The following is a 72,089-nucleotide window of genomic DNA, read 5'->3' on the forward strand; positions in this document are numbered from 1 at the left end:
CTCTCTACTTCGACCGTCATCAGTTATTTTGTTCCTCAAATAGCAAAACTCCTTTACTACTTTAAGTGTCTCATTTCCTAATGTAATTCCTCACCATCACCTGACTCAATTCGACTACATTCCATTATCCTCTTTTTATTTTTATTGATGTTCAGCTTATATGCTCCTTTCAAGACACTGTGAATTTCGTTCAACTGATCTTCCAAGTCCTTTGCTGTCTCTGAGGTTCGCCGATGACATATCAATTCTGTCAAAGTTTTTACTTCTTCTCCATGAATTTTAATACCTACTGCGAATTTTTCTTTTGTTTCCTTTACTGCTTGCTCAAAATACAGATTGAATAACATCGAGGAGAGGCTACAACGCTGTCTTACTCCCTTCCCAACCACTGCTTCCCTTCCATGCCCCTCGACTCTTATAACTGCCATCTGGTTTCTGTACAAATTTTAAATAGCCTTTCGCTCCCTGTATTTTACCCCTGCCACCTTCAGAATTTGAAAGAGAGTATTCCAGTCAACATTGTCAAAAGCTTTCTCTAAGTCTACAATTGCTAGAAATGTAGGTTTGCCTTTCCTAAATCTATTTTCGAAAATAAGTCTTAGGGTCAGTGTTGTTTCACGTGTTCCAACATTTCTGCGGAATCCAAACTGATCTTCGCCGAGGTCGGCTTCTACCAGTTTTTCCATTCGTCTGTAATAAGTCACAGCTGCAAAATAATAGCGCGAATTCTTTAAACTGATAGTTCGGTAATTTTCACATCTGTCAACACCTGCTTTCTTTGGGATTGGAATTATATTCTTCTTTTAGTCTGAGGGTATTTCGCCTGTCTCATACATCTTGCTCAGTAGATGGTAGCCTTGGGAGAGCCAGTAATGACAAAACTCTGTGAGTAGTTCCAATGGAATATTGTCTACTCCCGGGGTCTTGTTTCGACTCAGGTCTTTCAGTGCTCTGTCAACCTCTACCGGCAGTATAGTATCTCCCATTTCGTCTTCATCTACATCCTCTTCCATTTCCATAATATTGTCCTCAAGTACATCGCCCTTGTATAGACCCTCTATGTACTCCTTCCACCTATCTGCTTTCCCTTCTTTGCTTAGAACTGGTTTTCCATCTGAGCTCTTGATATTCATACAAGTGGTTCTCTTATCTCCAAAGGTCTCTCTAATTTTCCTGTAGGCAGTATCTATGTTACCCCTAGTGAGATAAGCCTCTACATCCTTACATTTGTCCTCTAGCCATCCCTGCTTAGCCGTTTTGCACTTCCTGTCGATCTCATTTTTGAGACGTCTGTATTCCTTTTGTCTGCTTCATTTACTGCATTTTTATATTTTCTCCTTTCATCAGTTACATTCAATATTTCTTCTGTTACCCAAGGATTTCTACCAGCCCTCGTCTTTTTACCTACTTGATCCTCTGCTGCCTTCACTACTTCATCCCTCAGAGCTACCCATTCTTCTTCTACTATGTTTCTTTCACCCATTCCTGCCAATTGTTCACTTATTCTCAGCTTGAAACTCTGTACAACCTCTGGTTCTTTCAGCTTATCCAGACCCCATGTCCTTAAATTCCCACCTTTTCGCAGTTTCTTCAGTTTTAACCTACAGGCCATAACCAATAGATCGTGGTCAGAGTCCACATCTGCCCCTGGAAATGTCCTACAATTTAAAACCTGATTCCTAAATCTCTGTCTTACCATTATATAATCTATTTGATACCTTTTAGTATCTCCAGGATTCTTCCATGTATACAACCTTCTTTTATGATTCTTGAACCAAGTGTTAGCTATGATTAAGTTATGCTCTGTGCAAAATTCTACCAGACGGCTTCCTCTTTCATTTCTTAGCCCCAATCCATAATCACCTACTATGTTTCCTTCTCTCCCTTTTCCTACTGACGAATTCCAGTCACCCATGACTATTAAATTTTCGTCTCCCTTCACTACCTGAATAATTTCTTTTATCTCATCATACATTTCATCAATTTCTTCATCATCTGCAGAGCTAGTTGGCATATAAACTTAGACACGAAGCCCATGCCTACTACAGTAGTACATCTTGGCGACAATAATGCGTTCACTATGCTGTTGGTAGTAGCTCACCCACACTCCTATTGTTTTATTCATTATTAAACCTGCTCCTGTATTACCCGTATTTGATTTTGTATTTATAACCCTCTATTCACCTGAGCAAAAGTCTTGTTCCTCCTGCCACTGAACTTCACTAATTCCCACTACATCTAACTTTAACCTATCAATTTCCCTTTTGAAATTTTCTAACCTACCTGCCCGATTAAGGGATGTGACATTTCTTGCTCCGATCCGTAGAACGCCAGTTTTCTTTCTCTTGATAACGATGTCCTCCTGAGAGTCCCCGCCCGGAGATCCGAATGGGGGACTATTTTACCTCCGGAATATTTTACCCAATAGGACGCCGTCATTTATCCGTACAGTAAAGCTGCATGCCCTCGGGAAAAATTACGGCTGTAGTTTCCCCTTGCTTTCAGTCGTTCGCAGTATCAGCACAGCAAGGCTGTTTTGGTTAGTGTTGCAAGGCCAGATCAGTCAATCATCCAGACTGTTGCCTCTGCAACTACTGACAAGGCTGCTGCCCCTCTTCAGGAACCACACGTTTGTCCGGACTCTCAACAGATACCCCTCCATTGTGGTTGCACCTACGGTACGGCTATCTGTATCGCTGAGGCACGCAAGCCTCCCCACCAACGGCAAGGTCCATGGTTCATGGGGGTAGGTGTTATCCTTGCCTAATCCAATTTACTTTTAGACTAAGTTATTAGTAAGTAAGCACATTCTCATAAAAAAATCTTTGTTTTTCATACACGAAAACATAAATGGAAGCACGGACATGTGTCAAGTGAAATAGAGTCCGCCACCATACTGCTCTACATGTTGCAGAACCAATCTTCCAGTTCCTGACCCACGACAGATTTCCAACGCAACATCACACCCCGGTAACTACTCCAACTTCAACATTTAAAGTGAAGCCCTACTTTTCCTCCAATGTTAAAGTTTAATCAATTTCCCCACTCAAGTGCAGAGCTATCTTTTATACCCAAAGTTCTACCACTCCCAGTGCAAATCATGCAAAAAGAAAAAAAAGTTTCACTACACTTGGTTAGGTATGTTATGAGAGCCACAAAAATTGAAGTGCTACGTATTTACTGCAAGAAATCTTCGACGAAACAACGACAAAAATATTCCTTTAATATGTCATTGTAAAACAAGAAAGTCAATTTTTTGTAACACTTTTTCCACGAGTGCACACAGCACCCAGACTTCCTGTGAAGTCAAGTAATTTATTTTTTTGTTATTTTTTAATATTTATTATGCCATGTATAATGTATCTATGTATGTGTATCTTAATTTCATTATCTTTTACCGAGAAATGAACATTTGTTAACCTTGTACAATACATTAGAAAGAGCACAGTTCAATTGTCATGTAGTTACCCTATGGACAAATTACTATCAATTTCAGTCGTCCGAATATACTTACCTGATACTCTGTATGTTAACCACTTTGCCTGATGTAGTGTGTAAAATCTATTGTAAAGAATTTTTGCAAGTAATACTAACTTGTTTCTCGAAAGCAATATCATGACTATGCGTGAGTCGCGATGATCCTGACGGAGTCATCGCTCCTCACGCGGGAAGCAAAGTGATATTATTGGATTTCAGACATTTTGCATATGAGAAAAGGACAGCCATCGAGCTGTAGTTTGTAATGATACTAAGCATGACAACGCGAGGGTAAAGAAACGAAATCTGTTTATAACGTGCCCCTATACCAAGACGCGCGTTCAGCGTTTAAAAGGTACTTTTAAACACGATGACTCGCTGGGCCCAGATATCTAAAATCATTGCCGCAGCGCTTGATAGCAAGAAGCTGCGAAAAGAAGAGAGAACAATTTATCATTTGTTAGGAAAATTCTAGACTCTTTATAGTTAGTTGTACTTCTGGTCGCCGATATGTTAACATGTGCTTCATTGCCTTTGATGTTTGGTCGCCGACTTGTTAAGACGAGTTGTGTAGCACCGCTACAAGTTATATTTCATTCAGTGTGAAAAACCACATTATCACTGTGGTGTCACGGCCGGACACCACACTTGCTAGGTGGTAGCCTTTAAATCGGCCGCGGTCCGGTAGTATACGTCGGACCCGCGTGTCGCCACTATCAATGATTCTCTGGACCTGCCGTGTGGCGGCGCTCGGTCTGCAATCATTGATAGTGGCAACACGCGGGTCCGACGTATACTACCGGACCGCGGCCGATTTAAAGGCTACCACCTACCAAGTGTGGTGTCTGGCGGTGACACCACAGTTTTTTTGTGTAAATTTAAAAGAGCCACTCATGAGAGAAGCAAGATCTGTGTTGAATTAATGTAAATCTCTGGGGAATATACGATCTGTGGGTATTATGGGCCTGGCAAACCCAGGTCCCCAGCTGTTAGTAGCCTTGTTTCCGATTTTCTGCTTTCAGTGTTACTATATATCTATCACAATTCTGTATCTGTCAGTATAACTGAAGATCTCTTACTATAGTAAGCTTGCTGTATGAATATTTTAAGATACTCTTTCTTTTCTCAAAATTCTCGTAAGTTTGGAATCTTGAAAACAGGATGCGATAATACGATTGTTTAACCAATGGCTTCCCAATATGCGCTAATATATTAATATTGATGATACATCTTTTTTGCTCTTTATAGCTGAGTACATGAAGTGCTGTCTGTGGATTTCATCAGTATATTCATTCCCTTCAAGGTGAAAGAAGAATTGTGGTTTGTGTAATTTACATCGCCCTGAAATATTATTGTGGTAGTCAAATACGATCAGTTTTTCAGCAAATGGAGAATGGAACGGAAATATGGATCCTTTCTGTAGTCTTGACTGATATTGAGCCAGAGTCTGAAAAATTATTCTGCTTTAATAATTGTCCAAGGAAAGTGACGTTTGTGTGTTTTGCTGATCCTGTGAGCATTACAGCTTACTGTTTTCGCTGGTGTGGAATGCACTGCAGCCTGTATGAGTTGAACTGAAGAAATGTTCCTCTTGAAGGTAGAGGAAGGTTAAATAATTTTGATTATGGGACCGAAGGAAAGCTTGGTTTAAATGACAAATGTTTTGCTTCATTCTTATTACATTAAACTACAGGAGGATTTGGATCTTTTTTTGTCTGTTGTAAGTTCAATATGTTAAGATGAAACTTTTACAGAATAGAGGAGACCAAAATTTTGACATTCATGAGAAATGAATCCAGAATAACCACCACAGTCGAAATAAATGATTTGGAAGCGAAAGGTAACTTAAAGAAGGAACGGAATTGGAGCAAAATGGGTAAGAAAATGTAATATAACCTGTAGGATGAAAATATTTTTACCCTTCTCAGAGTCATCTGCATGATTAATTCTTGTGATAACGTAATTTTGGATGAAATTGTCTTACTGTTTTATGTATGAACATATGAGTATGATAAATGTAAAATTGCTAGTCTCTTATCAGGTGTGTCAACTGGTAATGTTTTGGCGTGCAAATAACCATTGTTCTTTTTACTATGTATGTTTAAGGAAAATTTCTCCATATTTATCAAGTGACAAGAAATATGCTGCAAGCGTCAAGAAGAGGAAAAATTAGAACAATGTTGTAGTGGTATAAACACTGTGTTGAAGTAGCTTGTGGGATTAACTAGTAGTGGATTGAAGTAGAATTTTGAGTAATACACGTTTATGGATAGTTAGTTTGTAGTATAGACAACAGGTGTGTGTGTGTGTGTGTGTGTGTGTGTGTGTGTGTGTGTGTGTGTGTGTGTGTGTGTGTGTAACATGTGAACCCTATGCTGCCCTGACCTATACTTGCACAAGACATAATCCTATTAATTTTAGTGAATTAGTAAGTAGCATTTGATTGATTAAAACGCAAGTGAACCACACAAGTGATGTGGATTTAGATATTATATTGTCAGTTCATTTAATTTTTATTTTTATACTGTCAAGTCATTTATCTTTTATTTTTATATTGTAAAGTCATTTAACTTTTTATTTTAAAAAATTAAGTTAAATGAATGGACAATATAAAAATAAGTCTCACTTTTGTTCTTAAAAATTGTGAAAGACAATACTAAGTGGTATTATGTATGACATTTTGTAATCACATAACTATGATGAACAATTTTTGTGAATGCAGTTGAGAAGGTGAAAGCTTACTGGCTAAACTCTTACGAGACAGCGGGAGTAGCGAGGAGGAGGACTAGTTGTAAACAGGCGGGTTTCCCAGCACGTCACACTGTCGACCGGGCCACTTAAGGAGCGCTGTCGACAACAAAAGAAGGGTACTCGGCAAATGCTTTCCCTTACACCCGGAGCTAATGGCCGGCTGCACCAGTGCGACCCTTCGTGGAGGCGATGACCTGAGATGGCCGAGCGGTCCACCGCGCGGAAATCCATCTCCTGGCAACGCACCACACACACGCAACAGTGACGAGACGGCCGTGGTGAAACGACAAGACAGGCGTCGTTGAAGTCTGCCAGTTTCTCTGGACAGTACCTGACAAAAAGCTCCACGCCCATTTACCCCTATTAACATTTCCTGGTGGATGCCCACTGTCAAGTGACAGTAAATCATAGTTCGATGTTCTCTGGTAGCTAAGGGTGGCACAAAGAAGAGCCGTTAAGTGTCATCCTTGCCCAGGAATATCAACCTGGCGTGTCAAACGAGGATACTGCACGAATTGGCAACACAAACATGGAACCAAATCGATATGTAGGTGACACGGGCCAACAAGAGAAACTTCATGAAAGGGCAGAGATGGCGGGAGGGCACGCAACAGATGGACAAAAATCCCTACTGACAGCTGCGTCGACGACCCCCCCCCCACCCCCGCTCCCCTCATATACTGTGCCTCGGAACAGTGAAGCTACTGAGTGCGCCAGTGAACAGTGATTATATTGTTCTTAGTCGAATGCGTATACGTGTGTTCTTTCAGAGAAACTTTGATCGTGTATTTTGCAGGGGTTAGATTTATTGGTGTTTTTTTAGTAGACTTACTTATTTTGCAGGTGTTTTATTTATTGGTGTTTTTTTAGACGTTGACTATTTCACTTACAGAGCTGTTTTATTGATCAACGTTTGTTCTTGTGTGATGTATTAGATTTGTGATATTTTGTTTCGTAAATTCATTCCTGTGGCATTGCTTCGTTTATCAGTCAGATAGCTATTCATTCTCATTGGACTGTGATCGATTAGCCTTTGCATGGGGCATATTTATAGTGAGGAACCCCTTAAGGGTGACAATCACATAATGATCTCCGTGTCATTATACTGAAACTACAATTAATTGTTTGCTAACTAACTGAAATATAGTAGAGTGATTGAACTAGTACCACAAAGTTATTTTAATTCTACAAATTAATAGTTTTTAAGATATAGCATTTTTTGCGATAACCACTATGTAAAACATGTTTTTTCTATTATTTTTTTGCTTTTGCGGATTGTGCATTGTAATGTTCTGCTTTATAATACTGATGTTATTTTCATGTTTTTTTTAATTGCTGTGGCAACTTTGTTTATTAACAAGTAAAATTTATGGAAATAGCAGTCATAAATTTTCCTGTGATCAGTTGGCTCTTGCAATGAGCAAATACTGGTGAACTCCATAAGGGTAACAATCAGAAATTGTTTTCAAATTAATGACAAGGACCATTGTTTTTACTTGCTGACCGAATTAGGTCTACACGATCTTTTAAACAGGTGTCACAGATTGTGCTCTTTTTCTCTTTGAAATTGGTAGGTTCTAAAGATGTGTTGAAATTATTGTGTCTTAGCAAACAGCTCGTGACCTTTTGCCTTTTCTTTACATTTTGGTTTAAGATGGGTGTGATAAGCCTGCTTGGGAATGTCCTAGCAAGGCCAGAAAAATCCCTGCACTGTCTTTTCCCAGAGCGTTGGGGTTATGAAAGGTCTCTAACATGAAAGGAATCCAACAATTTCTTAAACCTGTTGTCATTTACGGCATACATTCCATTTCTAAATTTATTGTGGTGTTTCTGACTATCTGGGAGGAGACACAGCAGTGAAATGTGTTACTTTTTACACATAAACAAGAACGATCTGTCACAATACTACACTTTAAACACAGTTTATATGTAATCCACGTCACACAATCGCATACGCAACCTACATCCACTTTCTTTTATATACTGTATATGATAAGATAGTGTCATCCCCCTTCCCTTCTGTGTGAAAGAATGAATGAGCAAATGTATTTCTAGTTGCATGCTTGATGGTAGCAGACAAGCCTGTCTGCTAGAGAACAGTAGGACCAACGTCTGAACAGGTAACCACGCTTTCTAGAAGCAAAGAGGTTTCTATTCTTAGTATGGTCCTGTCCGTCCCTTGTCATGTTGGTATAGGAAGCTGCCTCTCTGGTCACTTCCGTTTGTATCTTAAGCACGCTCAGTAGGAACCCAGGTCAGTCTGTCTGCGCCGAGTGTCTGAAGTGGTAAGATCTCCAGCTAAGCTCGTGCCTGCTAAGTCTGTATGACAATGGATTTTCGAAGTTCAGCCTAACTGAAAATTTAATCATTTTTATTTCAGGTTTAGCTCTAAAATATCTAATGTTATCTTAAATTGCAACACAGTGTAATTCGAGTGTGAAGTTCAGAATATCTTCTGGTAGTTGCTTTGTCACTACTTTGTGAGTAAAGTGGAACCACGTGTTTATCAGTAACTTTACGACCATCAATCTTAAATTGCGAATGTGCTCGAGATTATAAAGTCTCGTCTTGACAATATTTTTCAATATAGCAACTTTTCTTTATGTTCAACCCATGTGGAGCTGTACTTTGTGAGACTAGTATCACGTGCTTATACAATTGTTTGACCCATCAGGTCAATAGTAAGAAGATGGTAACCAGTTCGAGGTTTTTCTTTTTTAAATTGCTTTTCGATGTAATTTTATTTTAATTATTAAAATTATTGTGGAGTTAAGCTCTTTGTGTAAGGTTGACCTCGTGAAGCATTTGGTGTAAGCATCAAGTAGCCCTCAGCTATTCTTTTCGGGAATATTTCACAGAGAGTTAGTATGAATTTAGTATACCAGTGTGTGGTCATTTCATGACGGACAGGATTGCGCTACGAACCTAACTTCTTTGGATGAAAATTGAATCGTTTGGTTGTGGTTAATTTCCACTTGCATATGTTCCAACGTTCTTCGTGTGTTATTTAATGAATGCAGTGTTGTATATAGTCCCCCAATCTTGGCTCCCCTATTTGATGTGTTCTGTAAGACTACCAACTCACATTTTCACAATCATAAATAAGGCACCAGTTTAGTTATGAATCAAGTTCAATATGCTGAAATTTCTGTGATCAATGTTAAAATAAATTTCAAATTTAAATTCTATATATATATATATATATATATATATATATATATATATATATATAAAATCACCTGTTGTATGACTAGATTATAATTAATGTTAGTCTGGTTGGGAATTTGATAATCTAGACTGGATACCTGGTGAAACAATTGCTCAGTAATGCAAGGTTAACTTCCCCAGACAGCTCACAGCTTTTAACCCACTTTTATGGTCTCCGATGATACAGTTGCGGAACAGTTCAGAGAAAGTTTGAGTCTCGTAACAAATAAATACCCCACTCATACGGTTATAGTTGGTGGGGACTTCAACCTACCCTCGGTATGTTGGCAAAAATACTTGTTCAAAACCGGTGGTAGGCACAAAACGTCTTCCGAGATTGTCCTAAATGCATTCTCCGAAAATTATTTAGAGCAGTTAGTCCACGAACCCACGCGAATTGTAAATGGTTGCGAAAACACACTTGACCTCTTGGCCACAAACAATCCAGAGCTGATAGAGAGCATCATGACTGATACAGGGATTAGTGATCACAAGGTCATTGTAGCTAGGCTCAATACCATTTCTTCCAAATCCATCAGAAACAAACGCAAAATAATTTTATTTAAAAAAGCTGATAAAGTACCACTAGAAGCCTTCCTAAAAGACAATTTCCATTCCTTCCGAACTGACTATGCGAATGTAGACGAGATGTGGCTCAAATTCAAAGATATAGTAGCAACAGCAATTGAGATATTCATACCTCATAAATTGGTAAGAGATGGAACGGATCCCCCGTGGTACACAAAAAAGGTCCGAACGCTGTTGCAGAGGCAACGGAAAAAGCATGCGAAGTTCAGAAGAACGCGAAATCCTGAAGATGGGCTAAAATTTACAGACGCGCGAAATTTGGCACGTACTTCGATGCGAGATGCCTTTAATAGGTTCCACAACGAAACATTGTCTCGAAATTTGGTAGAAAATCCGAAGAAATTCTGGTCGTATGTAAAGTACACAAGCGGCAAGACGCAGTCAATACCTTCGCTGCGCAGTGCCGATGGTACTGTTATCGACGACTGCGCCGCTAAAGCGGAGTTATTGAACGCAGTTTTCCGAAATTCCTTCACCAGGGAAGACGAATGGAATATTCCAGAATTTGAAACACGAACATCTGCTAGCATGAGTTTCTTAGAAGTAGATACCTTAGGGGTTGCGAAGCAACTCAAATCGCTTGATACGGGCAAGTCTTCAGGTCCAGATTGTATACCGATTAGGTTCCTTTCAGATTACGCTGATACTATAGCTCCCTACTTAGCACTCATATACAACCGCTCGCTCACCGATAGATCTGTACCTACAGATTGGAAAATTGCGCAGGTCGCACCAGTGTTCAAGAAGGGTAGTAGGAGTAATCCATTTAACTACAGACCTATATCATTGACGTCGGTTTGCAGTAGGGTTTTGGAGCATATACTGTATTCAAACATTATGAATCACCTCGAAGGGAACGATCTATTGACACGTAATCAGCATGGCTTCAGAAAACATCGCTCTTGTGCAACGCAGCTAGCTCTTTATTCGCACGAAGTAATGGCCGCTATCGACAGGGGATCTCAAGTTGATTCCGTATTTCTAGATTTCCGGAAAGCTTTTGACACCGTTCCTCACAAGCGACTTCTAATCAAGCTGCGGAGCTATGGGGTATCGTCTCAGTTGTGTGACTGGATTCGTGATTTCCTGTCAGGAAGGTCGCAGTTCGTAGTAATAGACGGCAAATCATCGAGTAAAACTGAAGTGATATCAGGTGTTCCCCAGGGAAGCGTCCTGGGACCTCTACTGTTCCTGATCTATATAAATGACCTGGGTGACAATCTGAGCAGTTCTCTTAGGTTGTTCGCAGATGATGCTGTAATTTACCGTCTAGTAAGGTCATCCGAAGACCAGTATCAGCTGCAAAGCGATTTAGAAAAGATTGCTGTATGGTGTGTCAGGTGGCAGTTGACGCTAAATAACGAAAAGTGTGAGATGATCCACATGAGTTCCAAAAGAAATCCGTTGGAATTCGATTACTCGATAAATAGTACAATTCTCAAGGCTGTCAATTCAACTAAGTACCTGGGTGTTAAAATTACAAACAACTTCAGTTGGAAGGACCACATAGATAATATTGTCGGGAAGGCGAGCCAAAGGTTGCGTTTCATTGGCAGGACACTTAGAAGATGCAACAAGTCCACTAAAGAGACAGCTTACACTACACTCGTTCGTCCTCTGTTAGAATATTGCTGCGCGGTGTGGGATCCTTACCAGGTGGGATTGACGGAGGACATCGAGAGGGTGCAAAGAAGGGCAGCTCGTTTTGTATTATCGCGTTATAGGGGAGAGAGTGTGGCAGATATGATACACGAGTTGGGATGGAAGTCATTACAGCATAGACGTTTTTCGTCGCGGCGAGACCTTTTTACGAAATTTCAGTCACCAACTTTCTCTTCCGAATGCGAAAATATTTTGTTGAGCCCAACCTACATAGGTAGGAATGATCATCAAAATAAAATAAGAGAAATCAGAGCTCGAACAGAAAGGTTTAGGTGTTCGTTTTTCCCGCTCGCTGTTCGGGAGTGGAATAGTAGAGAGATAGTATGATTGTGGTTCGATGAACCCTCTGCCAAGCACTTAAATGTGAATTGCAGAGTAGTCATGTAGATGTAAATATCAGCACCGCCTTCAGAATAAATTAATGTAACAACATTACACAGAACATCATTACAACGTAAATTGCTTGCATAGTTACGCTTGGTAGTGCCTCTTTTGAAGTAGATAGAAACCTTTTCCTCATTATTCCCTTCTTTTATATTTTTCGCGAATAAAATTCAAAATTTTGCGGTGTGATACGCATTATCGATAAAAACATAAGGAATTGTGACAACAGTTCCTCATCATAATTGACTTAAAACAGGCTCTGACGTCGCGTAAATTATAATAGTCAAGTATAATAATTAGCATATGAAATTTTAACATTTTGAAAATTTTATTTTTTTGCGTATTCATACAACATGGTAGAAAAATATATGCCCACTGTTGATAACAATAGCGAAAACGCAATCAGCCGATGGCGTAGAACTGCATGATCGAACAGTTGAAGTTCGGGCGCCATGCATGCCTATCAGAGATAAATGAAACACCGGAGAGCGATCCCAGTTAGAATTTTGACAATATGTCACAAACACCACTTGGTCACAGCAACCACAGTAGTACAACTGAAGCACTGCTATGGCAGTTAGCGTCTAACCTAAGCGCGAAATTTGATGATATGAAACAAGATGAATACCAATTTCAGTAAATTGACACAAGATATTCTCTTGGTAAAACAGCAACAAAACGTTGTTACACAAGAGATGAACACGTAAAACAGCAACAAAACACTGTTACACAACATCTAAATGCAATGAAGCAAGAACAAACCCAAGTATTCAAGGATTTGCAAGACACGGTCTCACAGAAATTCTAAGACTTAGCCTACAATTTTCGCACTGAAATTGACGAATACAGGTAATGTGTAAATTACTTTCTGAAGTTAACAGTAAAATTACGGAGTTAAAAGGTAGGTTCTTCTAATGTCCATCACGATCTAGTAGAGCAACAGATAAAGAAAATCACAGACGCAAACACAAATATTGAAGAGACACAAAACCAGATGGTTTCGACAGTAAAAAAGGTTACCATTGTCATTAACAAACTAAATAAAAAATATGAAGGTGTACCTCTAGCTGCAGGAAAGCTTACTTTAAGGGTAAGAGCGTTAGAAGTTGATTAAGCATGTGCTAAAAAATAGAGAGAGAGAAGATCAATGAAAATCAAGCTGAAGCAGATATGTTAGACACGGGTAATACTGTTTGCATAGAGGTAATTAACCGATTGTTAGTTATACACAGATGTAGAAAAAGCTACGCATAAAAAGGAAAATGAAGTCGTGAACAAGGTAAACATTAACCTACAAGCGACGGAAGACAGGATCAGCAATCTTTTGGAAGAAAATATTACCGAATCTGGAAATATGCATATGAGTAATACACAGGCTAATGGGAACAAACCACAACCTTGTTGGTATTTATTCATAAATTGTCAAGAGGTCCACAGCAGATACCAGTCACAGTTGTAAAGTGCAAAATGTAAACTTACCCACAACTCCACTACCCGAACAATTACCAGCCGGTATTGCACGTAACTACAATAACCACCTGAATACGATCGCAAATGTCACGTACCTATCTACTACTTTTGCAGACGAAGGTTTTCTGAGACATCGACAGTTTCCTACATTCACTGCCCAGGGTAAAAGAACGAATCTAGTAATAATTATCAGTGCTTTTTGTCATGTATTTCCACGCAACTGGACGGAAGCACAGAAAATCAGATTTGTCGTTGGATATATGCAAGGTGATAGGGTTTTACGGGCCACTGAAGTGACCGAACGTTGCACTGCTTATATCCAATCTGAACGAGCTTTCCTCGACAAATACTGATCTGAGGCAGCACAAGAAAGACTCAGACGCGAGATTTTAAACCCTTCACCATTCAATGGCAAATACGTTAGTCTACGTGGATACTACCAAAAATACCAGAGCAAGACACGCTATTAGACGAACCCACTATCGCAGGTCGACGTGTTAAATTTTTGAAAAGTTGTTTACCCTCGCACATTAGAGAAAAATTAGTCACAACGCCAGAGCATAACACTGAATATTCTGTCAGTGCTTGATTCTATTGACTTAATCTGTGAGGAAAGACATTTACCCCATAGAGCAACTGATTTACATAATTATGTTGTTGTTGTGCCTGATTTTCAGTCAGTAAAACGTGATCTAAACACACAGCAAGGATGGTACCCACAACAGCAAAATTATGTATCCTGAAGTAATGAGTATGGTAACGGGAACGGAAAAAACACCTCCGTTGTTTTGGAAATTTTTTTAAACAATTTAATTTCAACGCACTAGCGAATTGCAATTCACCATCACAAGGCCCTATGCCGAACATGAGTCAGCCGCTTTAGTGGCCGACGCGCGGTAGCAATGCCATGCCTTACGCTGTACGGGAGCCGAACTTACGGCAGCAAAATAACGGCACAGCAGCTAACGACAAAAATTGGCGAAGTACCCACACAGTGCAACTAACAAATTTCTCCGGGTAATGAATTAAGTCACAATACGCCGTCGGACAACAGCAACCGGTCGTAGTTAAGCCGCAGGCTATTGACCTCTCAGGGAGTGGGGCAAAGCAAAACTACAAAAATGTTTCATAAGGATTGACAAACAAGGTGACATCAAGGATGATTTGTATCAGCGTGAGTTAGATATAGTACATACAGTCAAGGAGGAACAAGTACAAGCAATAACTAAAGAGAAAAAACTTAATATTCACATACAGTTAAATTTAGATACAGGTTCAACTACCAATCTAATGTCAAATGCATTCTTTGTGAATTGAAGAAGAGAGGCAAATTCCCTATATTTCCTGTTCAAAATTGCAAGGTGCAAACTGCTACAGGCAGTAAGACTAAATTGGCTAAGCATCAGGCTCTTATTTCATTACAAATTGAACAATTTACAGTGAAGTGCAACTTTCCTATAACTGACTAACTTATAATTAATTGCCTTACTGGCTTGGACACGTTTAGAACATACAAAACACAGGTTGATATAGGTAATGGTAAATGCCATTTTTATACAAAGGACCAGACCTCTTCTATGTATTTAGTCATAAAAACTGATGAAAGTAGCGAAAACAAACCAGAGTAAAATGTAGTAGTACAATATTCCCTTCCAGCAGTATATTTCACAAACAAATTTGATACTGAACAAGAAGCAAACCGCTTCTCCTCTACCATTTCGTAACTAACCTCACTAAGTGACTCACAGGTACTAAATAAAATGCTACGACAAGAACTTTCTATTTGTTATTTAAGTATGCCAATGTTTTCGGTAAGGAGCAAGAGTAATCAGACTATGAATATAAATTTGAAGTCTATATACATTAGACATTTTGTGTATGTCATATCCTATTCCGTGGGCAAAATGAGATGCACTAAGAAGAGAGATCAATCATATGATTAAATGGCGAATTATTAGCCCAATATTACCAGTAAGCAAACCAGATGGTTCTGTAAGATTTGTTACCGGTGCTAGAGGTATCAATAACATTGTCCAAGTTGTCTGGTCTTATGCGTACTGGTACTACAAACAGCTTCTAAATATTTACTATACAAAATATTTCAGTATACTCGATCTCAAGATGTCCTAATCGGTACAAAGCCCCACGAAAAAAGTCGAAAATATGCTGCATTTGATTGTGGTGGCAGAAGTTACGAATTCCGTGTTCTACCTTTTGGACAAACATTAGCGCAGAAGTGTTTATGTCTGCATTGGACAAGGATTTAGGACCAGAATTGCTAAGCAAAATCACTGTTTATGTAGACGACATGCTAACAGCCACACCCACTTTGTTACAACATATCAGGCTCATTGAGCAGGTGCTTCAACGATTTGCAGATTACGGAGTAACAGGCAATTTAAAAGAGTCTAGTTCTGGTAAGGAGCAAGTCAAATTTTTAGGACATGTGTGAGAACAAGATATATTACCTGGTCCGAAGAATCTTGATGCTTGAGCGCCCCACATACCAAACGTCATCAAAATCTTGATGCCATACGCAATTGTCGACCTCCAAGGAATAAAAAACTACTAAAGGCCTCGTTAGGACTAGTTTCGTTTTTTCGTAAGTTCGATCACAACTGATGAACAGTGATGCATTGCTCAATTAGTTAGGAAAATATAGGCTTTGGTTATGGGGTGATAAGTGTCAAGAGGACTTTAATAGCACTAAGCAGGCATTAGGCAATGCAAACATTCTTAGCCACGCTGAAACGCCCAAGGATTTTGGTCTATGCACAGCTACCTCATATCAAGGCTGGGGCTATTCTTATTCCAGATGCGAGAGGAAGAAGGCAAGGAAGTACCCTAGGTCATCAGTTTTGGTAGTCGCACGTTATCAGAAGCAAGAAGGTTTGTCTCAGAATTAGGAACTATAGCTCTAATATGGGGATTTAAAAAGTTTGAATACTTTTTGTGGGGGCAAGTTTAACGAAGTTTGTGACCATCACTCACTATCATTTCTTTTAACATGTACACTATTGCACTGTAGATTAACTAGGTGGTATCATATTTACAAGAATTAAATTTCGAAGTAATTTATATTAAAGGAAGTCATAATGTTATTGCAGATGCCTTGTCCAGGTTAAGCAAGATGAAAGTGGAGAGGTAAGCAAATGGTATCAGCAGTACAAGGGCGTTTTGTTTCGTAGGGAACATGAAAAATCTGATCAATTGTGTGTGTGTGTGTGTGTGTGTGTTTTCCTGAAGATTAAGTCGACGAATTTATAAGATACACACATGAAGTATGGGGACATTATGGAGTAGGCAAATGAACTTAAAAAATTGCAACACTTTGTTGTTTTCCAAATTTGAGAAGGCGAGCCCTACAGGTATTAAGAATGTGTGCAATATGTCAAAAATCAAAACCGTCCAATGTGTCAAAATATACTGAGCTACACCCAGTACTCACAAAAGACCCTCTAGATATAATATCCCTGGACATAGCTGGTCCATATCCAAGAAGTAAATGAGGAGTAAGATATGTAGTAGCACTATATGATATTTTCTCGAAACATATCAGAATGTGTGCCATCAAAAATGCAACATCCACAAATGTCAGAAAAAGAATTGAGGGAGACTATTTGAAAAGAGTAGGTAAACCAAAGGTACAACTAACTGACAATGCTTCGTAATTCGTTGGGCAAAAGTGGAAATAAAAAGGCTTACTAATATGTATGAGGTCATAAATTAACGCAGAAGCAAACACAGTAGAACGAGTCTTTAAAGAATTTAACCGCTTTATTAGGACATACACCTCAAACACACATGATGGGTAGAATACGTAAGTCCTTTCATGCAAGTGGTCAATAATCTTCCACATTCTTCAACTGGTTTCACACATAATGAACTGATGTTCCCGAGAAAACAAAGGAATGAGTGGGAGTCGCCCATACCAAAGGGACTCACTATAGAAAAGACACTTCTCATAAACTAACCTGTATGTCCAGGACATGGTATTTTGGAAATTACATATGGCCCTGAATAGAGTAATTACCACTTCTTATCCTATAAACTTTCCTTATATACTTGGCCTTGTTTTCTAGTGTAGCTACGGTTTGTTTGATTTTATCTTGTAAACAGGAAGAGACAAGGGTCTCCACCCATACAAAAATATAAAAGCCTCTAGAATGACGAGGCGTAACACTTTTTTTATCGTTAGATACTTATACATAGTGTACACAATTCTAAGTGTAATTTTTCTTTTGGAGTGTATTTTAAGATAAAGTAATGTGTAGAGGCATAAGTAATTCTTTTGACTTGTATAAGCAGGCATAAAGGTCAGCAGCAATGAAAAGTTACACACCTCTTCATGCGAAGCGCTTGCGCGACAGACTGGCAGAAGGTACAGCCAAAATAGGAGTAACTTAAATGCAAAGTAAACCAAAAAACTACGCAGATACATCTACTGTCTAAGAACTGAGTAACGTATTAATATACGTACACAGAGATTTAATTAAATACTAAACTATATACAACATATTTACAACCAAATCGAAGCATTATGAAAAACTATATGAGACGTGTAAACTAAGGACTAACGACAAAATACCGTGAGAAATGTCAAATAATTTTCTTTGCAGAGTAAATGATCATAATGGATAAAAAAATAAACAAATGAAACTTCCTGGCAGATTAAAACTGTGTGCCCGACCGAGACTCGAACTCGGGACCTTTGCCTTTCGCGGGAAGTAAAGCTGTGAGTACCAGGCGTGAGTCGTGCTTCGGTAGCTCACTTGGTAGAGCACTGCTCGCGAAAGGCAAAGGTCCCGAGTTCGAGTCTCGGTCAGGCACACAGTTTTAATCTGCCAGGAAGTTTCATATCAGCGCACACTCCGCTGCAGAGTGTCATTGCGTATGGCCTCAGGTATTTCCATACTTTGTTTCATTTCATAGACATTTGTTTATTTTCAGAATGAGATTTTCAAAGTATCAGTGGCCACCGAACTAGGTAATGCAATTCGTCTCAAGTTAGTTTCGACCAGTGCATCGTCACAGCGCAGAAGAAGAGAATTCGTCGAGAGTAGCACGTTCCGAATTAAACGGTCTGCACCTAGAGTAACCAATTCAGTTATAAGTATATTTATGCAAAGGTCGTAAGGCAAATGAGAAATGAAATACGTACCGTGGCAGTGTGCCTCCGTGACGATTATAAGTTCGTATTTGCTGCAGAGTACACATAAACGTTTAAGCATGAGATTTTACAAAAGCCAGTTAATTTTTATCGGGTCACATGAAAGCTTGAATAATGACATTTGAGAAAGATCAGTCTGCAATGGTTAAAATATCAGATTCCATACTAAGCTATATGTGAATTGAAGTAAACAGCACGAACACACGAAGAAACAACACGATACTACATGGGTGATTAGTCGGTACACATTATTTCAGTGAAGCAAAAGTTCCTTGGCAACTAGTCCATGATTGTACGGGTAAAATTGTGTCATAAATCTTTGAACCAGTAGATGAGTATTTTTCCTTTCTTCCATTCCAAACTAAGGAGGCGGCGCCAAGTGTAGTTAGGACTAAACAAATGCGAATTGCTGGCCTATTTTTCTCCCTATTATACCTAAGGAAGAAATTAGCTCCCATAAGTGATTAAAGCTCATCTATAAAATGAAATATAAATGTATAATATGCTATCATGATAATGTGTATGTTTGTAATTAATTTGTACATGTGATGTGAACGAAGATAAGGTGAAATTAACAAACTGTAGTAACACAATCCAGTAAATGAAAATTTTATGACGTTCGTAATATAAGCGATGGATGGAATGTCAGCCATAGGTATAAGGTATCACGTTACGTACATTGTTGTCACTCAATACTTGTACAAATTTTCATTGGAAACCAAACTCTATATGAAGAAATGAACTTTAAAGACAAGCACTTTATAGAATGTTTTGGACGGGGATATTTGTCTTTAAACAAGTGGACGGTCAAGTGTGGTGACACGAACATGCGTCTGCAACGAAATAACTTATGAGTGTCGTGGCTCGCAATGCTTGATACATCGACAAGTGACCTACAGTTGTTCCACCAGGTATTTACCTCATCGACGAAAGCTGTTCCACAGGAATCTCTCACCTGAATATGGCGAGTACGACGGGTAATAATGACACCCTGGCCGTAAAAATGGAGATTTTCTGCCACAGCTTCGGATTTCGTACAATAGGCACACACCCACTGCACCCACACTGAAGACAAAAGCCACAGCATTCTTCGATAAGTGACACTCAGGTAAAAGTGTGACACTTATTGTGGAATCAGAACTAAGAAAGCGAGTGCACGCACTTGCGACGTCAGCTTTTAGCATGCTGATAGTTGGCGTCTACCAATTAGCCGCCAAATCGGCCAGTGCGCCAGCACGAAAGCCGGCAGCGAGAATGAAGCAAACTGAACACTATTGTTAGCGCGCTGAATTCAAATATACAAACAAATATAAAAAAACAGTGTACGTCTCCATATCATGTCAACGTACAGCGTGGGGGTAATTGTGTAGGTACATGGTGAAAGGCCTCCAGGATGCCGTAAAATTAAGAGTTGAGAAAAAACAAAAATGAAACACCGAGCGACCAAAGAGTTGGCAAAGACGTTAATTATGAATGCGCAGGGCGCAGACAAATGTACGAAAAACCATTCAATTTCTGTACAATTTTTTGTTTTTACTTTTAACACTCTCTCGTATCGAAAAGGATGAAGATGTTCGATTTTAGATACGAAGTATTGCGAGATCTGTGTATCACACGTGTGCGTGAATAATATATTGAACAACACTATCAAACATTTTTTCATTGAAGTGAAGAGAAAAACTTACAAGGAGGCTTTCCTTGATTACGGCAAGCGCCAGTGTTCTCGGAGTCCGCCGCCCGCAGCTTCAGTTAAAATGTAGGAGAATACATATGAAGACAGTAACGTTCTGAACGCCAATCTACAGTATTGGTTCTTTCGAGCTTTTCCCTCGAATAAATGATAACTGAAACCCTCAGCTGCCGACAGGTGGTCTTGATATACCTCGATGTGGACACCTTTTCCAGGGAAAAGCTGCACGGTCATCTACAGTATCTGTTCTTTCGAGAACAGTTACTGTCTTCGTGTATATCGTTAAAGGCTACGCAGCCACTGACCTTCGTCTGTGCGAATGCGCACAGGTTGCCCAAACTCTTACGGGAATCGCCAAAGCGTGCGCGAGTAATGAGTGAATGGGCAAATGTCTATAAAGTTCATTGCATAGGTAGAATTGTGGACAGTTGGGAAATTGAGTCTCACGGGAAGCGTGCAAGGGATAAGTCCCTGCAGTCGCGCAGTTCATCTGTGTCCTCGGTGGCTCAGATGGATAGCCGGCACGGTAACTCAGCTTTTTATTACAGAGGGCTGCTAACCCACTGACCGAACACGCTGAGTTAACCGATCAAAGACGAACTTAAACGGGTGTCTTACGACGTCCGCCCCGAACACATACGACAACTAATAGAACGAGAAAAAAAAATGGATAGAGCGTCTGCCATGTAATCAGGAGATCGCGGGCTCGAGTCCCTGTGGCGGCACACATTTTCAGCTGTCCACATCGAGGTATATCAACAACACCTGTCGGCAGCTGAGGGTTTCAGTCAGTCCTCATTTAATGTGGGAGACGTCCGAAGGCCAAAAGATACAAATAAGCACAGAACATTTTGGATCTTCATACGCATAGTCAATATGATTTAGCACTTTAATATATTTATTTTAATTACAGTATTTAGCTACATTACGGTTTGCAGCCAGTGGCGGAAGTTACGAAGATCTCAAATTCAGTGCAGATGTATCTCCACTATTATCTAAAATAATTGCCGAAGCTATAAAGTGATTTATAGTTGCTTGAGAAAATGTATTATGGTAAAGCAAAAGAACTAAAACTTAATGATCATATAAACTGTATGGGATTTCTATATATAGCATAATTTCGATGTGCGTAGCATGAAAGACATTTCGTATAAGTTTAAGAAATTCATTTCAGATTAGAAGAGGAAAGACTACAAATGGTACTGGCGGACATCTTGAAGTAAATAGAGCAACAGATACATAAGAAATGAAGCATCTAAGCCACTGTTATAAATGAAAGAACTCCCAACTCTTTCCTCTTCACATCGGAAGAGAGATGGAATATTTTTTAACACATAGCAACAAAGCGAGTATGTTTTATGAATAAAAACCCGACGTTTAGCCAGAATACACAAGTACAATGTTTCGGTCGGTCTGGCGACAGATTGGTGCGTGTGGAAGGTCCGACATGAGCTGGTGCAAGTTTTAATGAATCACATAAAGAGGCAGTAGCATCTAGGTGCCCTCTGCACTTTGCTATCAGTGATCGTGAGGCAGCTGTACCAACAATTTTTACCAGTTTTTATGTAAACATTCTCAAAGAGAGCAGATCTGTTTGTTGCTATTAGGTCCAATATATTTACAGAAAAACGATGATAATTATAATTGTTGTTATTCCTGACGCAAGTTTTTCAGTTGGACTCTACTTTGAAGACTTGCGAGTCCCGATCTTAACGTGGAATCCGATTCATGTGTCGTTTCTGGAGATCTCTGAGGTGGTCCCCGCGCCTGCACAGCAGCTCTCGCGAGATTTCAAACTGCCGGCACCGAAAGCCACGACTCTGGAGGGCGAGCTGCCTCAGCTTCAAGCAGGCAGTGTGTTCGTTTGCACCCTATGATTCTGTTATCGGGCCTACTTTTGCTGGAGCTATTATTTTGCATGTTGTTGCTGTTATTTATTGCGTCAGAAGGATGTTCGTCGAAAGTTAAGAGTGGAAAAGACTCAAACTGGGAAACTTAATGGTATTCGGTTGCCCGCTGGAACTGCTGCAGATCTGAATATAAATAAAAACACTATTGTGTAGATTTGCAAGTAAATGTTCAAGAAAGAAAAGGAAGCTGGAAAAACATTAACGATCGAATCTCTTGCGGGGGGGGGGGGGGGGGGGGGGACGACGTTGTATGGATAAGCGGATCATCTGTATAGATTCACTTGCTAAGGATGCGGTACATCGTGATGTTTAGGCTTTTCGACAGCAGGAGAGAACATTCGACATCCAGCAAGTTATTTGAATCTTTTGTTTTTTCAAGTTTTGGCAGTTTTGGGACGACCTAGCATTTCGTATTTGCCATTTCTGTGGCCGACGACGTCGGTGGAGGAGGAGGATATACTGCAACGCGATCTCACAGGACAGGACCAACGCTGACTAACACACGTAGAGCATCGCGGAGAGAGTGTGGCAGAATCAACCCGTTTTGGAAAATTCAGTGAAAGAGATTGTAACTATCACTGTAGTTATTTGACGAAATGATAGTGATACTTCGAGCATCTGTCACGGCAACGATAGATATGTCAATGGAGTTCCATTATCACCATAGAACTGACGTACAGTATAAGTGGATTCAGCTAAATGTTTGATTTGCGCAGTATGGAAGGAAGTAGCTATTCTGCGAAATTATTAAAATGTGGAAATTTAAGAAAATATAAACATATCGGCAACTAACTTCACAAGAAGTTATGAAGTCCGTCACAGTACTTCAGTATGTATCACAAATAATAAATATTACAATTTATAATGTAACTCCTACAATTTTGAATTACCATTTTATATTTTGTTTTTCTTTCTCCCAATAACGATTCTGATACATCTCTATCTCAGGTCGGTACTTGACGTGCGAGCAAACCAATGAGCTTCATCTTTAAATGTAATTTTAATCCGCCACAAACCAGAACTGTGTCACAATTTCTTAACACGAGATAATATGATGCATTCCTAAGACCTAATGCGCTTAATGTGATCACTTGCCTGCAATGGCGAAACGTTTGCCGCATGTCGAAAGTTCGCTATTGTCAGAAAATGCATTTTCGTAAAAGGTACGTATATCGTCTTACTGTTTTGTTGCCGCAAATAAAAGTAAAGTGAAAACACAGTGCAGCTCTTCCAGAATACAGTAATGCTAATCCCATGTTTAACGCGAGTATAGTTAGCCCAGCTCCATTTTACGATGTGTAGAGTGTGCTCTCCATCTGTCGATACGCCGAATCCTTCGATACAGTATCGAGCCTCTTCGAATAATCTCGTTACATTCAGCTCACGCGGTCCAAGTGTAAAGGATGTTCGAGAAAAAACGAACTACCCGCCACAGCAAGCTACGGCTCGTTTAAAATCGACAGTTTGTTGAAACTGAGAAGGAAATAGCGTTAAATCTTACCACTGCAAAAATACCTGTTGCATTTGAATAAATCTGCAGTAACAGTTCTCATACAGTACCGCTATGTACTTACGCTAATTTTTAAGTAAAGGTAACCGGCAAAAGTGAATATGCTGTTCTCTGAAAAAATTACCACACTGAACCTCGGACAATATTCCACTTGTTTATGAGGCAGTCATTGTATAAAAACCATGATAATAACTGGTGAAAACTTTACAAATTAGTTTGAAAACCAGATGGAAACATTCAGCTGAGACGAGGAAAATTAATCAAGAACTAAATGTCCGAATTTACGAAGTATTGTACGATATTCCATTGCCTGTGTCGTTCAAAATTCCGATGCTGTGGTCCTTTGGAAAAGCATGCACGCGTACTTCGTAATTATGAACTCACAGGCACTGCAAATCTCACTTTTTCATCAACACCGGGCAGGCGACTGGCAATTGAAATGTCTCCGCTTTACGGGAATATACGTAATGAATGTACGAGTGCAGCTTACAGTTGCAAAGTTCCAGAAATGAGCCATTTGTACTTTCTATTCCTTGATTTTTCCAATGTTTAACAAGTTGAATAAGGAAATGCAGACTGAAAACCCCAACACATTTCCATTACGAAAGAAAAGTACGTGCGGCAGTGAAAATCATTGCAGACTGTCATCTGAAACATGAACTTGTCATTAATGCAGGAGAAAGTGAATATTACTTTAAAAATTTCAGATACTGTGAACCGTTAGAAAACATGTAATCTGCCGTGATGTTGCTACATCAGTGTGTAAGTCGAAACTTCTTGAAAGTAGCATTAATATATCCAAATGAAGATGTCTAGGTTCAGTCAGTGTCTTGTCAGTTCACAAGCGTCAGCTTCTGAAATGCCAAACAATCGCTATCGTAAATGTTTCCGATTCCTCCTAACCACAGTAACAGCGTATTTTACTAATACGCATTATAAATACGAAAAGAACCAGATATGGCGTGTTAGTTTTGCATAAGGACGAATGCTAATGTGACTGGTGGTCCAAGAAACTATTAAAAAGGCAAAGGTGAAAAAACATAGCTTACAGCACGCTCGAAGAATCGTCCACGGGTAATTACATATAGTCGGGATCATCATCATCATCATCATCCATTCCTAGAGTTTCCGTGAGACTTTTACCTCCAGTGCACTATTAATTGACATTTAAACATAAAAAATCGAACCAACGGTGACGTGTGTATAATAAACCTTCAGTGTGCCGAAACAAATGCACCAATTTATCGACCGACCGACCGATTTCGTGGCAGCCTAAGACACCTCGACTACAGAGCCGCCCTGTTTTTGTTTTGTTTCCTTTAAGTTGATTGAGGCAGACCCGTGGTCATAATCAAAGCGTCTTCGGTCCTGGGTTCGATCCCCGCCACTGCCTAAATTTTGACAAATAATCAGCATTGTCGGCCGAAGACTTCCGGCATAAGAAGTCAGCCTCATTCTGCCAACGGCCTTGTCAAAGAGGGCGGAGGCGCGGATAGAGGTTCAGGGCACTCTTGTCCTAGGGGTGGGAAATTGCCCCTAAAGGCTGAAGAATCAGCAATGAGCAACGACATGAGGATGCAGAAGGCAATGGAAACCACTGCATTAAAGACACGTAACGTGTATCCACAGGACATGTGGGCTGTAGTTGAAGAAGTGTCATGATGATCTCTCCATTGGCTAAAGATTCCGGAACAGTCCCCCATTCGGATCTCTGGGAAGGGACTGCCCAGGGGGAGGTTACCATGAGAAAAAGATTGAATAATCAACGAAAGGATAATGTTCTACGAGACGGAGCGTGGAATGTCAGAAGCTTGAAAGTGGTAGGGAAACTAGAAAATCTGAAAAGGGAAATGCAAAGGCTCAATCTAGATATAGTAGGGGTCAGTGAAGTGAAGTGCAAGGAAGACAAGGATTTCTGGTCAGATGAGTATCGGGTAATATCAACAGCAGCAGAAAATGGTATAACAGGTGTAGGATTCGTTATGAATAGGAAGGTAGGGCAGAGGGTGTGTTACTGTGAACAGTTCAGTGACCGGGTTGTTCTAATCAGAATCTACAGCAGACCAACACCGACAACGATAGTTCAGGTATACATGCCGACGTCGCAAGCTGAAGATGAACTGATATAGAAAGTGTATGAGGATATTGAAAGGGTAATGCAGTATTTAAGCCGGGAAGAAAATCTAATAGTCATGGGCGACTGGAATGCAGTTGTAGTGGAAGGAGTAGAAGGAAAGGTTACAGGAGAATATGGGCTTGGGGCAAGGAATGAAAGAGGAGAAAGGCTAATTGAGTTCTGTAACAAGTTTCAGCTAGTAATCGTGAATACCCTGTTCAAGAATCACAAGAGGAGGAGGTATACTTGGAAAAGGCCGGGAGATACGGGAAGATTTCAATTAGATTACATCATGGTCAGACAGATTCCGAAATCAGATACTGGATTGTAAGGCGTACCCAGGAGCAGATATACACTCAAATCAGAATATAGTAGTGATGAAGAGTAGGCTGAAGTTCAAGACATTAGTCAGGAAGAATCAATGCGCTAAGAAGTGGGATACGGAAGTTCTAAGGAATGACGAGATACGTTTGAAGTTCTCGTCGCAGAGGAATGAAATAAAAAGGAAGTGCAGGGAAGCTAAGACGAAATGGCTGCAGGAAAAATGTGAAGACATCGAAAAAGATTTGACTTTCCTGTGTGCTGAGTCTGTCCTTCCGACAATCATAACAACCTTTGGTGACATTAAAAGCAAAGGTGGTAACATTAAGAGTGCAACGGGAATTCCACTGTTAAATGCAGAGGAGAGAGCAGATAGGTGGAAAGAATACATTGAAGCCTCTATGAGGGTGAAGATTTGTCTGATGTGATAGAAGAAGAAACAGAAGTCGATTTAGAAGAGATAGGGGATCCACTATTAGAATCGGAATTTAAAAGAGCTTTGGAGGACTTACTTTCAAATAAGGCCGAAGGGATAGATAACATTCTATCAGAATTTCTAAAATCATTAGGGGAAGTGGCAACAAAACGACTATTCACATTGGTGTGTAGAATATGAGTGGCGACATACCATCCGACTTTCGGAAAAGCATCATCCACACAATTCCGAAGACGGCAAGAACTTACAAGTGTGAGAACCATCGCACAATCAGCTTAACAGCTCATGCATCGAAGCTGCTTACAAGAATAATATACAGAAGAATGGAAAAAATGGAGAATGCGCTAGGTGACGAACAGTTCGGCTTTAGGAAAAGTAAAGGCACGAGAGAGACAATTCTCACGTTACGGCTAATAATGGAAGCAAGGCTAAAGAAAAATCAAGGCACGTTCATAGGAGTTGTCGACCTGGAAAAAACGTTCGACAATATAAAATGGTGCAAGCTGTTCAAGATTCTGAAAAAAGTAGGGGTAAGCTATAGGGAGAGATGGGTCATATACAATATGTACAACAATCAAAAGGGAATAATAAGAGTGGACGATCAAGAACGAAGTGCTCGCATTAAGAAGGGAGTAAGACAAGGCTGTAGCCTTTCGCCCCTACTCTTCAATCTGTACATCGAGGAAGCAATGATGGAAATAAAAGAAAGGTTCAGGAGTGGAATTAAAATACTCGGTGAAAGGATATCAATGATAGGATTCGCTGATAACATTGCTATCCTGATTGAAAATGAAGAAGAATTAAATGATCTGCTGAACTGAATGAACAGTCTATTGAGTACACAGTATGGTTTGAGAGTAAATCGGAGAAAGACGAAGGTAATGACAAGTAGTAGAAATGAGAACAGCGAGAAACTTATCAAGATTGATGGTCACGAAGTCAATGAAGTTAAGGAATTCTGCTACCTAGGCAGTAAAATAAGCAAAGACGGACGGAGCAAGGAAGACATCAAAAGCAGACTCGCTATGGCAAAAAAGGCATTTCTGGCCAAGAGAAGCCTACTAATATCAAATACCGGCCTTAATTTGAGGAAGAAATTTCTGAGGATGTACGTCTGGAGTACAGCATTGTATGGTAGTGAAACATGGACTGTGGGAAAACCGGAACAGAAGAGAATCGAATCATTTGAGATGTGGTGCTATAGCCGAATGTTGAAAATTAGGTGGACTGATAAGGTAAGGAATGAGGAGGTTCTACGCAGAATCGGAGAGGAAAGGAATATGTGGAAAACACTGATAAGGAGAAGGGACAGGATGATAGGACATCTGCTAAGACATGAGGGAATAACTTCCATGGTACTAGAGGGAGGTGTAGAGGGCAAAAACTGTACAGGAAGACAGAGATTGGAATACATCCAGCAAATAATTGAGGACGTAGATTGCAAGTGCTACTCTGAGATGAAGAGGTTAGCACAGGAAAGAAATTCGTGGTGGGCTGCATCAAACCAGTCAATAGACTGAGGACAAAAAAAAATGTTGATTGAACTACGTCTAAGAGACCGCGCTTGGTTTTACACAGAAACAAAACCGGGGGCCGTCTTGACTGTGTTAAAGGTAACAAGGCCAAACAAAGCCGAGAGAAAGCTGCGAGCAAAGAAGTGGCCAATTCAAGGGAAGAAATTCCCCATATTCTTTTACTTAACCAACTGGGAGCAGATGATTTTCGTATTTATTTAAGAATGGTTGAATCACGCATTTCGGAGCTGCTGAACGTCACCAAACCATTCTTAAGAAAAAATAATGCAGTCAAGGCATAGGCTTAATGTTGATAATGTTGTTATTAATTTATTTATGTCTGTAACATAAAAGATGACCTGTAAATTTAAGAGACTCATTTCAAATTCGAGAAAGAAATACTGCATGTAGTGGTGGTGCACATCATCTAATAAATACAACGGATGCATAAGAAATGAAGCATTTAACAGCTGTTAGAACCGGAAAAAAAGTCCCACACTTTGATGTTCATAGCAGAGGGCTAGGATATAGGCTGGACTTTTAAAAACTTACAACAGTGAAGCAAGCAGATTTTATGAATTAACGTCCATGGAATGTCGATATTTCAGTTTTTAGGTTTCATTAGTATCGGAAATGAAACCTGAAAACGGAAATACAGAAGGCCGACAGACTTTAAATCTATCTATGTGCCATACGAAACCAGACGGATTCCTTAAAAAATGATACAAGTGCTTCTTTTCTTGCATCTCTACTGCTATACTCCTCTCACGATGTGTTCCACAAACATCTGAATCCTTTGAACTCCTCTAAAAACTTCGCCCTTAAAGTTTCGTTCACCACGCACCTTGTCATGTATATCAGAGCAGTATTCAATCTTGCGCGCAGTGACGAAACGTGAGCGGTTGGCACGAAAGCGCTACACACGACACGTTCGCTGAATCGGCTTAAAGAAAACGAGCGTACGGCATCGTGGGCCTGGAGTCTCCCATTCGGGGAAGCTCGGCCGCTGAGGTCAAGTACTTATTGCATTCGACTCCGCATTGGACGACTTGCGCGTCGGAGATGGTGTTGTGTTGTCCTCCTCATCATTTCATCTCCCAGTCGCTGAGCGGAAAATTCTCCTGCACCAGTCAGGAATCGAACTCGCGTCCCTTCGTGTGTCATTCTGCCGCGCTGACCACTCAGCTATGGGCGGCCGCTGTGTCAGAACCAGGGGGGGTTTCCTGGCGCTATGCGCCCGACATCCTGGCCCTGCAAGTTCGTCGGTCGGTTGGGCAGTCTACCGACATGGCTCCAATTAGACGGTCGGCCGCTTGGTGCGTATGTAGGGCCGCTAAGCGCCATGAGAGGCGCCGCTGGCGAGTCACGTGGTCTGGCTCACTGCCGCGACCTACGAAACAAAGGGTTGTGAGCCATTCCGCTTCGTGACAATGACAGTTATCGTTTATTCGGTTATTGAAAAATTCTGCGGTTCAGTTTGTTTCGTGTTATTGTGTCCATAGTGTTGTAGTTGAGTGTAGCGCCAGCGTGTCAGTGTGTGCTGGTTTCTTTTTTGGCGAGCGAGCGAGCGAGAGAGAGAGAGAGAGAGAGAGAGAGAGAGAGAGAGAGAGAGAGAGAGAGAGAGAGAGAGAGTTGCTCTTCGTGTATGTATATTTTATTTGGGTGTGCGTGGTTTTGCTATTTTTTTCGGTTTTACCTCAGCACTATCTTTTTTTTCTGAGGAGGGACAACACTTCAGGCACGACAGCCACAGTAAGTGAATTTCCTTATGTTTCTTGTAAATCGTATTTTGCAGTGCTGTTAAGTTCTTGAACAAGTAAACCAATTGCTCAGTAAACGAGCTTCAACTAATAAGTCCACATTGTTTTCAGACATGTGATGCATACAAAGCGAAATCTTTGGATAGATTATGTTTTTGATAGTAGTTATGTGAGAGACTTTTCGTTTATCATACAGTGGACTTCGTGTAACGTAAGTAAGGATGCATGACGCATTTCACGAGTTCAGTGTGTTGGTTTCTGGTACAGTGTGTACTTCGTTTTAGCTGCCAAATGGGTCGTTTCAGTTGGGGTTATTCGTATCCTTTGCATCACTTAAGTGGTAAGGGTAGCTGTCATACCATTCAGCATATCCACACCATAGTTAGATACATATATATAATAAAATTAACATTTTACAATATATTAAAAATTGTAAGAACTACTGCATTGGCTTCCAACTCATTCTCACCCAGACATTTGCCTTACTGATGTGACACTTTCTGTTACAACAGCACATGAACGGTAAAGCTAAAGAGAAACAGATGAAATGTGTGTGTGAAGAACCTGAGTACTGTGCGTAATCTATTGGCTTGAGTGGGATATGCGCTGAATTTATTGCTTGCCAAAAACCTTCATTGGTAAATACTGTATAAGTGCGAAGAAGAAGATATATACAGATTGTAACGATAGTCCTGAAATGCTACATCCCATGTAGGATTTTTAAATTGAGATTATAATGACAGAGGTATGAAATAATACATAAAGTATTACAATATTTTTCAATGCTATACAACTAACTGAGATGATCATTGATCAGGTTACTCTTCATGTGTAAAATATATAGCTGTTTTCTCTGTGTTGTCAATAATGCTCAGTATGTGCAGCTACCACAGTTCCATCACTTAACTGACTATTATTACCCTTTCACGTTTATTTTTCTATATATCACAACTACACGTCTGTACCTGGTGCAATGAGTATCGTGGCGGGCTGGGTGAAGCACTCTTGCCACAAAGACTTTGTTGTTGGGGACTGGTCCTGTGAAGATGCAAATGAAGACCTGAAGAAGAACAGGAAGAAGAACAGGAAGAACGGAATTCTCCTTCCTGATAATATAAGAGCAATTATAGTGGGTCCACCCAATTGGGGGAAGACTAATGTCCTCATGACTCTGCTAACATGTAGATGGGGCCCGATATGAACATATTGGTGTATTCCCAAAAACACTGTTTCAACTCCAGTATCAGGTATTGCACGAGATATTGTGCAGTGTAGATGGTGTTACACACATGACATTCAGTGAAAGCAGTGATATCCCTCCACCTGAAAAAGCAAAGCCAAACACAGTCTACATATTCGACGATGTCGCTATGGAAAACCAAGACCAAATTCGAAAATATTTCAGTTTCGGTCGTCATATGGGTGCTGATGTGTTTTAAATTCTGGTTGTCTTGTTTGAAGGCTATAATGAGGTTTGCGTTATCCGTAAACAAAACCAGAATTTAAAACACATTTTCCAGGCACATGTCGGAACGAATATCATGCAATGATTTTGTACAGATATATGCAGATTGCATGAATCATTCACAATTTGGGTTTCTCGTTATTGATAAAACAAGAAAACTCAGTGAAGGAAGGTACAGCCGAATCTTTCAAGGGTTTTTGCATATATAGCACTGTATGAGAGGTTAGTACATCAGTCTAAACTACACCATGGAGAAATTCGCCTCTCAACCCGAGAAGAACATTCGCCTGTACTTGAATGCGAAAATTCAGACTATTGCGCATAAACTTGCAGGTATGCGCAGGGAATTAGAGACGTATTACCAGACTATTCTGATAATGGTGAGTGCATTAAAAGTTAGTTAATCAAGTCAGGTCCAGGCTACTGAGGAGAAAATAGATATACACATCCTTGTTGTTAAGAAGGTTGGTCAAGACGACTATATATATATATATATATATATATATATATATATATATATATATATATATATATATATGCCTCACACAGCAGAGATGTCTGATCAGTTTACACCAAGATGTCCACGAAGTGATTCAGGTGCGTAAAGCAGTTCGTGAGGAATTACGGCTGCTGAGGTTAGGTCATATGGATCGACAGCAAACACTAAGAGAGACCTTTAAGCTGGTTAATGAATCCTACACACAGCTCAAAAAAAAAAAAAAAAAAAAAAAAAAAAAAAAAAAAAAAAAAACCCGATAACGAAGGTGTTGTCATTGATGAATTCACTATTCGTCACACCCCAGGTCAAACAGATAGAGCAATTGGCGTTAGCAGTGGAAGAACGTACATGTTGGGTAATCATCCTATAACTATTACCAATCTGTATTGTGTCTTCAGTTACAGACAGTTTAAGATTGGTTAAGCCGGGTGTTCTCTCATTTTCCTTAGACCTACCAAAAAATAGCGACCCAACATCATAATGCGTCACCAATCACTTACCTCTACTAAGCAAAGAAAATGGGGGGGGGGGGAGCGGAGGAAAGGACTTGTCTTTATTATTTAACCAATTTCAAGAAGGTGTGTTCTCCGCTCGGTCTGGACTCCAACTGGCTTAGTTCATATCGTCGCCACCAGAGGGCACTCTCCTGACGTCAGATCATGAGGCAAGTACCGGTATCCAAGATGACGGCACCCACTGTGTTTACTGCGAGTTTCAGAGCCCAACTAACTTATTTCATATTGTGCCCACCAGAAGTCGCTACCTTGAAGTCTAGTGATGACAAGATCGTCTGTTCTCTCTCGCGCGTGCATTATAACGAGACACGCGCCGCGTCCGGGCCCGCGAGCGACTACTTGCGTCACTGCCTCAGCCCGCACCTTTGTACTCGTGCCGGACATAGTCTTCCGTAAATATGCTAACTAAAGTAACTCCCACACCGAGCATCTAACCTATCAATTACCTAAGTACTTAATTCCATTTCAGTTTTAATCATATTCAATAAGTCAATTTACAAGTTCAATATTCAATGATCAAATGAGAGGTTACACATTTTCCCACTATCAACGTGGTTTCATTAATGACCTAGCACCCCTCACCCCTAGAATGCTGCACTCGTATTGGCTACTGCATTAGTCACGTGATTCGATTTCATATAGGTAAGAAAAGATATTCACTATACTTTCAACTAGCTAGTTTCAACTACTATTCAAGGTCCAGACCGCCATCTCTTCCTAGGAACCAGCGTCAAGTTTGAATTCTGGCAGTAGAGAAAGGTCTCTTGGGCTTTCGCTACCAACCGAAGAAAATCTTTGCAAACAAAGCAACTCTCCCCTCTCCTCCCCTCCCACCCCCCCTCCCCCCCTCACACTCCTCCATCTCTCCATCAGCCTAGTGCGGACTGAGTCCTTTTACCAGCAACCCCTACGAAGAGGTTGCTGCCTGGAGGCTTTGGTTTACTTTATTTATTTGGGAGCAGTTTATTTAAGGATGGAGTACATGTGTCACAGGACACACGCTCTGACATGCCCCACAACATTCAGACCTACAAACTACTCCTACATAACTCACGTATAAGGCTCTACATAAACTCTTGCTAACTGTAAACCGTCAAAAGGAACGCACTGCACAGCCTACAGACATGCGAACTACTCACAAATAATACTACACATTTACGACTAGACAGACAAACAACTCGTAAATTGTCAAAATAATAATCCATTTAAAAGACTCTGCCTGCTAGTCTTCAACTGTCGAAATCATACACCAATCTTTATTTAAACAATTAGAGGCAGCACCACCACCAAGTGTATTCGCCACTGAGTCCCCAGCCACACATACTTAGTTCACATCGATGCCACTAGAGGACGCTGTAGTTATGTCAGGTGATGACGCAAGTACCGTAATCTAAGATGGCGCCACCTATTGGGTTCACCATAAGCTCCAAACCCTAATTGTCTTTGTACCTGCGTCATCAACTGGTGTGGCGTCCTCTGGCGGCGACGAAATGTGCTGTTACATGATGGCGGCAAAACTCTTTTTAATCACACTCTAGACATCTTGCACGCACACCCATTTCTACAGCTTTCCACACGTGCTATTTTCAATTTTGGTTGGAGAGAGGCATATCCAACACCTTCTAAACCCGTGTAGAGACAGATCGAGCTGAGTTATTGCAACAGGACCGTGTTGTATCTAATTCGGGTGCATGCCACATAGCGCACATTTCCTCCGAATGCTCAAAAGTACTACAGTTCCCCAACATGCTATTTTCGTTATTCTATATTCATCCCAACATAGAGCCATTTGAAATGACTTCTGAAGTCATCAGTCCTTTTACAGTTCGTAATTTTTCTGTGCACTATGGGACTTATTTTATAAAAGCTCATCGAATTTACGGCATTGCGCCAGCATCGACAGATAGGTGACTTGTATAGTTACGGTGTGCCTCCAGCGTGAAGAAAGAGATTTCACAGCACCTCCCCAGAATAGCGTAGAGTGCAGCCACCCAGGCATTCCTAAAGGTTCACCAAGTCCGATCATATTAAATATACAAACACCTCAGAGACCACTTTAAACTTACATCACCTATACCCTAAGCGAATTATCGTATGAGACCTTCCCTATGGTCCTGATTCAAACACTGTTTTCTAACATGCTTTTGGACAGTGCCAAACATTTAGTTTTCTGACACCACTTCGAGGTCTGTGTCAGATTCTAAACTGACATCAAGATACTCAGGTCCAAGGCCTCTCACAGAAGACTGTACATCACACGGTGTAAATCATATTCTTATGTCGGATAGCATAATACTGGATCATTTTTAAATAAAACACACTTACAACATAAGTAAACTAGAAGAGTTTGGAAACTCTCCACAACGCTGCCAAACTACCGTCCGTCAGTGACTGAAGACATCTACATATAAACTGAATGTCCCAACGACGGAATAGATAACTCCACGTTCCATTTCAAGTTATTGCTAATTTTGCACTCATGCACGCGATCGCTGTTTAGCTGCTAGCAACCACCAGAAGTTGTTTGAGTTAGGGAAGAAGTTTAGTGGATGGGTGACAAGCCATGTCACTAAATCATTATGTGGTAACCATCAGCGCACCAATGCACAGGTGTGATGGAAAGGGCACCGACAATGTACTGTAATATTAAGCAACAGACTTGATAGTGCTAAAAATTTTACATTAATTTCAGAACCGGCCAATAATGTGACAGCATGTTTCCCCAGTTTCAGTATCATAGCTAAACCATACTCTCTCCACGTTGCGCATATCATTGCGAACGTTACAGGGGACTGAGCAGTACGTCAATTAACTCTTAATTCTAACTCTTAACTCTAAACACATGTAGAGCACTGTCTCGTATACTTTGATGATTTATATTTCTATCACCTCGAACATAGATCATAAATTAAACACTATCTCTCAGCGTATGGGAATCAGAACATTCCAGCCGTCTTAGTGAGAGGAAGGTCTTTTACCCTGTCATTGACAAACCAGACCTGCAGCACAGTTAGCGAATTATTCTAAAACCGATCAAAAGAAGACCTCTACCCTCCACGTCTCGTGAATGACGGGTTAGGACCTGGGAAGCTCAATTCAAAGTGCACGAAATTTCTCGAGATGCGACCATGTCGGGGAGCTTAGCACCTCTTATCGATGTACTCTAACAGATTCCAAAGTGCGGTCATATAATAGCGGACTGTTAAGAAGAACAACAAAGGATTGATTTTTACACGTGATGGAGCCCCAGATGGGAGGAGCTCGACTCCTTTTTACATAAATCAACCAAGCTATCAACTCTAAAGTATTGTTCTAGAGTCTAGAATCCGGACCTGGAAGTTATTTCTGAGAGAGAGAACATAAACACACGCACTCCTAAGACTACAGCGTTTTGCACTTATTACTCAGTTCTTAAGTTAGATCGCATACTTTTCCGACCCATCAGACACTCATCCTTCTTTCCGGTTTCTCTACTCTGAACTATCTTATTGAATCGTAAAGCATTTGCTTTGCATTATTCGGGCACAATATAGCTTTGTGGAGACGTATAGTGTCTACAGTTCACATCCCATCACGGGTCATAAATAATACCTGCACTGTATACAGGGTGTTACAAAAAGGTACGGACAAACTTTCAGGAAACATTCCTCACACACAAATAAAGAAAAGATGTTATGTGGACATGTGTCCGGAAACGCTTAATTTCCATGTTAGAGCTCATTTTAGTTTCGTCAGTATGAACTGTACTTCCTCGATTCACCACCAGTAGGCCCAATTGAAGGAAGGTAATGTTCACTTCGGTGCTTGTGTTGACATGCGACTCATTGCTCTACAGTAATAGCATCAAGCACATCAGTACGTAGCATCAACAGGTTAGTGTTCATCACGAACGTGGTTTTGCAGTCAGTGCAATGTTTACAAATGCGGAGTTGGCAGATGCCCATTTGATGTATGGATTAGCACGGGGCAATAGCCGTAGCGCGATACGTTTGTATCGAGACAGATTTCCAGAACGAAGGTGTCCCGACAGGAAGACGTTCGAAGCAATTGATCGTGGTCTTAGGGAGCGCGGAACATTCTAGCCTATGACTCGCGACTGGGTAAGACCTAGAACGACGAGGACACCTGCAATGGACGAGGAAAAATCTTCCTGCAGTTGACGATAACCCTAATGTCAGAGTCAGAGAGGTTGCTGCTGTACAGGGTTACGTTGACCACGGCACTGTATGGAGAGTGCTACGGGAGAACCAGTTGTTTCCGTACCATGTACAACGTGTGCAGGCACTATCAGCAGCTGATTGGCCTCCACGGGTACACTTCTGCGAATGGTTCATCCAATAATGTGTCAATCCTCATTTCAGTGCAAATGTTCTCTTTACAGATGAGACTTCATTCCAACGTGATCAAATTATAAATTTTCACAATCAACATGTGTAGGCTGACGAGAATCCGCACGCAATTGTGCAATCACGTCATCACCACAGATTTTCTGTGAACGTTTGGGCAGGCATTGTTGGTGATGTCTTGATTGAGCCCCATGTTCTTCCACCTACGCTCAATGGAGCACGTTATCATGATTTCATACAGGATACTCTACCTGTGCTGCTAGGACATGTGCCTTTACAAGTACGACACAACATGTGGTTCATGCACGATGGAACCCCTGCACATTTCAGTCGAAGTGTTCGTACGCTTCTCAAGAACGGATTCGGTAACCGATGGATTGGTAGAGGCGGACCAATTCCATGGCCTCCACGCTCTCCTGACCTCAACCCTCTTGACTTTCATTTATGGGGCCATTTGAAAGCTCCTGTCTACGGAACCCTGGTACCAAGTGTAGAGACTCTTCGTGCTCGTATTGTGAACGGCTGTGATACAATACACCATTCTCCAGGGCTGAATCAGCACATTAAGGATTCCATGCGGCGGAGGGTGGATGCATGTATCCTCGCTAACGGAGGACATTTTGAACATTTCCTTTAACAAAGTGTTTGGAGTGACGCTGGTACGTTCTGGTGCTGTGTGTTTCCATTCCATGATTAATGTAATTTGAAGAGAAGTAATAAAATGAGCTCTAACATAGAAAGTAAGCATTTCCGGACACATTACTCACACACAAAGAAAGAAAATATGTTATGTTGACATGTTTCCTGAAAGTTTGGCCGTACATTTTTGTAACACCCTGTATAAAGTGGTAGTTAGTAGCGGGCGAACATCCTTCCAGGAAACAAATAAACGCCTAGCAGCAGTGTCCGACACGTGAAAGTTACAAGTCATTCCGTCATTAAGTCTGTAAACAGCACATCAGCCGTGAAAATGTGTACACAGGGATTGAAGCGCATCACACTCTCATACCGCTAAGTTAGTTATGACCCTGAAGTCTCGATTTTACACCCAAGATGCGACAGGAGGATCGCATAAAATCAAAATCCGTTTACAGAAGTTTCATCACACATGAGATGGAAGTCATCTGATGACCGAGAGGTTTACCGTTAACGATCCCAAGTAGAAATGCTTTAAACTACATACCGAACATGTAGCTGTATACGAGTAGAACGCAGGCTATGTCACGTGACTCATGCATCCGGATAGAACACTGACTAATTCATTCTAGAGCAGGAGAAGTTGATGCAGGTCAAATTTTTTTTCAACCTTTAAATCGTACCTCGTTACAGCTCTTTCTCAATCGATCAGCCCCTCCACCCTCTGTTATCCTATAACGCAGATGCAAGTATGTTTGGTGCTTTTGAGGAGTACAGAGATCATTTTACCTTCAAACACAGTAGTTAAGTCACGTGTGTCACTGGTACCTCAGTAGACATACAGAATAATACTGACTCAATGAGAAAAAAATCGACTATCTCCCTGATTCCTCTTCGTTTCGATGTCAACGTTTTCTAGCATTCCTCTTGTTGGAGCATACTTGATCCCATGTACAAACTCTTTTATCCTAAGACGACGAGAATGCTCTATAATTTACGATCTATCTCTCAGCGTATGGGAATCAAACACTATACTCGAGGTGATACAAATCATCAATCTATATCGAAGAGTGTTCTACATATTTCTGTGTTCGAGATTTAAGAGTTAATGGACGTACTGCTTAGTCATCTATCGATGTTCGCAGTGATACTCGCAACGTGGAGAGAACATTGTTTAGCTATGATACTCAAACTGGGGAGCATGGTGTCACATCATTGGCTGGTGCTGAAATTAGTGTAAAATTTTTCGCGCTATTAAGTCCGTTGCTTAATATTACAGTACATCGGCGGTGTCTTTTCAATCACATCCGTACGTTGGTTACTGCATGATGATTGAGTGAGATCGCTTGTTTGAGTGGGGAAAGAAGTTTTGTGGATGGGTGACAACTTCTGGTGGTTGCCATCAGCTAAACAGCGATCGCGTACATGAGTGCAAAATTTGGAATAACTCGAAATGGAACACGGAGCCATCTGAAGACATCTACCTATAAACTGAATGTCACAGCGACGGAACAGTCACTTTTGGACGGTAGTTTAGAAGAGTTTGGCAGCGTTGTGAATAGTTTCCAGTTTCCTTATGTTGTAAGTGTGTTTTATTTAAAAATGATCCAGTGTTATGCTACCCGACATAAGAATATGATTTACACCGTGTGATGTATAGTTTTCTGTGAGAAGTCGTGGACCTGAGCATCTTAATGTCTGGCACTGTCCAAAAGCATGTTAGAAAACAAAAATTTCGTTTTCTTCCACGACTTTGAGGTCTATTTCAGATTCTAAACTGTGTTTGAATCAGGACCAGAGGGAGGGTCTCATACGATAATTCGCTTAGGGTATAGGTGACGTAAGTTTAAAGTGGTCTCTGAGGTGTTTGCAGCTGCATATGCGTACACGATCATATTAAATATACAGTTTGAGGTGTCGGACTTGGTGAAACGTTTGGAATGCCTGGGTGGCTGCACTCTACGCTATTCTGGGGAAGTACTGTGAAACCTCTTTCTTCACGCTGGAGGCACACCTTAGCTACACGTCATTGCACAAGCATCGACGCCTAGATTACCTAGAAAAATTACGAACTATAAAAGCTCGTACTATTTACATGTTGGTATTTTATAGAATAACGAAAATAGCATGTTGGGGAACTGTAGTACTTGTATCTAGTTCGGGTGCATGCCACATTGCGCACATTTCCTCCAAATGCTCAAAACACGGTCCTGTAGCTGTAACTCAGCTCGATCTGTCTCTACACGGGTTGTAGAAGGTGTTGGATATGCCTCTCTCCAACCAAAATTTAAACTAGCACTTGTGGAAAGCTATAGAAATGGGTGCGAGTGCAAGATGTGTAGGGTGTGATTAAGATGGTTTTTAATTTTACTGTAGAAGACAGCTTCGAGGAAGGTGACTCGTTTAGAGATATGAGAGTGCGTGAAATATGATTGACTTGTGGATGTAAGAATAAGCAAGTATGTGTTTGAATGGACGTAATTTCTAATATGTAGCGTAAGGCCAGAGATCTGAGAGGTTAGTGTATATTTTCCTTCTTAGGACCTCAATCAGCACCTCATTTACTACTACTGTCTGTTATGCCCTATAACTCAGCATATATATTGCGGAACGTCTGATATGGTCTCTAGAGAGAACGCGTTGCAAAAACTAATGAATTATGTAGTTGAGTGCGGTGTGATGGAGTCGCAAATAGCGCTTGCATACCACGTTCTTTAGCCGAATGGCTTTCAAAGTTCATTGAGTTTATTGTGAGATTGCATAGTTGGTTGTTAACAGCCAGATTTCTACGATCACGGTCACGGTATCAATCCAGAAAACACCACCTCATTCAGAGGTAATTTCGTACCTCGACTCGTAAAGCAGTTATAGGTTTTAACATGAATACTTGCGTGCAACTGTAGAACAAAGAGCGCTTGTGAGAGAAACATGAAGTATTTGTTGGGATCGGGATTTGTTCTTTGACATCTGCTCGATTGTGTCTATGACACGGTGGCATGACTCGCAGGAAGAATGATGATTTTCGGTCAGTATTATTTGATGTCGTATGCATCCAGTTATTGACGAGGTCATATTATACTTAATATTAGTGCTGGCTGTCTGATATGTTCGCATTTGAGCATCAGGTTTATAAAGTATTTGTGTTTGTGTAAAGGAAATGTGTATGTGCTGTTGTAGGGAGGGTATGGATTTGACTTGGAGTACTCTGATAGCGAATGGAAGAGTGTGTCTGGTCGTAAAGAAGGTACAGGTATTTCCAGAGCCCCAGAGGTCAACAGAGTGTATTTCCGATATTTCGGGCATTACCGAATACCGTTCTGTTAAAACCGCGATCGTATGATTTAATTGTAAGTAATATGATAGAAGATACATGTGAGGGGTTTTCTAGAATGTGTCCATGTATGCAAAGTCTGTGGTGGTATTAATTCGCGTTCCCATGCTAATGGTAGCAGTCTTCCGAATGCAGAGGTATGTTGGAGTGTAGGAATGTATCAGAGCTAATTTTACCATTTTCCCGACGACCGAATAACGAACTAACACTTGGTCACGAAAGCCGCCCAGCACATACTTAGTATAACTTTGAGAAGCTGGTGCGTTTGCGGTGGAGCGTTATTCCCTCCCATGTAAATTGGTTCTTCTCTCAACTAAATAAAGGCACCGAATGTGCAGAAGCAGTGGACTGAACATAGTGGTGTGTTTGGACACATGTTTACCTGCTCTGTAGACGTGGGAAACACCCTAGTTAGTTTGTAAATAATATTGACCATCCGGAATCTGCTACATCTCCAGCTTCGGTATTCGAGAGTGCAAATATCAGTTTACTCCACTTGTTTCTAGTCATTCGATGGTTTACAGCACCCTGCACGTCGTTAAAATTTGGCGTTTGTGGAGAAATAATTTACAGTCTATGTCTTGTGCATTATGTCGCGTTAGCGATTGGAAGGCTACTGCTGTGTGCTTGATATCAGAAAGTACTGCGAAAATGGTATATTATGGCGAAAATAAAGGTGTTCTTGAATTCGATGAATCTGAAGATATCTGTAAAAATGCGAGCAAGGAAGCGGAAACAGTAAGGAGTTTGTGCCGAGGGGAAACGAGCCTGTCTTTGCACATCATTTCTGAGAGTGACTTCGGTTCGCTGACGTAAAGGGAGAGATTTGGTATGGCGGGGGATGTGAATTGCATGTTTACTAGATCGAGACAGTACTCGGTGGTTTATTCGCTGGTTGGAGATCGGTTTGACGCTCCAATATTCTTGCAAGTATAGTAGGTATTTGATGACCTGTAGATCACTTTGCGATGTTTGGTTGTCGGTGCAAATTGGTATAATAATAATGGCGTGTAACGAGGGCCTCCCGTCGGGTAGACCGGTCGCCTGGTGCAAGTCTTTCGATTTGACGCCACTTCGGCGACTTGCGCGTCGATGGGGATGAAATGATGATGATTAGGACAACACAACACCAAGTCCCTGAGTGGATAAAATCTCCTACCCAACCGCGAATCGAACCCGAGCCCTTACGATTGACAGTCCGTCGTGCTGACCACTCAGCTACCGAGGGCGGACGGTGCAGATTGGTGATTAGTGTAAAATAGTTTATTACCAATGAGTGTACCATCTGTAGAAAGAATGGACAGGTTGGGGGTGTATAGATTGGGGGAACCGTCGGTGCAATTTAGCGATCTTTGCAAAACAACTTCAGAAAGCTCCAGAAAGAAAATGTGGATGGTGCTTCGATACCGACGGCGTTAGTAATTCGACTGGTAAATTCGATACGATTCAATGAGAGTTCACGGTTGATTGTGGTGGGATATAGAAACAGTGAGAACAATTGCATATGTTGAGATAGGAAGTCTATCATGTTATGTCCAGGAGGAACACTGGATTTATCGATATTTTGGTAAACAGGACATGGATTTTGGCGCATACACGCTGAGACAACAAGAAAGCGAGCGTTAACTATTTCTGGGGCACTATAAAATTACGGAGAGCTTGACCAGAAAGCGATGTGACGTAAGATTACGACTGTGAATGTTTTAGATAGCAACGTGTCAGTCACGCCGGTGTGGATGAGTGCGGTTGAACACGTGTGTCAACACGCTCTGTGCTATTCTTCCTTCGATGGCAAGGACAAGTGGCGCCTGGAGATGCTTCGAATATGAGACTGGCGTGAACGCGCTTTGGAATGCTATGACAGTATAACCGTGGCTGTATAGAGGCATGCAACTTTCACCGGTGTTCGACGACGACGGCTCGGGGACTGTGACGGAGCTTGCGGGACCCGAGCTGCTGGTGCCTCACCACGCAGCGGCTGTGGCACGAGCGGCCCTAACTATCAGCTGTCAAAGAACTCTCAGACCTCCAGACGAGTCGACCGTACGTGCGATCGTGTCAGCATCGGTGTCTAGCGGACAGGAATTTCTCAGGTGTTACGTATAAATGGGGGTGCCAGCACCTCATGCTTTCAGAAGCCGAGCAGGGGCCTGTGCACCGTTTGACATCTGACTGATGCGTCACTTATCGCTACCTCCTGTGTACTCTACGGGACAGGGGACAGTGGACTGTACTTGCACGCGTTCATTGCATTATATCGTGAGCGGCTCTGTAGGTCGCGCTATGCGCTATTTGGCCAGTCTACGAGTACTGAGCGTGTGTACACACCAGTGTGAAGAGTTATTTGGGAGCAGTTTGCTATTGTGTGCTGAAAAAAATCAGTGTGATAGACACTCTATTTTGAAACAACTTATATATAGAGTGCAGTCAATCCCTACTCTCTCCAGCATCCCAGAACAGGTAGAGTCGTCTTGCCAACATTTTCCCCAGCCATCTTGGTTTACGTCTGGAAACGGGCAACAGCTTCCACTGCTGGTGGGACTGAATGTTAGACCTTGTGCAGAACACGGTGTTTGCCACAATCATGGATAACTGTACTTGCGTCATCAGCTGGTGTGACTGTGGCGTCCTCTGGCGGCGACGAAATGTACCAAGACAGTTGGGATATGCAGCTCGTTATGAACACACTAGGTGGCGCCATCTTAGATTACGGTACTTGCGCTATCACCTGATATAACTACAGCGTCCTCTAGTGGCACCAATGTGAACTGTCAGTGCGGCTGTGAGCTCAGTGGCGAATACACTTGGTGTTGGTGCTGCCTGTAATTGTTTAAATAAAGACTGGAGTATGATTTCGACAGTTGACAAATAGCAGGCACATTCTTTTAGATGGATTATTATTTTGACAATTTACGAGTTGTCTGTCTAGACGTAAATGTGTTATATTATTTATGAGTGGTTCGCACGTCCAGGCTGTGCAATGGGTTACTTTTGATGGTTTACATTTATCAAGAGTTTATGTAGAGCTTTATACATGAGTTATGTAGGAGTAGTTTGCGGGTCTGTATGCTGTGGGGCATGTCAGAGCGTGTGTCCTGTGATACATGTACTCCATCCTTAAATAAACTGATGGAGAGATGAAGGAGTGTACTTTATTTATTTGGGAGCAGTCTAGTGCGGACGCAGTCCTTTTACCAGCAACCCCTAGGAAGAGGTTGCGCCCTGGAGGCTTAGGTTAGGGGGGGGGGGGGGGGGGGGTGAGCTTTGTGAGCTTAGTTTGCAACGATTTTCTTCGGTTGGTAGCGAAAGCCCAAGTGACCTGTCTTTACTGCCAGAATTCAAACTTGGCGCTGGTTTCTAGGAAGAGGTGGCGGTCTGGATCTTGAATAGTAGTTGAAACTAGTTAGTTGAAAGTACAGTGAATCCCTTATCTTACCTATACGAAGTCGAATCACGTGACTAATGCAGTAGACAATAGGAGTGCAGCATTCTACTTGGGATGGACGGCGGGGGGGGGGGGGGGGGGGTGCTAGGTCATTTATGACCACCACGTTGATTGTGGGAAAATGTGGAACTTCTCATTTGATCATTGAATATTGAACTTGTAAATTGACTTAGGTAATTGATAGGTTAAGTTCCACTTTAATCATATCCAACAAGTACTTAATTCCGATGCTCGATGGGGGTGTTACCTTAGGTGGCATATTTACAGAAGACTATGTCCAGCAAGAGAGCAGACGATCTTGCATCACGCGACTTCACAGTAGCGCCCTCTGGTGGCCACGATATGAACTAAGTCAGTTAGGCTCTGGAACTCACGGTAAACACAGTGTGTGCCGTCGTGCCGTCATCTTGGATACCGGTACTTGTCTCATGATCTGACGTCAGGAGTGCAACCATTGGTGGCGACGATATGAACTAAGCCAGTTGGAGTCCACACCCAGTGAAGAACAAACCTGCTTGAAATTGCTTAAATAATTAAGAAAAGTCCTTTTTCCCTCCATTTTCTTTGCTTAGTATAGATAAGCGAGGTGTGATGCATTATCATGTTGTAATATGTACTTCATGCCATTTCTCTTGGCGAGGTGGGCGTGGCACTTTCCCGCCAAAATTGAAAGTTCCCACCAAAATCCGCCATTTTTATTTACGTCATCGCCTCCATCTTGTATATCTGTACTTTGGGGCCGTTACAGCCTAACCCCAATACTAGTGGCGCATCGCGTCGTGGCATGTTGTGTCGCATCGACTTCATGATCATGATGTTATCAGTTTTGGTCCATATTTACGTATCATTGTTAAGTCACCACTCCATTACTTGTGTGTAACGTTGCAATCGCAGAAATGAAGACGTCGGCGTGAATTGTGACAGCATAGACGATTCTGTAAGCCAAAGACATTGTATAAGGAATACCAAGCTTCATTACTTGATTGTGTGACATCAGAATAAAATTCTGATGCCTCCAACGCAAGGTAGTTTATGTTTATCCCAGTGGTACAAGAATGCTCCTGTAGAGAGAGGCGAGCAGTATCTGCTTCGAGCCCTCCGAAAATCATCTCGCCTGTTGGAGAGTAGATCACCCTTCAGATTGCAACGTGATGGGAATAGCCTCTGATGACGATGCTAGCGGTGACAGGCACCCATCACAACTTGCTCTCTGATTGCTTGGCACTAACACTGACGGCCATCTCCACCATTAGTAGTAACTGCATACACATGCCACGTCATAAACCGAAGTATTAAAGAACGCTGCACTCTTGCAGTACGAGGAAATCGATACTTATATTCGCTGGATACTGCCGATACTGAAGTGAACTCTTCATTCGATCGTGGCCACCAGGTCGCCAACGGGAGAGATCCAGATTTTCGTCTAACACTAAGGCAGAATGTCTCCCCAGAGGTGGCACAGAAATCTGCACAACGTGTGTGGAGCTGTCACAGACGGGGTTCAATAGTCCAGGCAGAGGTCGTCCTGCCAATGCAAAAACGTATAGAACTTGTCGACGCTTTTGCTGGTAAACACTATTAGCATTGTAAGCGCCAAGCATTTACCAGTCGTCACTCTTGTATAATTTCTCTATGGAACACCCAGACAAACCATTCTAAACTCTTAGACACCTACAAGCTCACCACACGAAATCTGTGCACTCCTTTGCTGATAATCGCTGCTAACAGTTTCAGCACCGAGCACATCTCTCCTCAACCACCTCTCTTTTTGGGACAATCAGAACATCTCTCCCCCTCCGTCTGACCGTCACACTATTTATTTTCTTACCACTCTTCATTCCACCTTGGGGCCGCAAAGCTGCAAATGGAATCCCCACATTACTTTCCAAAGTATAAGTATATGCGGTAGCTTCATATACTAACCATGATACGTAATTTCGACTGATCTATAGCATTGCAAAAGCACACGCTGTACAGTGACCACACGGTGTATTTGCTACGACAACTTACCTGTGCCTTAATCGTGAGTACCCCTCAAATGTGAGGGGAAGTGGTGCAACAGACGTGATACATACGTGGCACATCGTGGATAAAAATTGAGCGACCAAATACAATCCGAGGACCATGTCGACGGTAGGCACGTAATACTAGCAATATTTTTTCGCTATAATACTCGTAAATAGAAGCGGTGATAATTATATACGACATTGGAACACATAAAGAAGACAGAAAAATGATCATATTGCAGCAGAAAAAATAATCTCTTCCTGTGTACAAAGTCATAGAATCTCAGAAGTCACGATAGTAATAAATGCGACTTTAGAAATCAAGTACTGTATATCGATAAACCAATTCTTCAAAGACCAATGACCAACGTCATTCTTAAATACGAACGTCATACGCACAGTAACAGATCGAAAAACTGGTGGAACGCACCTGGTAACAGTGTAGCCAACACCACATTTGTGACGGGAAGCTGTGTCTCTGTCGACACAGAACCACGACTCCTGCAGAAGGCACTGTGAGCCTGCAGACAGACATGGGAGTGATGATGAAACTTCGTGTGTGCAACACCTCCCCATATGTGCGGGTGGAAGGGGTGGGGAGGCCATCTAATTGGCCCTAAGTGACTGTGGGAAAACTCATATGCAAACTGAGAAATGGGGGGAACCTACTGCAACGCTTAGCAGCACATGAGGAAGCCTTCGCCTGATAACTAACGCTGCCTCTTAAGACATTTGGAAAGGAACAGGATCCGTAGATCGCCAACGTGCTGCCGGTATCAGAGGATGCCGGCGAATTAATATATACTCATAGTGTCTGCTACCTGGTGACGAGTCTTAACAGCCAGAGGATTAAAATCTCACTTAAATTAAATAATTAAATTATGTACATAGTGGCAGCCAGTCAAGGAATACTTTAGAGAATTGGTTTTGAAAATTTATTTCAAAGACCCAGTCAAATCTTTACAAGTGTTCTCCCCGAGGAACTTATGCCGTGCCTACGTGACACAAGCCACTTGTCTTTCAAAACCAAACCAGTTCTTTCCAGTTAAAACTAGTGACAAGAGACGCCTTGAGACCTCTGCTGAATCTGCTAGCGAATTCACGCCATTGGTTTATGCCAATAGCGTGCGCGGGATAAAGATCACATGTGTGGGCGCTGGAGTGTTGTGCGGAGCCGAACACAGTTGCTTCTCTCCTGTAATCCCGACCTCAAGGAGAACAGACGTCCTTTTGGAAGGCAGACCCTCTGGCTCTGCTTTTCACGACCGACCACCAGCCTAAGTTAACATGAATCACCCCCATCCGTTGTCCACTGCAATTAATTGTTCGACCTCTTTGACTGGCCTAAACTTCCGACCTTCTGCGCGCCTATGGTACACCATATATCGAAATAAATCCTCTTTATTGTACTTAATTCTCTGTTTTGTCATTTAACGGCAGCCCTGGATGCCCACTATCAAGTCCTGACCGCTCGAGCTCCTGCACACTGCCGCCATCAGGCATATTTAACAACGTTCTTCCCCTTCCCTGCCATTTTATATATATTAACACTTGGGGATGGGGAGAGAAATTTCTGACACCAACCACGTACTCTTTTACAATCATATTGCACACCCGTGAAGTGCTGCATACGTATTATAATATCAGCAGATGTTGGACGTTAAGATTCTACTACGCACCCTCCTCTCATAGTTTCAGAACTGCCACATCGCATTGTTGTCAATGATATAGCACAAATAAAGAGGCTATAAAATCTGGACGTGCAGGTAAGCCCTGCTACAGGACATTTCAGAAGAGTTAAAGTCAGTTATACTAGGAGAAAAATGTTTAATAAGTACCGCCATATGGCAAGCACAACACAAATTACTACACATTCGCCTCAGAACAAAGTGTACAGGTTAATCTATGTTGTGTTACACAACGATCGATGTTCACAAGACACACTCACATGCTGTTTGCACCAAAGAAGAAAACAAGACCTATGATCAACCACTGTGTTTTATAAGGTTGCAGTGACTTTTTTTGCTGTGGTATACTCCATCCTAAGTGGATCACTTCTTCAAAAAATCAGTAGCATAATGTTGGATTTGTTACTGATAGAATCAGTAGACACTCTCGAAAACGCTATTGAGAACCAACACTCACAGGCAACATAGTTTAAGACAAAATAGACAATGTGCAGATAGACACATTCCTCTCTCCTTAGCTCTCAAGTGGCACATAGTAGCATAAGAAATACGTGTCTGTTCATGTTCAAAAAATAATTAGGAGGGTACATCAGTATTGGGACAATACAATGTGCACTCTGCATTGTTGCCAGATGTATCCAAGATGGCGGCGATGACACCATACAAGACGGCGGCATGTAGACTTGGCAACAGCGCATGACGTCATTGAAGATGGCGGACATGACGTCAACTGATGATGCTAGTACCATTATCCAAGATGGCGGCTTTTGGCAGGAAAGTGCCACGCCCCCCTCTCCTAGAAAAATGGTAGGAAGTACAGATTCCAGCGGGAACTTAAGAAAATCGCAAGAAGATAGGATAATGGATGTAGTCCAAGTGACCTAAGTCACCCAACCGCCTCAGCTTCCTAGGGTTTGGTGAGAAAAGAACTCAGCCAGCACTGGGCTGGTGGAGAGAGGAAGAGTGTACTTTATTTATTTTGGAACAATTTATCTTGCGATGGAGTATATTTAACACAGCGATACAGAACACACGCTCTGACATGCCACACAGCATACAGACCTGCAAAGTACTCCTAATAGCTCATGTATAATGCTTTACACACACATCTGCTAATTTTAAACTGTCAAAATAACGCATTGCACAGACTACAGACATGCAAACCACTCATAAATAGTGCAATACATTTACATCCGGATAGCCAAGTGACTCGTAATTTTCAAAACAGTAATCCATCTAAAAGACTATGCAAACATGCTTGCCAATCGTCAACTGTCGAAGTCATGCACAATCTTTATTTAAACAAATAGAGGCAGCACCACCATCCAGGGTGTCAGCCAGGAGGTCCGCACTCCAACTGCCCTAATACACACAACCACCAGCAGAGGGCACTGTCATCCAAGATGGCAGCCATGACATAAGCTATTGACATAAGTACTGTTATCCAAGAAAGCGGTAAACAGTGTGTTCACCGTGAGGTCTAGAGCTAGTACACAGTACAACCACCAGAGAGCTCTGTTGTCCGATGCTGGGGAGAGGGGGGGGGGGGGGGGATGGCGCAAAAACGACTCAGCCTGCGCCGGACGTAAGTTTTTATTTTGCAGGCAATGTCTCCACCACAAGATCTAGACTCCAACTAGCCAAGCACACATTACTGCCACCAGAGGGTGCTGTCATCCCTCCTTTGACATAATCCAAGATGGTGGTCTGGAGGGGGAAAATGGCGTGAAAATGACTCACCCAGCGCTGGGCTTTTGGGGAGAGTAATTAAGGAGTGTACTTTTTTTTCGGAACTAATTATTTTGGGATGAAGTATATTTATCACACTGGTACAAAATAAATGCCTGGCGGTCACTCCACACAGCCCACAGACCCATAAACAACTCCTAATTAACGCTCTGCAGAAACCCAAATAGCTCCTAATTTACCGAAATAATTTCAGGACAGACCTGCAAACTATACTGCGTTATTTAGGAGCAGTGGTGTATGGACATGCTCAGTACTCGTAAACTGCATTATTTTGAAAGCAGGTCTGTGGGCTGTGGGCTGTGTTCTGTGCTATTTGGACAATCAAAACGCACAAGCACTGTCGTCCGACACGCCCTGTCCCCCAGAGCACACAGGAGGCTACCAGCAGCCCCACGAAATGGCACGGCTGTCAGCTGTCAAACCAAACACAGATGCCCTCACACGTGAGGCAAGCACATCCCTTTCATACTTGATACCTGAGAAATTCCTCTTGAAATATGTGTTCACCTAGGCACTGATACTGACACGACTGACCATTGATGTGCGCTCTGTCACAGCCGTGAGCCACCTTCAGATGCAGGTGAAAGTAACATCTATTTGTCAGGTATATAGCCAGTGTTATACTGACGTCACAGTACTCCAAGGTGCGCTCAGGCAGCCCCCATATGCGAGCAACTCCAGGCAGCACTTGTCTATACCAGTGATGGCAGAGTAGCACAGGGCGCATCGTTCCTAGCGCAAAATGAGAGAAACACTCAACTGTGCTTAACTGCAAATTGCATAGAATAACATCGAATGCACTCTTCCCAGCGATCCTAACGTGATATCCCAGTCCATCACGTGTTACACTTCCCACTCTAAACACACGAACGTTCCCATTGCTATGTAGAGGCTCCTAAATATGCATATATTTCTGCAGACAGGACTTTCAGTGGTAAAATTATCTTGCACAGTCGCTAAGGTGCATTGGCAGTTAAACCCATAAAGTTGTCTATAGATCATCAAATACATATGAGACTCACAAGAATATTGGAAGCCAGGAACATATTTAAAAGTGCACCTGTACATCGATCAGTGCCAGACTGTAACTACAACTAAATATTAAAATTGCTGCTAATGTCTCCTCTCGATGGCTGTGCTTCTGGAACGAATATCAGTATCTATAGCACACACAATTTTCCACATAAAAAATCTCTCTCATACCCCCGCAGTTATTTGTGTGTCCTAGCATGAGGAACGTACAGATTTAGCACATCGTCATCCTCTAACCTTGCCACAACATAAACCACACTAACTTTACAATGCCATATATTCAAATTTTCACAACATAAGCCACAGTAACTTTACTGTTGTGGTTGGCAGGAGAGCCAACCGTGTTCCTAAAGGAGGCCGAAATGCACGCGTTTTAGCTCACGTAGGCTGGCGTGAGGTCTGAAACATGACAAGTGAATTAGAACTGAGAAAAACGGACGTAGCTGGTGGAATACTTAACTTTAATCCATTAACGGAGAACGTCGCTCTTTATGGTACATGATTCACAATATCAATAGTACGGATACTGGCGCCTTGCTAGGTCGTAGCAAATAACGTAGCTGAAGGCTACGCTAACTATCGTCTAGGCAAATGAGAGCGTAATTTGTCAGTGAACAATCGCTAGCAAAGTCGGCTGTACAACTGGAGCGAGAACTAAGAAGTCTCTCTAGACCTGCCGTGTGGCGGCGCTCAGTCTGCAATCACTGATAGTGGCGACACGCGGGTCCGACGTATACTGCCGGACCGCGGCCGATTTAAAGGCTACCACCTAGCAAGTGTAGTGTCTGGTGGTGACACCACAGTTACAATGCAGTATATACACATTTTCCACAAACAGTGCAGTTAGTTTTTTCAGGTGCTGTACAGGTATAAAAGATATAACCAGTGTGAGTGTAGGTATAACGTATGTCCCAATGCTTCCAACATTCTGCATGGTGTCTGTCTGTTCTATATCGTGTCTCCCTACAACTTTCGCGCAACGACGCTCTCTTAGCGTGTTTTTTAGGGAATTGACTACGTATCATGTGTGGTCTGGTGCCTGCTTACCACTAACAGGTCCCAGGTTCAAACTAGAACCCCTTCCACTAAATTAAGTTAGTATTAAGATTCTGAACTCAAGGCTTTCCTATTTTTAGTTAACTGCTTTTTCGAAGTTATTTTATCAGCTATGTTTACCATTGGAAATTTTATTCTACTCAAAACAGTGTTTATAAATTGCACTATTGATAAAAGGAAGTGTTTTAATACAAGATGATAATAACCAACTGCGTTCAACAAAAATGTGAACCAATATTCCCTGAGTGGGTTTCCAAGTTCTACAATGGATCGAAGGATGACCTATGCCATATCACATCTATAATCTAGCTTTACATTAAGTTTCTCAAGAGAGAAAACTATCAAAATGGTCTACAGTGACTCTCAATTATCTTTAACTACTTATCTAACTTGTCGTAAATTACAGTGGCTGATGTGGCATCTCAATAACTATATAACAGAAAAATCATGGCGTTTCAGATTTTTACTTCAAGAGGCAAATGTGAGCACCATGAGCTTCAATTGACGATCGACACCAGTATTACGCAAAAAGGGGGTGTAACAGATGAGACAGCCGTAGTTCTGAGTGCAGCTTTATGCGATCTTATGCGGCATCACGTGCATTCACTACCTTATCGGTGTTCATCAGGGGGCAGCGTGCAGCACAGCTCCGCTCACCTCGCTGTCTCGGAAGCAACTCTCTCCTAACTTCTCCTTTCTACAATTTACCGAAGTTGGTTTTAAAAAAAACAATCTGGCTGTGTTTTCATCTGACCAGTTAGGGTCTCAATGTTAACCTTAAGCTCCGCCTACAAAAATTCTGTCTATCCAATGAGAAATGTTATACTTTTCGTGGTGGGGCAATGTTTTTAAAGTTTGCAACGTAACAGAGACGCTAAAACTTGCAGCTGGTGTGGTCCTTTGAGTCTTATCGTAAGATCTATACTGTTCTTTTGGAGAGCTCTATCTTCTAACATGGGCTGGGGGTGGTCTTAGCGGTTAGCTCGAGACGTGAGTGTCCGTCCCTTATCGTAGAGCCTTTAGCTTAACACTGTTCTGCTCTCAGCTTCTCGTTTCTCCCCTTAGAACTGCGTGTGTCTCATGGTGGGAAGGTAAGACATGCTTTTAGGCATTCTTGTGTTAGTCTGTGGTATTCCATTTGCTCGCTCGTTACTCGTATTACTCTGGTTAATTTAATGTCACGATTTATCCGGAGCTATGTGACATACTACTGGATTTGTTTATCATGTCAGGGTTCTCATGGAAGGTGTTCCCTAGGACTGAGGAGCATGTAAGGTGTCAGGCAAATGCAAGTACCGTCCACCTTTTCTTTCTTTCTATAGACGTGACATTCAGCTGCAATAAACTATTTTACACAGATCGCCATATTGCAGCTACAACTAAACCTCGGAAAGTGCCGTATATATCGTCAAATAAGGAAACACGCTCACTCCATTACAATGCTCTCCCACTGGGGATAGGAGCTTGAATATTGGAGTGTGAGACAGATCTCCAACCCAGCAATACATCACCATGCATCATGTCGATGTAGTAAACATACAAGTCATATCCTCCACAGTACTAAATCACTCCTTTTACATCAGAAAGCCGTCGGTGGATTGAAGTCACTGTCGACGGTACAAACGCGTTACTATCTCTGGTCCAAACCTGCCTGCTTGCTTTCTCGCATTTCTACAACCACCTCCAGACTCTAGGGTTACAAGAACAAAGTATTTTCGCATGGTTTACCATAATATTTCATTTTCGTGGTACTTGTCGATATCGTGCACACAGCAGTAGCCTCCCGATCGCTCACACAACGTAATAATTCTGAAGATATAGCCTGGAAATTATTTCTCTACAAACCCGAAACTTTAGCTAGGTGGAGCGTGCTCTAGACCACTGACTAACTAGAAACAAACAGACGAAAAATGATATTTTCACCTGCGAATATCGACATCGCTGATGTAACAGATTCGAAATCACCCATATCATTTACAAAGTCAACTGAAGTGTTTCTCATGTCTAGAGGACAAGCAAACGTTTCTTTCACCTGTTAGAAGACCAATTGTGGGGCGTGCATCTCTCAACTGAAGAAATGCGCGAAATGTGCAGAAGCAGTCAACCAAACAACTTACATGGGAGGGGATAACAGTCCAACGTAAACACACATCCATATTCACTCTCGAATTTCCATGTATTGACGAAAGCTATCCAACACGTACTATGTATTAGTTCGCTATTCGGTAGTCTAGAGGACAACATCGTAATTCATGTACATTCCTACACTCCAACAGGCCTTCGAATTTGGACGGCTGCTCCTATTAACAGGAAACGTGAATAATTCAAGCACAGGTCACCTGCGCTGCAGGCCAAGCACTTACAGGTATAATTAATCATCCTACAAATTCGTTCACATATTATATCCATGTACTTACAATCAAATGTTATGATTGCGGTCTCAATTGAAAGGCATTGAACAATGAGTGAAGTATCGGAAATACACTATTGACGGCTGTGGCTATGGAAATAGAAATATCTGCACCTTCCTTACGACTGGACATAGTCATTCCCTTTACGCAAACACACACATTATCAGCCTGATGCTCAAATGCCTCACTACTGCTAAGTACGAGGGTAATCCAAAAAGTAAGGTCTCCTATTTTTTTATAAGTACATACACCTGTTTATTTCTACAATGGCTTACATCAGTTTACAGCTTGAACATTTAGCTGTTTTTCGACGTAATCACCATTTCTGTCCATGTATTTTTGTAGACGCTTTGGCAGTTTTTGTAATCCCATGTCATACCAGCACGCCACCATGCTGTTCAGAAAGTTATAAACGTCTTCTTTCATCTCGTCATCGGAGCTGAATCGCTGGGACCACAATTACCGCTGATAGGTACTGTGAGACTCTGAAAAAACTCAGAGAGGCCATTCAGAACCGGAGAAGAGGGACGTTGAGCAAGGGCGTACACACTCTCCATGACAACACTCGCCCACGCATCGCTCGGCAAACTGTTGCTCTCGTGCAACAGTTTCAGTGGAACATAATCACCCACCCACCCATAGGTTAAAAGAACATTTGGCTGGAAAGCGATTCAGCTCCAACGACGAGGTGAAAGAAGAGGTTCATAACTTTCTGAACAGCATGGCGGCGAGCTGCTATGACATGGGCATACAGAAACTGCCACAGCGTCTACAAAAATGAAACGACAGAAATGATATCTAAGCATAAAAATAGCTAAATGTTCAAGCTGTAAACTGAAGTAAACCATTATAAAAATAAACAGGTATATGTACTTGTAAAAAAAATAGACCTTACGTTTGGGTTTACCCTCGTAAAATACTTGGCCAATAAGTGATTCCACACGATGCAAAATAATGATGGGTGGGCATGAGTCTTACGTTTTTTCTTGTGAGCGCTACCTCTGTGTCTCAGAAAAAGAGACGTAATCGGCCAGATGTCAAAAAACAAAAAACTATCGCAACAATCACTTCATGGTACTGTAATAAGCGATCTTGGTTCTACAGGTGCACACAAGTATAAATCGATTCGTAAAGCGGGTATAGCTTGTAACATGGATGTCATTGTCTCGTAAAAAACCGCCTCAGTCAGGGACGAATACCGTGAGGATGATCGTAGGAATGCGTATTATCAAACGAGCACGTAGTCCACGATGAAACCTCGTGATGAAATTACCGCATTTTGAAAGTGATTCAGCTAGGGAACGTGGTATGTAAGCAGTATTTGCGACTCCCGCACACCACCCCAGCTAGATAATTCTATAGTATTTGTGGCGGATTCTGTCTCGATATCGTGTCAGAGGTTCTGCGATTTACCCACTGAGCTATAGGCGATGACTGACTGAGAAGGAACAGAAACAGCAGTAGTAGATGATGTGCTGATTGAGGTCGTAAGAAAATGTACACTAGCTTCTTAGATCTTTAGTGTTACGCTATCTGCTAGAAATTATGTCCATGATTTTGAATCTGGTCTTTCCATTCGAGCACATACCTGCGTTGGATCCTATTGACAATTCCTTTAATGATTAGAACCACTACTCAATCATATTTGTGGCACTCTCATATTTCGAAACGAGTCACTTTTCCCGAAACTGAAACCACGTTGGAATTTTACTGTAGCAGCCAGTCACCCCCTACGCACCTTTCAACTGCTCCCATTTCTACAGCTCTCAGCTTGTGATCGTTCCAATTAAAGTCGGAACTGAGCAGAAGTCGGAGAGAGACGTATACAACTCATTCTGTAATCCATGTAGAAACAGAACGACCTTAGTTACAGCAGCAGGACCATGTTTTGACCATTCGGTGGAAATGTGCGCAATGTGGTACATCTCCAAACGATACAGAGAAACTATAGCCTGAAGCATATTCGCGTCCATTCAAATCAGTCAGCCCAACATGCTTTCACCGTCATTCTCTAACACCCCCCCCCCCCCCCCAAGCAGAGAAGAATTAACTATAAAAGCTCAACTAACTTCATCCGATTTAGAAGTCACCTAGGCACTGATGCTGGCGCAGTGACCCATCGCTGCAGTGCGGTCCAGTCCGGAGAAAGATATCGCAATGCTCTCGAGAATAGCGCAGTGTGTAGCCATCCAAGCATCCCTAACGGTATACCACGCTCCTCACCGAATTTACACCTCAAACTGCTGCTGCTATTGATTCCTGTAAGGCACAATCCTATTAAATGTGCAGGCACTGCAGAGGCGACTTTTAAGTTTGATCACTTGTACTATAGGCGAATGATCGTATCCCACAGACTATGCTAAATCGCATGAGACGCTCCCTCTGGTCCTGTTTAGTTGTTTGAAACACTTTTGTACAATGCCAAACATTTCGTTTTCCTGCAACGACCTCGAGGCCTGTGCCAGGTTCTAAACTGACGTTAAGAAGTTCTGATCCATGGCCTTTCGCAGGAAACTAGACGTTGCACAGTGTAAATTATATTCTTACGGCGGATAGCATAACACGCCACACATCGGCTAATTTTAAAAAGAGACAGTTACAACATAAGCAAACTGGAGAGGTGTCATTGGTTTCCAAACTACAGTCCACATTTAGACTCGTCTCTCTCACTGACGGAATAGCTGGTGGCTCTGGCTTCCCTTTCGAATGATTCCTCATATTGCACTCATGTACGCGATCAGTGTTTCGGTGCTATCCACCGCAGAAGTCCATCACCAAAGCTCTTTCCTCAAACCAAACAAGCGATATCAGTCAATCTTTATGTGGCAACCAACAGCGCGCCACGGCACAGGTGGGATGGAAAAGACATCATCGATGTACTCTAACAATAAGCATTATAGTTGATAGCGAGAACTATTTTAGCAATTTTACAGTAACTTCAACACCGTCCAATTATGGGACTGCATGTTTCCCCAATTTCAGTGTCATAGCTAAACACCCCTTTCTCCACTTTGCGAGTATCATTGCGAACATGAATAGATGACTGTGCAGTACGTCAATTCAGCGTTAATTCTCGAACACATAAATCATCGAAGTATACCAAACAGCGCTCCACATATTTCTATCACCTTGAGCATAGTGTTTAATTTACGATCTATCTCTCTGCGTATGGAGTCACAGAGCATTCTCGCTGTCTTAGGGTAAAATTAGAGAGTGAAAGACCCTCCTCACAATGACATCATCGAATAGATTTGTACCCTTATCACCGCGTGCCAATTGGTTTTGAAGTTTTGTTGCAGGTGGACAGTTACTGTATCCAGGAGTGTGTAATTAGACTGGCAGTTTGCCGAGAGTACCGCTTCCTCCTCTAATGCTCTTATCACGCATGTTATGCTACTGAGGTGCTTGTGGTCTGCGATCCCTATTACATAACAAATCGTCAGTGTAGATCCAGCCAAACCATTTAACCAACTCTATATTCCCTTGAAGCCGTGTGGCCCTGTCTACGAGATACTGGAGTTACAGAAGTGTTCGGAACCAGATGTGTATGTAAAAGCATCCTACCATTTCAGCACTACTGCTGTCCTTTAAGACGTAGGTTCTACGATTCGTTCTCCGCACTTCGGAAACTGTATCTCGGTTGACCAGTTTGGCATGTATTTCGAAATAGGTACTAAACCACCTATATTAAATTGCTGTTTTCTCGGATGTCACCTTTTAATACCGTTGTATACTGTATCTAGAAGTCTATTATTACGAACATCCATTTGTCTCAGTTTTATTGTACCATGTTTGGTTCGATTACAGTGTGCAATTATTTGTGGGACGATGTCGATCCATTTGTGTAAGCCACGAAGATTGCATTGCATCCACATGTGGGTTTTCACTGTTCTATTCAGACATTCGACGATACTCACCTTCAGGTGGGTGAATTTCTAGCAGTTATGTGTTCCATACAGCTCCATCACAGTCTTGAAATACGAGGGCTATTCAGAAAGTAGGGAACGTTTTGGAATTAAAAAAACTAGGTATAAGAAACTTTTTATTATATGCATCTGGAAGAGCGACTGACACACTACTTCTCCACATAGTCACCAAACACATTGAGGAACTTATCATAGCGGCGGACAAGCTGTGAGAGACCTCCTTCGTAAAATTCTGCCACCTGAGACTTCAGTCAGTGAGTCACGCCAGAATGGAGCTCCGCGTCGTCAACAAAGCGCTGCGTTGCAAGCCAGTTCATCTTGGGAAACAAGTGGAAGCCGCTTGGTGCAATATCGGGGCTGTAGGGCGGATGAAGGAAAATTTCCCATTTGAATGAATGAAGGGGTTCTTTAGTGAAGTTTGCTGTGTGAGGTCGGGCATTGTGGTGCAAAAACATGATTTTGGACGTTAGCTTTCTTCGGCGTTTGTTTTGAACTGCTCTAAGGCTGTGCCAAGTTTGACAGTAGCAGGCACAATTTATGGTTGCTCCACGTTCGATAAAATGAATAGGAGGCACACCTTGCCTATCCCGTAAGACTGTCGCCATCAACTTTCCAGATGACAAGGTTTGAAAACATTTTCTTGTGTTTTTGGAGGACGTTGTGGGTCCCCTATATATGGACTAATTTTGTCTCGCAATTGACGTGTTTCACCCAAGTCTCGTCACCGGTACGATTCGATCCAGTAATGAATCACCATGTTTGTGGTAGGCCTCCAGAAATGTCAACGTTGCCCCCATTCACTGTTCTTTATTGTGCTCTGTAAGCATTTTGGTAGCCTATCTTTTTAGTGAAAATTTCAAACAACTAAGTCTCTGAAACTTGTGGAAAAGAAATCGAAAGCTCCGTTATTGTGAACCGATGGTTTAGACGAATCGTTTTATCAGCTTTAGCAACAAGATCGTCAGTCGAAATGCTCAGGCGTCTCCTCTTCTCTTCACCATGAACTTTGGTTCGGCCATTTTTAAACCGAATGCACCTTTTCCGGACGTAACATTCACTCATTACGTTGTTTCCGTACACTTTGATCAGTTCACGATAAATTTCTATAGTTGTTTTTGCCAAAAAACAGTATCAGATCGCACCTCACAACTGGCGGGATTTTAGATTGCAGAGCACATTTCAAGTTCGAATATCGAAAAAATGTGACGTTCAGAGATGTTCCTGCTGTTATGGATGGATGTCGACTGAGCTGCCGAGCACGCACATGCCAAATATACGCGATCTGAGCGCACCTAGCGGCGTCAGACAGATAATTTCCCTACTTTCTTAGCCTTTGAATCTATTGTAAAACTCACCACTGTGACATGTCTGAAGTTTGTCTCGGCTTCGATTCGTTCCCATCTTCAACAATCCATCAAACACATGCCAACTTCCATCCCTGTTTTCCCTTTCACGGGTAATGCTGAGGCATATTTAGAATAACTATCAATGACCATGAAAATGTATTTGAATCATTTATTCACACGTGAATATTCCCTCATGACAAGCTTGGCCGGCCACAGGTCGTCCAAACATTTAATCATTGCTTCGAGGGTGTTTTTTGTGTGCTGGTTTCTGCAGTTCTTGAACTATAGTCTTTGTACTTCTTCGGTGATAGCTCTCTCTCTGCTCAGAAATTATTGAAACAATTTCATTCAAATGAGCTATATTACCAGAGGCAGCTGATGCCATGAGCAGTCATAGCCGGTCGTAGTACTGTGGGAGTCGATTGCTCCCTCTTTAATGCTGAATCTCAATACCATCACCACTGCTATTTTTGCCACCATCCAAAAAAGGTCTTATAGTTTCAAAAAGATGGATTGTATTTATATGAGGGTCACTCCAAAAGAAATGCAAACATGTAGAATAAAAGATTAAAAGTCTTACAGCGTGCAACTACATCCTTTAGGAACAATATTTTTGTTTCTCCACAATTTTCATCCCTTTGAACTGCCTTATGCCAGCGCCTGTATACCCAGATGGTAAAATTCTGGACCAACCTCTTGGAGCCACTGTTTGGCAGCGTGCACAAGGGAGTCGTCATCTTCTAACATTGTTTCACGAATAGAGTCTTTCAGTTACCCAAGGAGAGGATAGTCACATGGAGACAGGTCAGGACTGTAAGGCGGTTGTTTCAGTTTTGTCCAACCGAGTTTTGTGATCGCTTCCATCGTATTTTGACTGACATGTGGCCATGCATTGTCGTGCAACAGCAAAACGTCCTGCTTTTGCCGATGTGGTCGAACACGACTCAGTCGAGCTTGAAATTTCTTCACTGTCGTCACATATGCATCAGAATTTACGGTGGTTCCAGTTGGCATGATGTCCACAAACAAGAGTCCTTCGGAATCAAGAAATACCGTAGCCATAACTTTTCCAGCAGAAGGTGTGGTTTTGAATTTTTATTTCTTGGGTGAATTTGCATGATGCCACTCCATTGATTGCCTCTTCGTCTCTGGTGAAAAATAATGGAGTCACGTTTCATCACCTGCCACAATTCTTCCAAGATATTATTGTCCAACATTCTCGTACTATTCCGAAAGTTCACTGCATAGCGTTTTTCTTGTTTCTTTGTGAGCCACTGTCAACATCCTTGGAACACACCTGGCACAAATCTTTTTTTAACGACAACACTTTTAGTATTCTGCAAACACTTCCTTCCCCCATCCCAACGTAGCGTGACAATTCGTTCACTGTGATGCGTCTGGCAGCAGTCACCAGTTCGTTAACTCTCTTCACATTGTCTGGAGGGTGTGCAGTACAAGGCCTACCGGGGCGAGTACAATCCTCAATATTGCCGCGCCCGCTTTCATCACGTAACCTGCTTGCCTACAGACTAACTGTACTGAGATCGACAGCAGCATCTCCATGCACCTTTTTCAACATCTTGTGGATGTTTCCCACTGTCTCATTTTCACAGCACAGGAATTCTATGCAGTGTGCGATTTGTGCTTTTACCAGTGTTGGGGAGGGGGGGGGGGGATGTCTTAGTGGGTTTGTATAATTTTATATGTTAGTAGCTTGGTCCGTGGCGTTACCCATGGTTAAACAGTGCATACGCGTGAATAGTGAGTTTCGGCATTAACATCTATTTATAAATAACTATCAGAAAAAAGCCATCTTTAAAAGTACATTATAGGTAAAGCTTATTTAGAAAATCATGTACAGACAGCTGTACAAGGGGAATTCAAATAGTAAAGGCACACTTGTGAAAAGCCACACTTATTCTGATGATAGAAAACTGAAACATGCGTTATTTTTCTACGTAACCTCCCTGGACTTCAATGCAGCTTTCCCGACGTTTTAGGACTTTTTTTATTTCATCAGAAAATACGTTTTTCGGTTGCATCTGTAACCAATTTTGCACCGCTGCAATGACGTCATCACTTTCAAATCTTCTTCCCTGTAGTGCTTCCGTTAAGGGTCCAAACATGTGAAAATTGCTTAGAGCCAGGTCTGGTGGATGTTCCAGCACCTCGAATCTCAACTCCTTTATTGCGTCGGCTGTCCGTTTGGTACAAGGTGGGCGAGCTTTATTTTGCTGCAGTGTGACATCTTTTCACAGTTAGGATCTGATTGCAGGTTTTAGTTTCGTATGCAACACATCACATCCACCATACAGTACAGACCTGTCTCTAAAGCCTCGTTTACGCTGGGGCGACGTCTTGCAACACTGTGGAATGCTACGGAAATGTGGGGTGCGCCGTCTTGTAGAATGCTACAACAGGCAACATCTTACGGCGTATGTTGAATGCGGCAAGCTAATTTATACCAAAGCAAAAGAATTTCTGCCACACGTGTGTCGGTCTTGCACTATAATGGATGTTAAAGTGATCGTAGCGGCGGCCTACTTGGTACTTGCACATGCAGCTAACCACGAAAATGAAAATTTTTTAAAGAAGGTCCACGAAATAGTATCCTAGGAACTAGAAGCAGACGATGGTGCGATATTTAGTAATTTTACGAGAATGTCGACTGAAGACTTTCTTTACAATAAGAGGTGTAGTTAACTATAGTAAGTAATTAAAGATGACAACTGCCAAGACATTATTTCACCAAGAATTCGATGGGCCACCACATGACGATTTTTAGCCACTGGCGATTCATGGAAGTCACTAATGTACTTATTTAAATTATCATGTTCTGCTACTTCACTCATAGTGCCAGAAGTATGTGAAGCTTTTTCATTGGTGTTGAACTGCATAAAGGTAAGCATGCAACATTCAGTACTGATTTCATTTAAGTAATGTTTTATTGGCATTTTAAGCAAATTAAAATGGATATTAAAGAGTTGTTAAAAATATTTATTTCCAAAATCTAATTAATTCGAGCTCTCCTGTTTCTGTTTTAACAAATTCGTCGCAATTATTATCGTCCACAAATACAATTTCACAGCTAGGTTATGCACCAATGTTTCGATGCTCGGAGTTTGCTGTTCATACTCCCCCAAGGCCGCTTTAAAAAGAACATTTGATAACATGTGCTTGACATATGTGGGAGGTACATGTTCTTCAAGAGATACGTCGCAGTCATCTTTTGATACTGCGTCCTCTGGGTCATCAGTCTGAAAAACAGTATCTTTTGGAATCTGAAAAGTAAATTATACTCATTACTTTTCCTGAAGAATGGCAGAAGGTGGCAAGAAACTTCGAAATGAAGTGGAATTTGCTATATATGGCTCCTATGCATCGAGGTAAACATGTGCAAATTGTGTGTCCTCCGAATACTCGAAGTGAACAAATCAACTACCAAAAAAATTCAGCATTGTCCTTATGACAATTGTAAACGCAAATTACTGATTTCAATATGTAAATGTAGGATGTCAGGGACAGGAAGGGGGGGGGAAGAGGACGAGGAGGGGGAAGAGGAGGAGGAGGAGGAGGAGGAGGGTGAGGGGGAAGAGGAGGAGGAGGAGGAGGAGGGTGAGGGGGAAGAGGAGGAGGAGGAGGAGGAGGGTGAGGGGGAAGAGGAGGAGGAGGAGGAGGAGGGTGAGGGGGAAGAGGAGGAGGAGGAGGAGGGTGAGGGGGAAGAGGAGGAGGAGGAGGAGGAGGGTGAGGGGGAAGAGGAGGAGGAGGAGGAGGAGGGTGAGGGGGAAGAGGAGGAGGAGGAGGAGGAGGGTCAGGGGGAAGAGGAGGAGGAGGAGGAGGAGGGTCAGGGGGAAGAGGAGGAGGAGGAGGAGGAGGGTGAGGGGGAAGAGGAGGAGGAGGAGGAGGAGGGGGAAGAGGAGGAGGAGGAGGGGGAGGGGGAAGAGGAGGAGGAGGAGGGGGAGGGGGAAGAGGAGGAGGAGGAGGGGGAGGGGGAAGAGGAGGAGGAGGAGGGGGAGGGGGAAGAGGAGGAGGAGGAGGGGGAGGGGGAAGAGGAGAAGGAGGGGGAGGGGGAAGAGGAGGAGGAGGAGGAGGGGGAAGAGGAGGAGGAGGAGGAGGGGGAGGGGGAAGAGGAGGAGGAGGAGGAGGAGGGGGAGGGGGAAGAGGAGGAGGAGGAGGAGGAGGGGGAAGAGGAGGAGGAGGGGGAGGGGGAGGGGGAAGAGGAGGAGGAGGGGGAGGGGGAGGGGGAAGAGGAGGAGGAGGGGGAGGGGGAGGGGGAAGAGGAGGAGGAGGGGGAGGGGGAAGAGGAGGAGGAGGGGGAGGGGGAAGAGGAGGAGGAGGGGGAGGGGGAAGAGGAGGAGGAGGGGGAGGGGGAAGAGGAGGAGGAGGGGGAGGGGGAAGAGGAGGAGGAGGAGGAGGGGGAAGAGGAGGAGGAGGGGGAGGGGGAAGAGGAGGAGGAGGAGGAGGAGGAGGAGGAGACTGACTTAGAGGGAGAGAGAAATTGACCTTAGCGAAGAGGAGAGTGACGGAGGGGTAGGAGGTGATAGAGGAGAAAAGCAGATGGATAGAGAGAAGGGCAGGAGAAGGACATAAGGGAACTCTAGAGACATCCGGGCAATGCCTAGTTTATTTAGCTTATTTAAAAAATTAATAAATCCCCATATGTTGTTAATTAACAACTTTGTAAATGATTGCTGTGGCTTTGTCATAGTACGATGATTTAACAAATTAACATTCACTTATAATTTCAGTGTGTTAAAATTAAGCACAAAAAACAAAAATTTTAATTTTACATTTAATTCATCTCATACGATACTCAAACTACACTAAAATATATTACCTCAAAGTGTGACCGGTTCAGCTAGTAATACAGAATATAATTTTCAACTAAACTAAAGTTAAAATGACGAGACGAGATGAATGTGAGTGCTCCTGAAGATTCGAGGGTTTGACTGTTGGTTTGTTAAGGGCGCTATGGTGCTGAGACTTGATCCACCTTGCAGCAAATTTTTCTGTATCGAAGGTCCATTTATTGAAATGAGAAGTAAATTTGAAAGTGTCGGAATTTGTAAGTGATTTCTCTGATCGGTCACTGTTAAATTCATGGCACTAAATCCGCGTTCACATTCAGCCATAGATATAGGCATAACTTCGACTGCATTCAAAAGTTCCTCCACAGAATTAGGCATATGTTGAGGATTTTCTTTGTAGATTCGTAAGTCGTTAACTAGTGATGCACACGTGCTTTCACGTAATTTAAAATCCACCTTATTACACTAGCGAGAAACTGACATGTCACCATAAAACACACGTTCATAATCATCTGAAGACCATGTATCTGAATTTAATATGGCTACAGCCGAAAAGAAATCCAGGTCCTCAAAGCGGTTTTTTATATTCTCTACCAAAAACTGAAAACATTTCTTCCGATATGTCTGAAATCTGTTATATTCATCACAACATGGTTCCTTAACTAATACCCCCTTGAATGCACGCTTTTCCTCCAACTCCTGTACTATCATCCTAGTCCATGGCGAGTCATTTGTTTGAGCATTTCAAGAGTTTTTAGAACCACGTCAGTTTCCTGTTTTGCTTTAAAGACTGAAGAATTTCTGTTCTGCGTGAAGAATGATAGTTATGCTTTATGAGGCCCTGGAAGTTCTGCAAGTATTAATTCCATTACAAGCAACCACTTTGTGAGATGTTTTAGTATACCTTCAAATTTAGATCCCTCCTGAGTTGATCGGGAACCATCATGTCTCAGTTTTTCAGAAAGATGGACAAGAGAACTGACTTTCAAGAAGAGCTCGAAAAGCATTAAATGAAGAAGCAATCCAACGTACGCGAAAAATACGGCCTAATTTTAATAGATGCGAGGATAATGCTTGTGGAACACTTTGTAGTAGTCTCTGATTTTTGGGACCTCGAGAAAACGCAGAATATAAGGAATCTAAAAAAACTGTATATGGTATACATACGCTACATCATTCATAACATCGTGGACAGCTAATTCCCTTTTGTGGTTCCTACAATGAACGACAGTTAAATCTTTAAGTAAATGACTACGCAATGGAGCGGCTACGCCTTTGTAAGGTGCAAGCATTGTTGAGCCACCATCTGTTGCGATACCTACGAGGTGGTTTTTTTAGTACATCATTTGTAATGCCATACTTTTCAAGAGCTGCTAACAGTGTGCTGAAAATGCACTGTCCTGTCCCACTATCTAATTCAACAATGTCAAAAAAAATTGCAAACAACTCCCTCGAAGGACAAACGTAAATATATTACTAAACAAGTTTTATTGGAAACCGTTAAACTTTCGTCCATCATGATACTAAAGTTTGTACACGATTCCACAAAGAAGTGAGCAAGATTCTTTTTCATTTCTTCTCCTACAAACAAAGATATTTCGGCATGCATCATCAGAATGACGCATATTACCAACTGATAAACCATTAAGCTTTTGCAGTTCGATTACTGCAGGATACAATTTGAATGATAATTTCTGTTTAGCTATTACATATGCAGATCTGAACGACGAAGCAGTTGCGATTACTTTTTCTTGATGCTGCTTCCCCCACAATTTTTCACTGTCACTGACACATTTTTCTGAACTTTTCTTTTATACTCTTGATTTCTACGCACTTCACGTGTGATTTGCACTTTAAATGATAAAATCGGAGATCATGCAATTTTTTGGCGTTATTAGCAGAAACACCAACTAAAATAGCGTTATCGATACGCACACGTTCACTGCTTTCCACCTGAAGTTCACGACCTTGTGAACACACTGTGCATATTACTAAGTTTGTTATTTACGGACAGCCACGGCTTCGTCTTTTGCCAGTTTTGATGGTGGTGTGTTGGGGCTTATGGGCGCTCAACATCGAGGTCATCAGCGCTCTGACATACATTAAAAGGAACGAACGTGGACAGACCTAAGAAAACTAAAGCACACACCCAAAGAAAGCAGGAAAAGAAGGAAAATGTAACATAAGAAAGTAAAACCTAAGGAAAGGGGAAAAATAGCAACAAGAATGTCACAGGTAATTGTTATTGGCTGCCCACTTACATAAAATATGGGCTAGCTTGTCACACAGCGAGCAAATTAAAATCCTCTCCCTAAATTCTTTGTAAAAACATTTGACATGTCACAGAACTTTAAAACATTAGCCACATTCGTCAGAGTGTTGCCTAAAAGAGATGGCAGGTCCGCTGACAAGTCAGCTGCGGCCCGCTGGTCAGAAAATAAAACGCAATCCAATAAAACGTGGCGCACAGTGACCTGGATGCAGCAAGCACCACACATTGGAGGGTCCTCTCGCCGGAGCAGGTAGCCATGCGTCATAGGGCTGTGGCCTATTCGAAGCAGAGTGAGGAGAACCTCATCCCGTCGATGGGGCTGAAAGGAAGTACACCACACACGCGTTGTGGGCTTGACTATACTGAGCTAATTGTCAGTAACTTCCAGCCACTCATCCTCCCACCGGCGCATAACCCATGAGCTCAACAGCGAGGTGAGTGCGTGCAAGGGGATAGCACACTGAGATACTTGTGGGGCGAGACACTCCTCCTTGGCTGCGAGATCTGCCCTTTCATTCCCAGCAATGCCGACATGCCCCGGAACCCTGGAGAAAGCTACAACCTTCCCCAGTCGCTGTAGTCGGAGGAGGGCGTCCTGGATTGTCTGGACAGTTTTGTCTGCCGGATACAAACGTTGCAATAAGTGAAGGGCACTGAGTGAATCGGAACAGACAAGAAATTTAGCAGAGGAAGAATGTCTCATGTGCTCCAGTGCCCGCAAGATCGCAGACAATTCTGCATCAATGATAGCGAAAGTCTGAGGCAGGCGACCTTGAAGACACGAACTCGAAAAAAAAATCACCCAACAGAATCCCCTTGTTTCGACCCATCCGTAAAAACAGGCTACATAGTCGTGGTGCTCAGATAAAATGGCAGAAAATGCTGCATTAAAAACGGTGGCAGGAGTGCAATCTCTCTTGTACTGCAATTAATCTAAAATCACTCTGGGCCTCTTCAGTAACCAGAGTGGCAGGGGGTTAAAATCCTGGATTTGGGGTTGTACAGACTCCACACCGAGGGACTCTGGGATCCGTGTGCAACGTGTACTAAACGTTGCCCGGGGACGGCGGGAAAAAAGGCGGTCCAGAGGTGGATGGGCAACAAGATTGTGCTGAGGCTGGGGAACCGCCACTTACCATCCGGCAGCTCCCAGCTCGCCTGCTCACCGAGGCTGGGTATGGGACTGGTCCGATAAGCACCCATGGCCAGTCGAATCCCAGCATGGTGAACAGCGTCAAGGATCTGCAAATAAGAAGGCCTCGCTGACCCATATACTGTGCACCCACAGTCCAACCGTGAACGCACGAAATCTCGGTAAAACTGAAGGAGACGCGCCCTGTCGGCTCCCCGAAACCTGCGGCTGAGGCACTTGAGGGTGTTTTGAAAGCCAGAGCCCTGAAGGCACTAGTCATGTAGGTGTGGCAGCCATGACAACCTGGAGTCAAAAATTAGGCCCAGAAACCGCACTGTGTCTCTAAAATGTAGGACAGTATCCCCTATATGCAAGGCAGGCAAAGTAAAAAGACGACGAGAACGATTAAAATCAACACAAACACACTTATCGGCAGAGAACCGAAAACCCGTCTTTGCAGCCCACTCCTCTAACCGCCGCACTGTTAGCTGCAACTGACGGCTCACGGTTCCAAGACTGGAGGAGGAACAGAAAACAGCAAAGTCGTCCACAAATAAGGAGCACTGTACTGGACTCCTCACTGTAGACGTTATACAGTTGATGGCTATTGCAAACAGGGTAACGCTTAAAACGCTGCCCTGGGGGACACCGTTCTCTTGCTCAAAGCGGTCAGACAGTGTGTTACCAACGCAGGTCCGAAAAAACCGCTGAGACAGGAAAGACCGAATGAAAATCGGGATGCGGCCACGAAAGCCCCATTGATGCATCTGAGCAAGAATACGTTATCTCCAAGTAGTATCATATGCCTTACTGATATCAAAGAAGATACCAATACAGTGATGCTGACGGAGAAAAGCCTGCTGAATAGCCGTCTCTAGGAGGGTCAGTTTGTCGACCGGGGACCGAAATTTTCGGAATCCACACTGAAAGCGACTAAGGAGCTGTCTGGTCTCTAACAGCCAGACCAGACGCCGGTTAACCATCCGTTCCAGGGTCTTTCCGACACAGCTTGTCAAGGAGATACTACGATAACTACTGGGACATGTGCGGTCCTTCCCTGTTTTGAGGAGAGGGATGAGGATTGCCTCCCGCCACGAAGTAGGGAACACTCCTGCCTGCCATATGAGATCAAAACATTCGAGGAGGATTTCCTTTGACGCCACTGGCAGTTGTCTAAGCATGGAGTACCGGATGCGGTCGTAACCCGGTGGAGTGTCAGATGTCTCACTAAGAGCCGATTCAAGTTCCCACATGGAGAAAGGGGAGTTGTACGCCTCAGAACTGTTCGACCGAAAGTCCAAGTTCGCTCTTTCGACAGTCTCCCGGTAGCGATGAAACGCTGGATCCTGATTTGCAGTGGCAGTACTTTGTGCAAAATGCTCTGCCAGCGTCTGAGCAATGGCTCTGGGTGTCGTTTGGAGGCATCCCTCGTTCAGGACAGCAGCTATTGGTAAACGGCTATGTTTACCGGAAATCCTCCGAATGGCTTCCCATACTTTTGTGGAACAAGTGGAACGGTTGATGGAGTCCAGGAACGCCTGCCATGACCTTTATTTGCTCTCTTTAATGACACGGCGTGCCCTGGCTCTCGGGATTCGAAAGGCGCTAAGATTGACCGCTGTTGGACGGCATTTAAATCGGTGTAGAGCCGCACGCCTGTCCCAGATGGCTGAACGGCACTCTTGTCCACCAAGGCACAAGACGCCGCTCAAGAGTGCCAGAAGACTGTGGTATGGACAGGTCAGCAGCATGATTGATCACAAGCGTGATGTGATCCACCCATTCTTGGATGCTATGGTGGCGGTCAAAGACAGCCAACCGAGTGAACAGTGGCCGCTGCTCCAGCAATACACCATGCAGCAGATGAATGCGGAGAGGGAAAAGATTGCTGGAATGAAGGTCGTCAATGACCTGCCAGTGAACAGAGTCTGTGAGGGTTGGAGAGCAGAAAGATAGGTCAATGGCTGAGAATGACCCTGTAGCAGGAGGGAAATGAGTCGGAGTACCTGTGTTGAATTTTGGAGAGCCTCCTAACATCTCAAGTGTTGTACATCTTCGACCTCGAGCGCACACGACATTATGGGCATTGAAGTCTCCCAGGAGGAGAAAAGGGCGGGGTAGTTGGTCGATAAGATCTGTGAGAGCGTCTAAGGTCATTGCATCCAGAGGGGGTAAATAAAGGGAGTAAACGGTAAGCCTCAGAGGTGAATAAATTTCAACTGCAACTGCTTGCAGATCAGTATCCAGGTGGAGAGCAGAGGAGTGGTGGTCATTATTGACAAACACAGCGACTCCGCCTTTGGCCCTTTCTCCAGTCAGGTCACCTGTACTAAGGGACTATGCGTCATATCGCAAAGGAGCATCAGATGGATTGAAATGCGTTTCCTGTAAACACAAGCACAGGTGCGTTGCGGTGCTAGGTGGTGCAGTTCATCCACATGTGCCCGGAATCAATACATGTTCCACTGTATAATGTGAGCCATCTATCAGGGTGGGCGTACCTTCATTCTCACTTTCTGTCGGGGAGGAGAGCCCACAACAGACGGAGGCTCGGTTTTTGTGGCGAGATGAGTGCCCCAGTCTGACATCAACCTCCATCGCCTCTGACGAGGAGTCAAGAGAGAATTCAGAGAGAATGACATCCACATCAGCAGACTGTAGAATGTCTGTGTCCTTTAGTGGGCGAGTCTTCACCTTTGTCTCTGGCTTCGATTTTCTTGCCTGAGGCGGTATTGGTGCCAAAACCTCAGAAGCAGTAGGGGGTGTAGCAGTGCTGGGCAATGCACAAGACTGGACCCGGGAAAGGGCAGGAAGTTCCACGACGTCAGCTACCACGGCCTGGTCAGAAGGCTTGGGGGGGGGGGGGGGGAGCAGCAGGCTTCACAGGAATGGCAGCAGCACACGTACATTGACAAACGGACGGGCTAGTGCTGACAGTAGCCACCTCCGTTTGTGTAGTGGCATCGGATTTCAACACTGGCTGTTTGAGAACAGAAGAAAAGGAAGCAGCGAATGTGGGCGGCTGCATGGACTTTTAAATTTTCATCGCCTCACCATACGAGAGGCGTTTTGTAGTTTTAAGTTCCTGGATCTTCCGTTCCCCAAGGAAAACTCTGCAGTCCCTACTCCACACAGGGTGATCCCCAGAGCAGTTGACACACTGGTAAAGCCGCCCATGAGGGAGTTGGCTGCTCCTCTCCTCCCAAGATTTCCCGCAAGTGGCTTCCCCTCTACAGCCGAGAGTCGTGTGTCCAAAGTGTTGGCATTAAAACACCGCATGGGGTTGGGGGTAATAAGGCCGTACACTGAGACGAAGGAAACTGGCCTTCACATGCTCTGGCAATTTGGTGGTGTTAAATGTAAGGATAAACGAGTCAGTCTTTACGAGAGTACCATCCACCCGTTTCATAATGTGCTGCACTTCGACAATTCCTTCCCGGGACCATTCAGCCTTCAGTTCGTCTTGGGAATGTCAACGAGATCTCTGCAAGTCACAACACCCTTGCTGTTGTTCAAGGTGTTGTGAAACTCAGTCTCTATCGCAAACTCCCCAAGAAATTGCGCCTTCTGAAGGTTCTGAGCTTGCTGGAAGCGAGACGTTTCAACCAACAAGATGCCATTTCGCAAGCGCTTTACAGATTTTAGAGTGCCAGCAATGCCTTCTAAGCCCTTCTGGATATAAAATGGTGAAACTTTTGCGAAACAACCATCTTTTCTTTTAATGTCAAGAAACACATTCGGCGAAGCAGCATGCGTTCTGTTACGACTACCTGAATCAGGAGGACTGGCTACACGAGCCCTCTTGTTAGATTGGGTGTTGGAACCCTCGAACTTTTCTTCTTCTCCCAGCGGAGAGGGTGGGCCGCTGGTAGGTTCTATCTCGGTCCCACGAGCAGCTACGGAACTAAGAGTCCACCTAGACAGAGCCCCGCGTGCCTAGGTAAGCCTTATACAACTGAGGTGCGGCAGGTTCCCCAGAGGTTGCCCGCTAACGACTGTTCCACCTCAACAGCCATGCATCTCATCGGCGCGTAGCACACCTTGAGATTGAGGGGTTGTTTATAGAGATTTATTCCATCCTCGCGATCCGGGCGGCCCAGCCAAGATCCCCACTCCCTGAGACACACAACATTCCACCGCCGCGCCGCACGGTGGTCGTTGAAGCATGCCCAGAGATTACGGCGACAGGGGACTGGCGGCGCTTACCAGTCCCCAGCTCAGGAACCCCGGGGTCGCCAAGCCCGTACCGAGCAAATGAATGCTGAGCCCCTGGGGGCGCCAGTTTTGAAAACTTGATTAGGCAACAATTTACTACTATTATCTCAAGAGGAAGGTTACTTCCATTCCTACCTTGAGACGTGTCACAGTTTTCAGTCACCGGAGTTTCAGTCACTTCCCCTGTATTAGCACCATCATTACCATTTTCTTTTTTACATTCACTATCTATTTTAACTCTTTTA

Source organism: Schistocerca gregaria, chromosome 2, assembly GCF_023897955.1.
Source record: "Schistocerca gregaria isolate iqSchGreg1 chromosome 2, iqSchGreg1.2, whole genome shotgun sequence".
Lineage (NCBI taxonomy): Eukaryota > Metazoa > Arthropoda > Insecta > Orthoptera > Acrididae > Schistocerca > Schistocerca gregaria.